At 38.8% G+C, this 72,089-nt stretch overlaps 3 protein-coding genes across 3 annotated transcripts in view; 1 reads left to right on the top strand and 2 right to left on the bottom strand.

The window, feature by feature from the left end:
• Positions 1 to 253, bottom strand: part of SLC25A43 (solute carrier family 25 member 43) — an 18,716-nt gene extending 18,463 nt beyond the window's left edge. Inside the window, exon 1 of the mRNA XM_072430663.1 lies at positions 1 to 253. This exon is cut by the window's left edge and continues 356 nt beyond it. The gene's annotated coding sequence lies outside the window, so the exon portion shown is untranslated.
• Positions 254 to 3,777: 3,524 nt separating this feature from the next.
• On the top strand, positions 3,778 to 14,756 carry PGRMC1 (progesterone receptor membrane component 1). The gene is made up of 4 exons (XM_072431496.1): positions 3,778 to 3,917; positions 4,176 to 4,510; positions 10,659 to 10,814; positions 11,786 to 14,756. Exons 2-4 carry the CDS (start codon positions 4,240 to 4,242, stop codon positions 11,878 to 11,880), a joined length of 522 nt encoding a protein of 173 aa, XP_072287597.1. The 5' UTR covers positions 3,778 to 3,917; positions 4,176 to 4,239; the 3' UTR covers positions 11,881 to 14,756.
• A 3,645-nt stretch (positions 14,757 to 18,401) lies between these two features.
• On the bottom strand, positions 18,402 to 51,972 carry LOC140344371 (A-kinase anchor protein 17B-like). The gene is made up of 5 exons (XM_072431495.1): positions 51,806 to 51,972; positions 39,911 to 40,680; positions 38,543 to 38,661; positions 36,933 to 37,158; positions 18,402 to 22,999 (listed from the first exon to the last, which is right to left on the bottom strand). Exons 2-5 carry the CDS (start codon positions 40,664 to 40,666, stop codon positions 21,404 to 21,406), a joined length of 2,697 nt encoding a protein of 898 aa, XP_072287596.1. The 5' UTR covers positions 40,667 to 40,680; positions 51,806 to 51,972; the 3' UTR covers positions 18,402 to 21,403.
• Positions 51,973 to 72,089: the final 20,117 nt, after the last annotated feature.

Here is a 72,089-nt window from a genome sequence, read left to right as displayed (position 1 = left end):
ACACTAACCCTCTACTGGGACATCCTTCATCAGCTCAGGTCTAATGCCACATTCTGATTGGTAATTAGAAGCTCCACTGTTTTCTTACACATGATTGGATATCACGCTGGAAGACCCCGCCCACCAGATTGCATAACTGGACAAATGGCGGAACGGCTGCAATCTGTGTTTCGATAAAATAATTGGTTCTTCGCCCGGTTATTTTAAATCGGAGCTGTAAACGTTGCCAGTTATTGGTTGTCAGCAGGTTTCGTAATAGAAGAGGCTAGAAGGGGAAGGAGTGACGTATGGTCATATGATCAGACGAGGGCGGGGCAGGGAGTACGTGCTACCCGGGTTACACTTAGCGTATAGACTTGTGTCACGATAGTTACCGATATGTATGGAGTGCTCTGCTTTGCCGGGACAGCTATACAACGCATAGATGTATAATGGTAAAGCCTTCCTAATAGGAAGGCTTTACCATTATACAATGTTTAATTAAACTGTAATATGTTTTATTGCTGTCTGTCACCCCTCTGGGTAGATTCAACATTTTATTACCCCTAATCATTGTCCCTGGTGTAAAAGAAGAAATCTAACATATTAAAGTTGTCATTGGTGCAAGAAGGGGCGGACACACGTCTTCCATTTATTTTACGTTATTCCATTTATTTTAGAGGACAGTCATTTGATTCGGAGAAAATTCCTTCTATTTCCTGTTTCTTCTCCAGAACAGGAAGTAAAGGGAAATCTGCCTTACAGGGCACAACATAATCCAATTTATTGCTTAATTTAGAAACAAATACTGCTGATACTTTAAAACAAATCTGCCACTAAAATGTTAAACTAACTTGTAAAAGTATAATAATAAGTCATGTGACTCCAATGTTTGCTCTCATTCAGAGCCCCCGGATTCTTCATCTATTTTCTACTTATGGATGGGTCTATACCTCACATGGAGTACAGAGCCATCCACGGGAGAGCCAGGGGTCTGCATGTATTTACCTGGGGGGGCTAGTAACACCCTAAATGCACCCATTCCCCAATGATGGGGTCTCAGCATGACTGCATAGGATGAGGTTGGGACCTTCCATGGATTATAATGATAATCTGCTCTCTGTTTTCCAGGTGTCATCCTCATCCCTTGAATGAATAGAGCTCTTGGCTTTGGATACTTCAGGGTCTATCAGATGGAATGGCAGCTGAAAACTCATCATAACGAGAAGGATCCATTCTTGGGGTAATGCTATGTACACACATGCAATAATTGTTGTTGGTAACGAACAATTAATGACCGATCCTTCAGAATTTGTTAACAAAAAAGGGAACAACAACAGACCAATGACACAGTTAAACAAGGAATGTCGATGGAAACGAACGACCTTCCCGGCGGTCCATTTGGGCAACGATCATTCGCTATCAGTTGTGTGTACGGTCGTGTAATGATCGTGCATTGTTCTGCGGTACACGTCACTTTCTGCATTGTTCAAATGACTGTATCTAGTGTGTGTACAATATTTGTGAATTATACCTAAACCATGGTATCATTACAGCATGTACAGAATTTTGCAGTAAAAAGTTGTTCAAAATAATTGTGAATATTCATTGATCTGTCATTAGTTGTTTGTTTTCCAAGAACAATTAATGCATGTGTGTACCTAGCCTTACTGAGGCTTAGGGCAGGGCTGTTGTTGGGGACTGTATAGAAAATTGGGTTACCTTTTAATGCGATACATCTGACAGAGAAGCAAAATATACAGATAAACTACTTACATGGCTACTCTACAATCCCATCCACCCCTGCAAAACAGCATAACTGAGGTTTGGGACCACCAGAGCAGCTACAGCCTGCCCTATAGTGACTTCCCTGACTTGGTATAAAACGACATTTCCATAATTGTTATTTTTACACAGCACTTATATCTTGTTCTATTGGATTTTTTGTCAACCTTTTTTCTCTAAAAATACCAAATAGGCAAGTAACACAAACGCCCTATAGGACTGTATAATGAATCTACAATATTCTGAGCTGGGTATTGCTGACTTTGCAAAAATGCCTCCATGAAATAGTTATAAAGAGATAAGGTGACATTAAAATACAATTTAAGAAAAAAAAAATGAAGTGCCCTAAACCTCCCCGCCACTCACATAATATTCATATGCACATCTATGATAAAAAGGACTCATTTCTAGTGTTTTTTTACTGAATGTTTAGGTTTAATTAATAATATTATTATTACACAGTATTTATATAGCGCCATCATATTACGCAGCGCTGTACAAAGTCCAGTCATGTCACTAACTGTCCCTCAAAAGGGCTCACAATCTAATGTCCCTACTATGGTGATATGCCACCATGCTGCCTGGTTTTTAGCAGTGTTTGCAAAAAATTTTGTGTCAATAAAACTGCAGTTGAAACTATTTTATTTTTAAGTGATTCTGCTTTTAGAAAACATTTATTGTTTAGGGTGTTTAAAGTAAACTTTTAAAAGGAAATAAAGTTGCCCTTACAAAAACAGGGATCAGGCAGGTATTTATTGTAGAAAGGAGCCAGTGATGTCCCTTTTGCAATAAAACATAATCAGCTGCCTGATCCGGTCTTCATCTGCCAATGAAACAGTGATCTGCACAGGTCAGCATAGAATGCCAGGGTACCCCACACATCCCGATTTCCCTTGCAGCTTCTGGGACTGAATGAACGGCCCAGCCAATCAAGATGGCAAAACACTTGACTCCAGGAAGAGGAAAATAAAAAAAGGTGCTGCAGCAGAACAACAAGAGGTGACTCCAAATAAAAATTTGTGATTACGGTAGGCAGGTAAGGGTATTTTATGGCAGAAGGGACATTGCCTGTCCTTCCTGCAGTAAAGGATTTGCTGTTGGAGTCAATAATGCTGGTGAACAGCCAAGACTTGTGCAGAGCTGAGACTGACACAGAATAGAGGCATTGGGTCTGATTTAATAAAACTCCCCAAGGCTGGAGAGGATACACTTTCATCAGTGAAGCTAGGTGATCCAGAAAACCTGGAATGGATCTGGTCCAGGATTCAAAACATTTGATAGCAAATGACTTTGAAGAAATCAGTTCCAGGTTTGCTGGATTAACCAGCTTCACTGATAAAAGTGTATCCTCTCCAGCCTTGGGGAGCTTTAATAAATCAGGCCCAGGGTGTGCAGCCTGGTCACATTTTTTTCATTTTGAGTTTAGTTCCACTTTAAGCTTAAAATGTGCAATTTACTATATGCAGAAACGTATCCTAAACCATTGCTGTGCCAAACACAAATACCCCTTTTTTCACAAAAATAAAAAACATAAAAAAAAAAATAAAATGTAAACAATAATACACAAACTATCAAATACATTAAAAACAAAACTTTCTAGTTGAATAAATCCTAAATGACAGCTATATGAATCTTGTGTGATAATATATATAGATTCCTAAGTACACTGCAAACTAAAACGCTCTAAATAAAGAAAAAAGTACACATATTTAGCCAAACAAAAAAAAAAAATAAATTCAGCAAAATTTCAGCAGAATTGCTTTTGGTGAAATCACTTGTCTCACCCTTACATGAAGTTGGCAGAAGCAGAGCACTGGCTGTATGCTGGCTTTACTCAATCAGCACTCATGCTACAAATGCTGCAACACTGAAGCAAAATGAGGCAATTATATATATATATATATATATATATATATATATATATATATATATATTCTCAAATTGCAAGATGCAGAGACATTTCTAATATGTCAAATGACATCTGACCTGGAACAAATAAAGAGTGAAAAAAAACTCCTCTTCCTGAACACAAAAAAATGCTTGTAGGAGCCAATCCTGTTGGTGAACAGCCAAGACTTGTGTAGAGCTGGGAGTGACACAGAGAGGAGGTAGCCTCAGTCAGGGTGTGCAGACACAGAACAAGGCAGCTCAGAGTAAGTAGCCTAAGGGAGTAATGGCTGATTTTCTGGGGAAATCCTTATGTTTTATTTGTAATCTTTATGTATATGTTTAGTATTCACTGTGTTTATAAACAATGCACATTGCTTTGTGTAGCAGTGATCCTCTGCATGTGCAGCTAGCATTTATACTCACATGGCATTCCTTACTGAGGACAGCTGTGGTTACATGCAATGCACTGTACAATTGTTTTTCTATAAATTATTCAGTGTGACGTTGGTTTTGTTCTGCAGGTAGGAAGGAATTAGTCTCCCTGGAATTGAATGCTTTGCTTCTGAAAACTTGCAAGTAATTAAAATGGCTGAAGAGGGCATTTTGGTGGAGATCTTTACCTCTCCTTTAAATATATGTCTGCTGTTGCTCTGTCTGTATCTGCTTTACAAAATCCTGAGGGGGGATAAAGCCAACCAACCAGAAGAGATAGAAGAGCAGTTACCCAAGATGAAGAAGAGGGACTTTACCTTGGCGCAGCTTAAAGATTTCGATGGTGCACAGAATCCCAGAATTCTGATGGCAATTAATGGCAAAGTGTTTGATGTCACAAGGGGAAAAAAGTTTTATGGACCAGGTGAGAGTTTGTCTCATTTTTGTATATCATTGTATTAAAAAATAGATTTATTTAAACAATAATTATTCTTTTGCTGGAACCTGCATATTTGTTTAATGCTAAAATATAATCTGCTAATATTTTACCTTTCCTTGCACCCTCCTCCCCCCATCAACATGCTAATGATATTTTTAAATACAACTTTTCCCTTTTTCATATCCTATTTTTGCCCAGTCATATTTTTTCTGTTTATTACTATGCTTCAATGTACAATGTATGAAGATCATGACTGTTAGATGGGGCTGCTAAGGTGTTATACATAGCTTCTTGAAAATAACACAACCCCTTGTCTCATAAGGGTTGTTCTAGGTAAGGTCCACATGTGATGCTGAGCCTCCCATGTTACAAGCTTTGAAATACAAGAAATGAAAGGGTTACCCAGGGACAAAGGTTAAGTTCACATGTGGGATTGCTGTTTCTGGAAAAATCTTTTGTGATCGTTTTCATTGGCAGTAGGATGAACGAGTACTGTACACACAGCATTGTTCTGTTCTATGGAGAGGGAAGGATGAGCTAGCAGCACCCAGCTGTGCTTTCCTGTATTAAAATGCACAGTGGTTGTTTCCAATTGGTCATTCATTGATCTGCAAGGACAGATCAATGAACGATGTTGGGAGACATGAACAAGCACAGCGGTTCATCTCGGGCAGCAATAATGTGACATGTTTATGCAGCCTAACGGTGGGGAAGGAAAGGCAAGGTGATGCTGGATGTCTGTTAGACCAGGCAAGCTCTCTCGGACTTGATGCAGCTTCTAATGTGCACTGTAAGAAGCTTGGCAATATCAGGGTTAAGCAATTTCACCACAGGAAAGGAGCCTGTACAACTCTGCAAGATTGAAGGTAATGCTGAAGTTCAACGTTAAAGGCTTTATCAGCTAGAGCCGTATTTTCTAATGGAAGCTCATTATGCAAATTTTCTTGCTCTGCCATCTGCCTGGTGATTTAGAGGGCTCATCTATAAATATAGTGATGCTCTACAGACTTATTTATATGTGAATAGACAGATCTAAAACTACCTACAGATATCCAATGATGAGCTTTCAGCTTCATGCAATCCAACAGAATGATAGTTCTATAAATGTGCTCGTTGGCATTTGGTGATTATGTATGTCCATGAGCTCCCTGTCACTAGCCTTTTTGTTTAGTATAAAGGTATACGAATCATCCAGAATCCACTTATTTGAACCAGAGATATCTGGCACACTCATAGCATGCCTACAGCTACCATACAAACATTTTCCCAATCCATCTGTAAATGTATTGCTTGGGCAAATATACTCTGATGTCTGTAGGCTAGTTCAGTGTGCCAAGACTTGTCAATAGCAGCAGGATAAAGGTCACAGTATTGCTTCCAATAGGCTAAAGAAAAAGTCATATTTCCATGCTACCATATAGAGAGACAGAATTATATTTATTTTTTTTTTTTTTGTAAAAACTATTTAAAACTGTGAAGTCGTATGTGTGTCATGAGGAGGGACAAAGGTTAATGTATTCTTCATTAACAATTTATCGGTCTTGAAATTTACACTTTTTGGCTTGCCAGCATTTAAAGGTAAAGTGACAGTAAAGGAAAATTATATTCTGGTAAATCAGTTAAGGTAGACATGTGGAAGCAGTCATATCATTTTATGTGCACATGGGGACTTCGCACTAGCTTTTGTTAACCACAGACACAGGTTAATAAGGCATTATGATACATACCATTGAGGGTGCAGTTTTTGCAAATTGAATATCTTTATGTGATAAAATACATTAAAATTCATGCACCAAAGGCCATTGGTAAGAATCGCCTTTTATACACATTGGCCTAACTGCTGCTTAATACATTTTTAAGATCATAACATTTATCATCAATTTGTAGGTCTCGGGGGATCCCTGCTAAAAACAAAATTTATTGGGGGGAAGAATGTCTTTACATTGGCAGCCAGGGGCCACCCTTAGGCTAAGTACACACGTGCAATAATTGTGAAAGAACCTTCCAACTACAAATGACTGCACAATGTATGGAGAGGGGAGAACGACGGAGCAGCACCCCGACGATCGATCGCTCGTCATCCATCGACCGTGGATCTGCCAGGATGGTTGTTTAGATGATGAGCGCTGCTCACACGCCAGATTCTCGTCTGATATCACCCGTGAGCCGATTATGGGACGAGAACTATTGCACGTGTGTATGTAGCCTAACAGTGGTGATCAGATTGCCAAGAACAATTCAGACAACTAAGAAGATCACTGGTGTCCTTCAGCTGGTTCTGACAAGTGGTGTAGCCCCAGAATTTATTAACACAGCTTAATAAACCACTACAAAGCTGTGACGAAACACTGGGGTTCCACAGAACACTGGTTGAAAATGACTTCTCCAAATACTAAGGTCTCCATCCCCACACCAGTCACCCCATTACCTATAGGTCCAATGGCTGTGGCCTTGCCACTGTCTGCATCCTGCTGGTAACAGTCCAGCACTTGAATCAGAAACCATTATAGGAGCTTGGTATGGATGTGAATGAGGGAAGAGGGAGTATACAATTTAGTTTATTTAGGTGGTAAGGGAGGTGGGCGGTTGAGAATGTAAAAAAAAACCCTAAGCTCTACTTACCTTCTCTTTTCCACACATAGACCCAGGTAAAACACTCTTACTCCTGGTAATTGCCAATATGTATAAGTCCAATCATATTTAGCACCCATGTTACACGTTAAGGTGCATTGATTGTATATTTACATAAGTTATTGTCATTTTACCTAATCCATTCTTTGTGGTGCAGCTGCAGCTTTTATAGGTGGACATTCTGATCCTTATTCCTAGTTTATAACTGAATTCCAGTTAGATATAAATGACACAAATGAACAAAATTCTGCTATCATTAATACATCATTCGATTTATAATTCCAAGTGAACCTGTACACTGATTTTTAAAAAAACACCTTTTTCTGCTTACCTTCTTCCACTGGAGCTAGTTTTACTAGATATATTGTATTGGAAAGGTACCTCACCTAGATCTTCCTGATACTAAAATTCGCTCTCCCAGTTCCAGACACCAACATAATAAATACTTATGGCCTTGCCGTTCTGCTATTCTTCCCATATGTTTGGGTCCTCAGTTCTGATGCTTACATTTCTAACAATTCTAATATTACAGCAAAATCTGGCTTTGTAATGGGCTCTTCAGTTCTATATTCTGTTTTAAAAGTAGCTGTACTTAAAATTCTTAAAATATTATAAATGTTTGAAACAGAGAACAATGTACTACATAAAAAACCTGCATGCGCCTAAAAACAGCGCACACAAATTAGGTAGGAAAACTGTGTATGCTGCTAAATTTATTTTGAGCATCCAGACATCAGTGACCCCTGGTCAGGAAAGGCATACATAGAGTTTGTGGAAAATGGTATTTTTACTTGGTGTACACCTGTATGGCTGATGCACTCACATTTATTGTGTTTGTTATGTGATTCTAATCCATACAGAATACCTTTAAACATTCTTTTTCCTAACATCAGTAATCTTAGCTCAGAAGTGCTTAACGCTAGTGTCAGATTTCATAGATTTGTTGGTATAACTGGTTCATCTAGTTTAAATTTTGTTGGAGAATCAACATGATGTTTGGCTCAGTATCACATGAGAAAAAGTTTATTGTTTACACAGGAAGCCATGTTTGTTATCCATATCTGAATAGGATGTTAATGTATGTAAGTAACCACAGTTCTTTATCGTGTATTTTTACTTCTGCCATATATATAAAAAATAGGTTTATCTCTAGGTTGCTAGGCCTATTTCCTAATTGTAGTTATTTTTTCAGGTTTCAAGGATACTGTGAAGCTGGAATGATTGCCTGTGAAAGTTACTAAAGTCTTAGGTGTTCAATAAATCCTAGGAACCATGTAAACATTGTATAGAGGTAGCCAGGCTACCCATGGATATACAATGATATGCATTGTAAATACTTTTTTGACAGTTAATTTGCCTGATCAAGGTTGGGTTCAGTTTATGTATATATTAACTTGACATTTACAAAATATTTTACATTGTTATATATTTGGTTGCAACATATATAGTTCAGATTTCACATGCATTTATTTGTTCAATCTGATCACCTATAAACTAAAGGAATCTAAAGTCAGCATGTGTGTCACAGGCACAGTTACCATGATAAGAACTGAAGTTTCACAATGTTTAGTTGAACATTGAAATGATTTGCGAAACTGTTAGTGACTTGCACAGTTTAGATCTTTGTACTTTGTATTTTGACTGAATATACTCGTGGATAGTTATGTGATATTTCTTATCTGAACAGAGTAGGTCTTTTGCATGTAGTAAATCCATTTTATTTTTTTACAGAATAGTAGTTTAATCTATGCACAAGTCTTAACAATTCTCAATGCCTAAGGACAGGAAAAAATACAGCCGTTCATTTTTAAAAGTTGATGAACCATATTAAGCTTTAAAGTGGAAATGGTCTGAAAGAAGAGCAGTATTTGTGGGTCTAATAACTATTCAGTGTTTCACTGTAATTTGCTAATGTGCCCGGCTAAGCCAGACCAGACTTTTGTGGCATTAAACCCAGTAGCACAAAACCTTCCATTAGGCTATGTAATTGGACCTAAAACAGGAAAACCAGGACTTTTTCCTGGTGTTAAGAAGTAATTTTCATCCCTATATCCTCATAAAGCAACTGTTCGCTTTATGTTTTACGGTCACTCGACCTATGATCATTATTAGGCACCATCAGTAAAGTGACCTGTCTGTACCACAACTAATATGAGTACAAGTAAAGGTACCATAACCATTCCCAAACCAAAACCTATATTCACTAGTAGCAAAGAGTGAAGGAAGTCCAGATGAAAAACTACTGGATCTAGGGGAAACAGCAGACAAGGTTTTCTAAACTGCCCCACTGCTGTTAGATAAGAGATTGTCAGATTAGCCATATGCATTATATAGAGATTGGTAATGGGCCAAATAATATGAAATTATGTGTGTGTGTGTTTTTTTTTTTTTTTTAATGGGCTGTATTTTTTTAGGGATTGTTTTATCTGAACTTTTTCAAAATCAAAATGGTGCTACATCTTTTTAATACAAATGACCCGTTTTAAAGTTCCAATGCATTGAGGATACTTCAGCATAAATATTCTTTTACTTGTCTTTGTCTATTAGTCACTGTACAGCATGGTATGTAGCAGAAGAAGTGCATCATCTAAACATAGAGCTATTTTTGGTTTAGTTGCCATAGGTTAAATAATGCTTGGGTCCAAATATTTATGTTTTTTACTACAATTCAATTTCAGACTTGCATACAAGATAATGTAAAGACTTTAGAGAAATAACTGTATCGTCCTATTTGAGGTACCAAGCAGTTGCATACTTCTGACCTAAATCTATAATACACAGTATACCTAGGAGCGCATTGTGTTTCTAGAATAGAACAGATATCCAATACCATTACCATTCTAAATATTATGCTGAATTTACAAAGTTACCATAGCACGAGAAAGACACTTGTTTAAAACACCCGTTATTTCCAGCTGATTAGGAAAAACTATAGGAATATACAGTACCATGGCAAGACTTTTCCTTGTGTTAAACTTTGTGAATTGAGACTGGTGTAAATATGTCCATATTTGATATTATACAGTATTGTAGGTAGTATTAGTAGGCTTAATAAATGTTTGTGTTTACTTTCTTCCTTTCATGCTTTTTATTTTCTCTCTCTTTATTTGGCTACCCACAGTTTTAAAATAATGGTTGCTCATTCACATTATTAATTATACCATACTACATCTGATTGACTGAAATTAGAGGATTTCCTACCAATTTCTGACTCTTTTTTTCCAACATAGTCCCTAGATCTAGTTTTGAGGATTACCCTTGTTAAAGACCCAAGGAACACATTCTCTACTGCCTATAATCAATAGCTTCTCACTAGTTATTCCAAAACAAGATTGAGATTTGTAAAATGTGAAATATATTGAATTTCATATAGCACCCTTTTCATAATTGCTTACTTTTTATTTGATTTTTTTCAGATTATCAAGTTTGTTTATCATGATGTACATTTCTTGAATAATCAGATGAAATGTTGTATTAATTCCAACTTTATGCTCTGTTCTAGAGGGACCTTACGGTGTGTTTGCTGGACGTGACGCTTCTCGTGGTCTGGCCACTTTTTGCCTTGATAAAGAAGCTTTATCAGATGCATATGATGACCTCTCTGACTTAACAGCTTCACAAAGGGAAACATTAAGTGACTGGGAACAACAGTTTACATGTAAGTTGCATTGTAACATAAAGTGTATGAATGACTGCGGGGGGACCAACCACTGTACTTTTATATGGAGAAGAGCAAAGCAGGGTCTTCCCTCTCAATAGAATAGAACAGCTCTGTGACTAAAGTGTTAGATGTTTGTTCTCCTTTCACTGGAAACAATTGTGAAAAACATTTCCAGTGACAATAGCCTGATATCTGTACAAAGCCATTCTTTTCAAATTGAGTAAAACATACTCAAAAATACAACATATTCTGAGAGTATTCTCAATTACTACTTTGCTGTATTATCTAACCTGCTACTTTTTGCCACATGCGCAATGAGATTGGCAAGTTTTTTCCTAATCTACATCACCCGACCTTGCGCAATGGCTTTTTGGACCCATCTGGTGTGTCGAATACCCGTTTTCCCCTCCCATAATTTCAGGTTCTTGCTGTTGGGTCATATGTCTTTTGTTGGGACATAAAAGCTGGGTGCAGAAACCACAACATGCATGCACATGTGACTGGATTTATGAATATTTGAATATATGGATGATTTCTACTCATATATAATTTAATTTACAGTATGACTGCACAGTGTGAGAACCATGTATAGGACTAGGGATGAGCACTGCATTGAGAGGTCAGAACAGTAAAAAGATTGGTCGCTGTCCACCCTGCATTTGATTGGTCACAGAGACTGACAGATACGTTGAACCCATACTTCTGGCTTCTGAGAATAGATTTTTGCAGCCCCATGTAATTAAATCGCATTGGCTAAGAAGAGGGATTACACAGTACAGGGTCCAAGTATTTTAAAATACCAAAGGACATTACATGGGAGAGAAAATGGAGGTTTGAGGGTACGTTAAAAGTGCAGATTAGTGTTCAGCTTTATTGCTTGTTGGTAGACACACAATACACAGAGAATCCCATTTTGTATTTTTTTCTACAAATTCAGCTATTTATGTCTTTCATGTACTTTATTTCAGTTAAGTATCACCATGTGGGGAAACTTTTGAGAGATGGAGAGGAACCAACAGAATACACAGATGAAGAGGATGTTGAACAGAAGAAGAAAAACTAAATGGATAAAAATATACATTTAAAATAAGCTCCTACATTCCAGATTTTACATTGTTGTAGCTTGCAGTATATACTACAGCATTGCGTGAAATGAAGCCTTTGTGGTCTTCTTCATTGTATCTTGTACACAAACTCTCAACACAGTGTATATAAAGAAGCTTTGTGTTTAAAGCTTACTTTGATATAAAATGACAATATAGAGCTGTGTTTCCTAAACTTTTCCTCAAATACCACTAACTGAAGCTTTGATCAAGTTCCCATTACAGGGTACATGGTCTGTTTTTGTTATATTTTTTCTTGCCTGTATTCCAGTAGGCATCCGCAATGACCAGACCTGTCAGTGATATTTTAAGAAAGGAATAAGAAACACTTGGTTTAGAGTTCTGCAATTAGAAGCATGATAATAAAACACTAATTAATATAATTATATAAACTGTAAAGCAAGTAATGCTATGAAACCAACAGCTTAAAAAAAAATCAATTTTTTAGTGTAGATATTGTATTATTACATTTTAGCAGCCTCTCGGGCTAAACACACATGAGCAGTTAACTTGCAAATCAGGCTCAGCAAGCATTTACAAAGGGATGAGCTGCTTTCTAGAAGCCCTCTTAGTGCCTTTTTGCTCAACCTGGGAGTGCCACACCCATACCTGAACAGAACTGCTGGAAGTGGCTTGAGCAATCATTTATTCCTCTTTTGTAAGCATTTGAAGAAACTGTAGGAGTTTTTTCAGCTCCACTCAGCAGTAGGTTATTAAATGTAAAAAAATTGTTAAATACTTTCTACCCTTGAGGCAAGCTTTTTCAAGACACGTTTCAAAACAAAATGACCACATGCATTTATTCTGTAGGTACAATGTGAGGTTACCTGATCTTGTATTTTCAATATCAGGCTCAGTGTTTAGATTTTTTCTAAACTAGTTGCTTATATTTATCCTTTAAAATTGTGATATAATTGAACTAAAATAATTTACATTGTGCAACTATCCCTATCTTCTGAATTTGACTTCCTCCTGATTTTTTTCAGAAATGGAGATTTACTTTATTGTTAAAGTTAGTTTCCTATTTGAATTTTATCAAAACACTATTTTCAAAAATAATTTTCTTGTATCCCTAATGCCTTATTTCTTAATTGGAAGCTTCATTGTTTTGTAATGTGCATTTACATATAGTGATTGTTGCAGTGAATCTGTTTTATTTTCTGCGTCCATTCACCCAGATATATCAAGGTCATCTAGTTTGTGGTGCATTGGTTTCACTCTATCGTTCTGTTCTGTTCGCAAGCCAGGGATCGAGAACAGTCCAAGGTTAGATCATTGTCAGATGTGGGGAGGTTTTCTAAAATGTAACGGCAATTATATTAAATTTGTAAATTCCACCACCCCTTTTCCTCCATAGCACTTATTGTAAATACAAATAATAAGTGCTGGAATGTTTTTCTAGAGATATATGAGCTGAACATACATTAATGCTTGGCTATGGTATAGGTGTAAAATAAAAGTCTATGAAACATTCCAGCATAGGGACAATTCTGCACTCAGCCAGCCATGTAAAAGCAGATGCTAACAGAGCTTTTACACTGGGCTGCTAGGAGCTGCAGACCTCACTCATCTGGTATGTGGTCAGCATTTTTATGTTTTTGTTAAAGGAGAGGCTATTGCCAATTTCCACCTAAAGTACTATCTGTGTGACTGTCCCGACTTTAAACATTTTGATGCACTAGGCTGTATGGCTTGTAGCAACTGCTGTTGGAATGAAGTAAGTACACTTGAGGTGTGCATGCTTATGCTGAATTATTCCTTCGTAAAGTATTTAAGCTATTGTATCACTATGACAGCCATACAAGATTCTAGAGGCCAGCAAAAGCCTTATTTCTTTCAATGTAGGTTTCCAGCAGTAGGGCACCAGTACATGGCTTAAAAAACAGTTAAAAAACTTGAGCATGTTCCTGTATCAGCCTCCTTCTCAATGGACCATAAATCAGCAGGACGATATGGTGATTTATGTTTAGTAAGCAGGCAGGTGACACTAAAGCTTCTGTGAATACAAGACTAGCTAAAGCTGCACATCCTTTGCATATATGTTTTTCAACTGTGTACCCATTTGACTTGTTTCCATTAAAAGAAAGCTTTGGATTTCCTTTAAGGTTTTAATATGCTCTTAGACATGGACAATACCATGTCTTCCTGTTTTTAGAATGGAGAATAGATAAGACAGTTGCTATCTGTTTATTGATGTATCATCTGTGCAGGCAGCCACTAGTTAGAGGGAGATGCTGGTTCCAAAACAGCTCAGAGCGTAGCATGTTCCTCTTTGGTGTTTCCATTTTTTCATTGTTATTTTAGCTGTTTGTAGACAGGATTTATTATTCTAAAAACATAAATCTTGTTTGTGTGTTTGTCCTGCCTGTTATGAGTTATGTGCCTGCCTGTTGTGAGTTAAAATCTAAAAAACAGCATTGAAATACTCATGTTCACAAAGCCTGCTACATCTGTCTGAAGATATTCTGTAAAACCTAGAGATTCATAAAAGAGGTGAACCGAATTAAATCTGTACAAATGTATATCACAAATTGGGTAAGAAGAGTTCATTATCAAGTATAAATCTTACCATGTATGAAGCTTTGCTCTTTTTCTGTTAAATAGCTTTTACTTAGGACCAATGTTTAAATAAAATTGTTAATCTGAATGTTTGTATTTAATGGGATTAGGATTCTGCATGTTATCTGCTGTTCAAGTTATTTCACAAAAGCAAGGTCAAATAGATATAAATTGCCTGGTACAATGTTCTGTACAGATATGCATTAACACAATATATCACTTGCACAAATCAAGACTGACTATACAATTGTTTTAATAAAAATGTTTCTTAGTTTTAGGCAGCATCTTCTTTCATGTTATAGACTATTAAATTATTTCTTATGTCAATCTGTAGATTGCAGCCTTTGTACTCTATGTAAAAATCTGCTTTACTTTTGGTTTACTTCATCTCTTCCCCATGGGCTAAATTTGTTCTTTAGTGGCTGCGTTCAGCCAATTAGAGAAGCAGAGAACAATGCATTTGTATTGTGTCAGATTGTATGAGTACGAACTTTATCTACAAAATTGCGACTTCTAAATCGAGCTTTCACAGCTGCTTGTTGAAATGTTTCTGGGCTCCTTTTTGAAATTCTTCATTAGCACCAATAATTTTCCTGACGCATGTTGTCACTGGGACAGAAAGGGAAAAGAAATACCAAAAATCAGAATGGTCATAACCGGTAAGGGAAGTTCTTCCAATGCAAACCAATGTTCCCAGAACCACGTGTTGAAAATTATTATTATTAAACAGGATTTATATAGCACCAATATATTACCCGGCGCTGTACATTAAATGAGGGTTGCAACTGACAGACGAATAGAGACAGTGACACAGGAGGAGAGGACCCTGCCCCGAAGAGCTTACAATCTAGGAGGAAAACAAATAGCTTTGCTTTGCTCAGACCTTCCACTGTCCTGCCTTAAAGATAGAAATTCTAGAAAAATCACTGTAATGTGAGACAGGCAGCAAAATATACTGATAAAAGGTTCAACCCTTGGCTACCCTTAACACAAAAAAGTTTTTATGGCTCTATGGATGTTGTCCGTTAGCAACTCCAAACATTGAAACTAGTATTTTTAAAACGTCATAGGAAACAGCATTTTCTCTTATGACATAAACACCTAATGAGATAGAAAGAATATGTGTCTCTTTTTTATATAAAGGTTAAAGGACATATGTATTTTAAAGAGTAACTGCAGGAAAACATAATGAAATAGTGTATCAAAATAAGGAGGACAGGCAGTAGTAGCTAATTCTGTTGCAGAACACATCAACTACCAGTAGTAGTAGGTTTACTGTGGTGGCAATGAGTTATGAGCTATGGTATAGAAGAGAATACATTTTTGTCTTAAATGTCTTCCTGCAGCTACACTGAAAACAGGAGAGTGTTTGCTGTGTGGCTCCTCCTTTTCTAAGTAAAGCATGGATAATTTGATAAATTGCTAATTAATAGGCGACTGGCCAGCACTTAGCTTAAGCTAGCCACCTCATTCATTCAAACAAGTCTGATAACAATAATGGTGTGTAAAGTAATTTACCCAAATATTTAAGTTTATTGCTAAAATAAACTTAAAATCCTCATTTCTTGTATCGGTTTTTGTCAAAAAAGGGAAGCTGGTCTTGAAATCGAGTAAGAAAAAATATATATTCCTGATCATAATGGAATATTTAAAAAGAACACTATCTATACGTTTTAAAGAGAAAGTGTAACAGCTGTTGTAACAGTTGTCCCTGGCCTAGTGCTCTTTGGGGGTCACTAACCTTCTGCAAACATACAAATAGTAAATTCAAAAGTCCTGGACTGTAGACTTGTTTTGGCTTGGTGACTTAAAACATATTGAGGATTTTGGATCAATATAGTTTTCAGCCAACTAAATTTTTGAAAGAAACCTTTAGCACTGATAGTCTGAATACTTTACCACTAGATTTGTAGTAATCAACGTTCAGGTAACTATCGCCACCTGATGGTTACCAGTGGTAACATACATGAAATTTTAATACATGCTAAAACCCAAAATATAAAAACTTTATTCCTGACAAAAATATGTTTACATCACTTAACCTTTTCTTTTATTTTTCTTTTCACATAAAGTGCATTTATCGTTTCTACCTAGTTCTCCCGAACTATGGGAACTATTTTCCCTTATTAATATTATTATTATTATTATTATTATTATTAAACAGAATTTATGGAGCGCCAACCTTTTACACATCGCTGTACATTAAATAGGGGTTGCAAATGATATACAGACAGTGACACAGTAGGAGGAGAGTACCCTGTTGTAAGATCTTACAATCTAAGATGTGGAGATCCATGAGCCTACCGCAATGTTGAAAATTTGTGACCACTTTTTACATGGATGGTGTCCCTTTCAATGCAGAAATGTAATCATTTAATTGCAAGATGTTTGTGGGTCTCCTTTTATCCCCCCCTCCTATTTCAAATCCCCCATGACATTTTTATTGGGTTTCAACTAGTCCAGACCATTTCTTTTCATTAGTACTCTGTGACTATTCCACGGTGGATTTGCCAGTGTGCATGTTTAACTTCAACTTTGGGACAAATGTTCTCACATTCTTAACCAATATACTTTGATTAAATTGAGAATTCATAGTTAACATAATGATTACAAGCTTACAAGGTCATAAATTAGCAAAGCAGTTCCAAAGCAAAGCATTTCCATCACTGTGCTTCACAGTTGGTACAAGGCTTTCCTCCTAAAGTGCTGCCTTTGGTTTGCACCCAATATGGCTAGTATTACTGAGGCCAAATCACTTTAATTCATCTGTCCACAGGACATTGATTCAGAAGGCCTGATCTAGATTCAGTTCACAGTAGTCTTGCTATAATGTTAATTTTGTACAGCAAAGGAATTTCCTCACCATACCTTCCATGCAGATTGATAGCTGAAGATCATCTCTGTGAAGAATTTTGGAAGATGAAGGCACCCTGTAATGAAACGCAGATAGATAAGTCATGTGGATTTTGCCTTAACTATTGGGCTGAATTTGCTGGGATAGCTAGTTGGCAGACATTTGAAAATCCAACCCTTGTAGCTTAACCTATTTCGAGGGGAAGAATGTATATTAAATGATTTGCCTTTTTGGTTTAAGGATTATCTTGTTACTTGATAAATCTGTATATTTTGTTCATTTAAATCAGAATGAATACATCATATCAATACATGAATCAATATTCAAGTAAATCACCTTTATCAGTCAGCACTGTTTAAATGATGGTTTATTGTTTCCATAATGTTTACTTTTTCACTTGACTATGTACACACCTGCTTTATTTATATATATATATATATATATATATATATATATATATATATATCAAATTGTGTATGCATGTGTAATATTCAGCAATTCGATGCTCTATTTATACCCAATATTTGTTACAGGATGTGTGGTTACAGTAACATAGCAATGAGTCATACAAAGCTGCAACTTATGAGCCACAAGTGATAAGCTATTTAGAGGAGACAAATAGCTTGTACTAATGTAATTTATTTGGTCTCCTAAGATTTGTATTTTTAAGAGAACACAATTGTTTTAATAAAGAGATTTAGCCTCCATCTATGAGAAAGTTGTGCAAAAGTGTGTTTCACAAAAATCAGTACTGTCCCACCTCCTCTCAGTCTAAGCATTAATAATATTCCATGTTTTGTTTTTGGTGTATTTTATTTTTGCACAGCTTTTTGCACAGTACTGCTTTAACCAAGAGGTGTGTTGTCCCTATTCATTCTCTATTGAGCTGCTGTGGGTAGATGCAACATGGGTGGCCTGAGGAAGCAGTAACCTAACCTCCAGTCTTAATATGGCCTTAGTGAAAATAAAAAAAAATATTGTGAAAGGTACTTAACTCTTTTGCTGCTGTAAGTGTATTATTATTGCTACAATTACCTTATGCACAAATAAATATGACGCAAATTCAGGTAAGTGAAAAGTCTTTTATTTACAGACTGTCTACAGCTGCAGGAAAAGTCACATGTATTTCTCAGAAAATTTTGCACCCCTTATCCACACGGTTGTCTTTAATGTTTTGAGTCTGATTCATTTATGTTGCACTGTTGTTGGCATTGACCCTTCAACTCCAGTTTTGTCTTTCCCATTACATTGTTGTTACTACCACAATTTGTACTAATCTCAATCCTTCTGCAACATTTTGAGCTTCAGAATCGGGGATGGTGTATATGACTTTTATTTTCTAACACTATCCAGTTTTAAGGCTAGATGATTTCCCAAATATGTTTGTTACAAGATCCTCAGCAAGTTTTTGATCTGCCCCAGTCGCCAGGGGTGAAGTGGGGCGGGCACGCCATGCCCTCACTTTTTACGGGAATTAGGCATTTACATAATATTGATGCGCATGCATGCTTGTCATGGACAGTAACGTGCCGCTCTTCTTTTTTTACGACTACACCCCTGCCGGTCGCCAATCTGCTACTGCATGAGAATAAGAAGAGTTTGTAGAAGATGTCGATTGAGTTAAAATGATTTACTCATCAAAACCAAACTTTAACCTTAATGTTAGACAGATATAACCGACATAAATTTACTCTGTAATCTTTCATACATTGTTAAATGTGTTTATTTTTTTTATTTAAGCAGCATGAGTACCTCAATTTCATCTGTTATAAGCCTCACGCAACCCCTGTATAGCAAAACTGAAGTGTAAAAGAAAGAAGCAGTACAAGAAGCCACACAAGTAATTTAAAGGAGAAAGCAGAATTAGAGAAATTATCTTATGACTGTCCTGCTTTTCCTATAATTTATAGATTCTATGCCCCATTTCATAAACATTTTTTGATAGTTGGACTACGCTAATGCTGCATGGCACATGGGATTCACAGGCTTCTAGCAAAAGAAAGCAGTGATAGTCCAAAATATATGAATAAGTGCAAAATGTATAACACATAACAGCAAATCTGAAGAAAAATCTGTGGAAGGATGCGGAGTATCTTTATATATACTGTGACACAAAAAATAAATATCATTATTTAACAATATCCTAATAACCTACTAACTGTTATGATTCATTGTTAAAATATTTATTACACGTAAGCACATAAAAAGGCACTTCATGAGAATAATAAAATGTTTCTGGGAATAGACAATCATAGATAAAGTGTATGTAAATCCAGACCTTTTTGAAGTAAGGCTTAGATCCCTTTAAACACACTTTACAAACACTCCACAAAGACATTTTCTTTGTGCAGGACTTGCGTGTTTTCTTCTAGTAGTGTTCACAGACTGATTATTTCACTTTTTTTGACAATATAGCAATTCCAATTGGTTAATGTACAAATTTAAGTACATTTTTAGTGTAAGTAGCATTTCCCTGAAACTGTTTCCATGAGCCAAATGTTTTTTTGATAGCTTTATTATATTTACAGTATTTTTTTCCTATTCCTGCAAACAGAACTGATGTAACTGGTACATCATAGTACTTTTTGCTTCTACACTTTTTTTGTTCTGCACAATTTACCACATTGATGATTATCAGGGTTTGTGATGACCCTGTTCAATATCTTGACTTTCTTGTCCTTAAGCCATTTTGCCACAACTTTGCAGGAATTCTTTGGTCACTGTCCATTGGGAAGACCTATTTGCGCTCTTGAGATATTTTTGCATCATATCTACATAATTCCCATTCCTCATGATGTCATCTAGTAGTTTGGTTTGGATTTATCAGACCAGAGGACAGTCCTCCTTGTCCCCATGTGCCATTGCAGATTGCAGTCTGGCAGCTCTAGAGGGATGAGTTCTTCCTTCATGAGCAGCCCTTCAGGTCATGTTCATACAGGACTCATTTTACTGTTGGTATAGATAAATGTTCACCTGTTTCCTCCAGCATCTTCACTGGTGTTGGTGTTCCAGTTCTGGTTGTCCCTATCTTCGACCCGAAAATGGCGGTTCGAATTCGGGCAGACCTGACCCGAAAAACACAGAATTCGACTTTGCGAATTCGAGTTTAAAAATATGTTTAAAAAAAAAAGGCGAACTCCAGATGAACTCTTAAGCACTCTAATAGTGCTTCCAATCAGCTGTGGCTGCAGATGAACTGCTGTTCCATATGTGTTCTTGGATAAAGAGTCTCTATCCAAGAACACATACTACAGTTATGCTAGGGCTGCAAGAGCAATCAGGGGAGCGGAGCTGTTAATGGTGTTCAAATTCGGTGTTCGATCACCCGAAAAATATTGGGCTATTCAATCGAATAGCTGCCGAATCCAACACTTAGCTATTCAACCAACATTAATCTTCACAAGGTCATCTTGCTGTTGTTCCGGGATGAATTTGCATCCTATATGCCAAGGTACATTCTTCTCTAAGACACAGAATATATGTCCTTCCTTACCAGTAAGAAGGCTGTGTAGTCACATGGTATTTATACATGTGTATTATTGTTTGTACAGATGAACATGGAATCTTCAGGTATTAAGAAATTGTTCCCAAGGTTAAACCAGATTTGTGGAGGTCCACAATTTTTTGAGGGGCCTTGGGTGATGTCTTGATGTTTCCATTATATTCTTAATATACATCCACACATTGACTCAAATTAGGCCAATGACAGAAACTCATTTTCTAAAACTTGACATCATTTTCTGAAATTTTCCAACAGGCTTAAAGGCACAGTTAACAAAGTGAAATTATCTGTCTATGATTATTGTTGGAAGAAATTACTTTTTCCCCTGCACAAAGTAGAGGTCTTAAAGAATATGCCAAATATATAGTTTGTTACCATAACAATGGAGAGGTTATAAAGTGAGCTGTAAAGATTTCACCCTAGGTATAGGTAAACCTCTGACTTCAACAGTTTCTCCACTTCTTCTTATTAAAAACTCAAATTAAAAAAACTTGACAGAGAGTGTAATCCTTCGCTACTCTAAACATCTTTGCTTTTGCATACACTTTAAATATTTTTTTTATGTGTTTTAACTTTTACTAGCTGGGAAGAAATGGTGATTCCAGTCCCAATAATTAGCAGATAAGCCCTTTGGACAAACTTCAAATTGCTCATTTTCCCCTGTTTGAAGACTAGAACTCATGCTGTAACTGCTTTGAGTTTCTTCACCAATCCATGATGACTCCTCTTGTTCGGGAGACTCAGAAACGTTTTCTACACAATAATAATCCCAATTCCTCTTTGGTTTTTCATCAAAATCTGCTGCCTTGTGCTTCTTTCCTTTTGGTTTCCCATTATGCTGATGACGGCACATGTTTCTCTTCTTCTGGTGAGGAGATTCCAAACTGTTTTCGCTATCAGAACTGGAGTAAATTTCCTTCTTACATTTCTTTTCTTCTAGACAGGTACTGTGATTCCTGATCCTTGGCCTTTTTCTTTTCCTTGTTCTCTGAACCTCAACTACTGTGTCTGAATCAGACTCGGTTGTTTCAGATTCACATTGATTGTGTAAGATCGGTTTCCTTCGATAGGCCTTTGGTATCTTATGTTTTGAATGTTTTTTGAGACGCTGGCAGTAGGAATGCAATAACTGACCTAGCAGGTCTTCATGGTGGCAGATCTGATTGCCAGAAACACTGCGCTGTCTTGATTTTTTTGTCTGCTTTAGTTTTCTTTGCTTCCTGACTGCTCTCTTTATATTTAATTGCTTAGATGAGGTTGCACTTAATTCATCACTAAAGTACTCTGAAGTACTACTTATTTCTTCCAATACCTTTTTTAGTTCACTGCCTGATTCCAAACTTTGGCTGTCCTCCTCAGCATCCCATATTTTCTGATACACCTTCTCAGATTTCTTTCCTAGCTGAAGTTTTTCTCTTTTAACCAAAATCTTGTGTTCACTTTCAGTCACATCTTTTTGAAGTTCATTGGTATCTTTTTTACAGAGAAGAGTTTCTTCCAAGTTCTCCAGGGAATTCTGAACATTCTCCGTCCTTCTACTATTGTCATCTTCTGCACCCTCATCTAACTCTGGGATAGAGTTCATCTCTGCAAAATGGCTATTGATGTTCTGTAGTCTTATCTGAAAGCTGTTTCCCTTCCAAAGAACCACTCTCTTACACATTGGTTCACTCCAACCTTCATTTGTTTCTAGAAACATTCTGGCATATTCTGGGTAATGATAGTAATTAAGCAGATAATTGATAAATTCATCTGTTTCATAAATTTTTCGTTTTTTGGAAGGTCTATTACTATGGACCTGCTGAAAATGTGATAGCTTAAAAGTACGATGTTCATAAAAGTTCTGTGGTGGGTCATAGGGTTCATGCGCACCAACTAATGTTGGGCACACCTCCTCGTAATTCCAGTTCTGGGAAATGCTATCAGGGAGTATATCTAGTCTTGGTCTGTGTGCCTCAGAATTATCCTTGTCTAATTTGATTTCAACTATCTTGTGTTCAGCTTCCATTTCTGTTTCATGTTGGCTGTGCTCATCTTCTGTTGTCACATGTGGGGAAACCACTTTGCTATTCTCTGAGTAAGTTGACACAGAAAAGTCACTGAAAACTGCTTCAATTTCACACTTTATTTGCTCCTCTTCAAGTCTGTTCACTTGAACCAGATCCTGTGGAGAGTCAAAGATATTGGCATATCAGTAATGGAATGTTTGATTCTATTCAAAGAACTTTTTCAAGTTTTGGATAAAATCTTTTAGGGTTTTTACACCTGTCTGTGGTGCCATGAAAATTTCACTACGTGTCAAATATGGTCACAGTGACAAGAAGTGAAATCTCCCCATCCCAGACACAAACAACAATAAATCACTTTTTGTTAGCAGAATGGAGAACAGTTAGACCATCTGTTATATTGATATTGCTACCTGTATCCTCATTTTGTAAATCCCCTTCATTTCTTGTGGTGGCGGAGGAAGGAAGTGAGGAAAATCTTTAAAATGAATCATACATACTCTACAGTCCGCTACATATAGTAAAATATATAAAAAAGTGTATATATATATATATATATATATATATATATATATATAAAGTTCTTAAAGTTTTATCAACTAGAATCCACTTGAACTTCAAAGCATACCTTAACTCAACATTTTTACTTTACATAGAAAGGTAGAAAACCCTTCTAAATAAAGTAAAAGTGTTGTTGTTTTTTTTAAGTGCAACACCTTTTTTATAAAAAAACAAAAGAGGGTGCAGCAAGAAGAGAAGGCAGCAGATGGCGGCGCCCAGCACAGAGGAATCCCAGGACGATGTGGGACCAGATTGCAAGAAGGACCAGTGACATCAAGGAATCTGGGGGATTAAAGGTAAGTTTCATTTTTTGTTTTTTTAAGTTTACTTCCTCTTTAATGCTCTAAGTTTTTAAAAAAGAATGATGTAATCATTACCTATACTCAAGGATTGATGATATAAGGCACAAAGGAGGAAAAGGTGGAATACACACCAAAGCCAGACACTGTCAATTAAAGAAATAGAATGTCACAACACTTTGACTAAATTTGAAGCCACCAGGGCCCCGAGGATCCATCAGGTTCTTCCTCTTCTTTTACCACCACTTTAATGGCATTTAATTCTTTGCAGATGGGATGCCATGCATATTCTGGATGCTCTCCCCCCCCCCCCCTTTTTTTCCTCCTTTCTCACTTTCTTGATCAGGTGCTGCATTTTCTTTCTCCTCTGATATGCAGATACCTCCAGGGCTTAGTTATCCAGTCTATATGTAGTGTCCTACAGCTGTGGCCCTTCACCCTGTCTGGTTCTGTCTTGCTGTATGCAATTTGTTTTCACCTTACCAATATCTATGTTACATGCATATTTCTTCATGTTCTTGTAAATAACATTATTTGGAAAAAATACCTAGCAGAAAAAGATCAACTCAATTGCTTTTTTTGCTCAAAGATGTAACCACCTGACACAGTTTAGTGCAGACCAACCTCAAAAACAATCTGCTATCCCATAGAAGTGATAAGTCTCTACGTAACTCAGCCCCACAGATTATCCACTGACATTATTGCCCAGTGCAGCTTCTGTTTCCAGTTCCAGGTACAGGGTAACATAGCCAACAAGGTTAAGTGTAATATCCCTATTTAATGTACAGCGCTGCGTAATATGTTGGTGCTATGTAAATCCTGTTTAATAATAATAATAATAATAAAAATAATGATAATATTTTCATGGGGGTTCGGTTTCCAGCCTCAGTCCAGTGTTACAGGCATGTGACACACCAAGAAGGGGGTTATATGCTCAAGAATCTTAAATAAGGGAAAGATCAGCATTACCAGTAGGTATTAAGCCTACTTTTGCACGTAATGTTTTAAAAACTCATTTTATTGCAGGCAGCAGAGTTGCTATATCTGAGTATACATAAAGGTGCATTATAGGTCACTTGCTATTTTTAGGGGTCCCATTAACATTTTGCAGGGATCCTATTATTTCTTGCTATGCATCTGCAGTAATTTACTTACACTTAACTCCACAATACCCATTTTTTGCTGAATTGGCTCCATTCAATAGATGTTCTGCTCCTAATCCAGATTTCTTTTTTGGACTATTTGTTTTAGGTATTTGTCTTGTTCATGTATTGTATGAATAGAAATGAGTTGTTATTTTGGTATTAGGATCCATTGTTTGAGCTGTCCATGATCTATAAAGGATACATACATTTTCAGCAACATCAGATAGGAGGACAGTCAGCCACAACTGAGCAAAATCAGTATGCTTGCAGGAAGCTCTCCTTGTGTCACAGCTCCCACCAGGGGGCACTATTCTGAGACAAGCTGGCAGCTCTACAGCCTAGTAAAGAACATCTCTGGGCAACTCTCTCAGCAGTGTCCTCTGGTGTCAGCTGGGACCAACTGCAGCATAAGAAGATCAGCATAAAAATACTGCTAGTAGGCTCTGCAAAGCCTAAAGCAGAACTAAACCAAAAATAAAAAAATACAATTACCTTTAATCCCACAGATCAGTCTATCCTTTGGGAGGTTTCTTTCATCCGGTCCCGAGTCATCCCTGTATCCGTATTTGGGCCAGCACAGAGGAAGGGATGGGTGCTGACATCTCTCTTCCTCCGGGCTCTCCCTGCGTGTCGCACTGCGCAGGCGGGAGATCGGCAATTTTTTTTTTCTATCAATGAAAGGGCTCCTTCTGCGCATGCCCAAAGTTAGGGCATGTGCAGAAGGAGCAGCCAAGAGCCTCCCGGGTTGTCTACCCTTTCATGTAAAGTAAACATTCTGAGTCCAGGTCCGCTTTAAAATTAGCAATGTTCTGCTACTACTGTCACCTGACCAACTAAAATCACTGCTCTGTTTTATTTATGGTATTAAAAGACTTATTGTTTTGCCGAGGCTTTAAAAAGTCACAATAATGCTATTATATTAATTCTATGGATGCAAAATTATTTTTTTACGGTATTTTACAGTACATTTTTTTTGGACTTATAACATACTACAAGCCCAAGCAATATTTATGTTTGAAAATTTAAAAAAAGGTATTTATTTAGATCACAGATTGATTGATTTGGAATTACAGTCCTTTGTGAAGTAATACATTTTCCTACTGTTTACCTACAGCACTTACCTACCTGCCTGAAGAAAAATGTGTAGGCTTTACATAAAGGTAAACCAGATTTACATAAATTAGAGAGTGCGCATGCGCCGCCGTTGATGCAGGACGCGCTGTGAACGGCTCGTCACCCCCTGGTTTTTCCAGTGGCTCCCAGGGCAGTGACACTCGGCAGCTACACTGTCTTTGAGCTCCTACCGGTCACGGAACGCACCCCCCTTCTTTTAAGCCATGGTGGGCAAATCGGGGAGGAAATTTGGCCCCCGCAGCCCACGATCTCACTCCCAGAGGCCTGGACCTAAGATGGCGGCTCTAGGGGACACACACGCGGCTGCGGCCTCAGTCTCCATGGATGGAGAGCAGGACTTGCAGGCAGGTAATGAGGGGGGATCATTGGAGAGAGGGTGGGAAAGGAGTTCTCCCCACTCCTCTCAGCATAGCATCCATGAGTCTCAGGACTCTTGCAGCAGCTACAGTTCACGGCCCCCCCCCCTCTTCTGCACTGCCTTTATCAGGGACACAGGGCCCGCGATCATCACAGGGAGAGGCCCCATCTTTTTCACGTGCCAGTGATCCCACTCTCACTCCTGTACCCAGCATGAGAGATCTACCTCGGGATTCTGTGGCACCCTCATCTCCTTCTGACCTCCCTTTGGCTGAACGCAGTCTCTACCTTAATCTGGCTCAATTACTACAATCTGAACTGTCCAAAGTTACGATGACCATTACCTCTGAAGTGCGCCAGGACTTGCAGTCCTTGGGTACCAGAATTGACATATTTGAGAAAAAAATGGATGAAACAGTGTCGCAGGTTTCCCAGAATTCCAGAGAGATTTCAGTCAGATTCAGTCAGACTCAACAATCAGATTGAAGACCTCCAACTTAAGCTGGATGACCTAGAAAATAGGTCCCGCAGAAACAACTTTAGAATTAGGGGCCTCCCTGAATCAGTGAAAGATGTAACAGAAGCTGTGCAGCGTTTCTTACAAAAGATCTTACCTGATGTTCGGGAGTCACAATTTGAAATTGATAGAGCACACAGGGCCCTGGTGACACCTAAGCCAGACGGTCCTCCCAGGGACATTATTGTTAAGCCACACTATTTCTCTACGAAAGAAGCATTGCTGAAAACAACCAGGGGAATGGAACACATTGAGATGGAAGGGTACCCCATTCAAATATTTTCTGATATCACTCCTTTTACCATCCAACGCCGGCGGGCGCTTAAACCCCTTCTACAAGTGTTGATAGACCATAAAATTAAATATCGGTGGGCTTTCCCCCTCAGATTAATTTTTCAGCTCCAGGGGAAGAGTTTTTCTTTTTCCTCTTTTGATGAGGGTGAGCGAATCCTTAAAGACTTGGAACTAATTCGGAAGGCGGACGCCCCTTATATGCAGGATAAAGCAGTCGCTGCCTCGCTGTACCCTTTATGGAACAAAGTGAAAGCTTCCGGGAAGCAATCTCAGAAGACATCCTGAAGTGATTTGTGGGACGTTACACTGAGATAGTGAGCTTGATTTGTTGCTGCATATCCGCTTTGGACACTTTGCAGCGTATTTCACTTAATGCTTTTGTATTATATGTAGGCATAAGTGTGGTTGTTTAGCACTGACAGACATTAGGATATAGTTTTAATAGCGATAACATAGTGCCTTCACTGTATTACCTTATATCTGATTAACACTGGTAAAGATATGTGTGACACATTGCAGCGTATTTCACTCAATGCTTAAGTATTATCTGCAGACACAAGTGTGGTTGATTAGTACTGGTAGACATTGGGATACAGTTTTAACAGCGATAACATGGTGCCTTCACTGTATTACCGTATATCTGATTAACACTTTTAATGATGTGTGTGACACTTTGCAGTGTATTTCACTCAATGCTTATGTTTTATATGCAGACATGAGTGTGGTTGTTGTGCACTGGTAGACATTAGGTTACAGTTTTAATAGCAATAACATGGTACCTTACTGTATTACCTTCTGTCTGACTAACACTGTTAAAGTTATGTGTGACACATTGCAACGTATTTCACTCAATGCTTAAGTATTATCTGCAGACTTAAGTGTGGTTGTTTTGCACTGGTAGACATTAGGATACAGTTTTAATAGCGATAACATGGTGCCTTCACTGTATTACCTTATATCTGATTAACACTATTAAAGATATGTGGTTTTTTTTGTTTTTTTTTTGTTCCTTCTTGGATTGTTGATTTAGTGGCTGCCGAGCCGGTAATTAGCATGTGACTCCCGGAGTTGGATTGTTAACTGTTCAGATAATTCTAGTTGTACGGGAACATGTGTCTCATCAGATTCACTTTGGGGGGTTGTGGGTACTGGGGGGGTTATACATGCCCTCACTTACAGGGATTCTGATTTGGGGCTTATTTAACGGTTTGGCCCCGGTTGGATTCTCCCTGACGAAATGGAGTTCTTTGGAATTCTGGCTCTCCCTCTCCCTGGTTCAAGTAAACACTTGTTGCAGTGTGGTTTGTTGAATGCTAATTGCCTATTTTTGTTCTGTAAATTGTCTGTTATATGTTCTCCCCTGATGTACTTGCCTACCCATTGTTTCTTGACTCCCCCCCTTACCTTCAGAGGAAGTGCTAACAAGTGGCCTTATCTAGTACCCCTTTATGAAGCCTGAGCCTACTAAAGGGCCTTCATTTCCTGCTGGGCTAACAATGCTTTCCCACAATGTTCAGGGCCTTAATTCCCCGATAAAACGATCTAAGGCATTCCATTATTATAACTCCCTGAAAGTGGATATTTTAGCGCTGCAGGAAACGCATTTCTCCAATGCATCCGGCCCGAGATACTTACATAAAAACTACCCCATTTTTTACAATGCTAACTCTGATAGAAAAAAATGTGGGGTTCTTTTATGCTTCCGGAAAAATTTGAATTTTGCTCCCCAGGAGATATTTAGGGACCCGGGAGGAAGGTTCCTGATTGTGACTGGTATTGTGGGCTCACAACTCATTACAGTGGTATCCTACTATGCACCTAATGACGGTCAACTGACGTTTTTTCAGGCAATGCTGAAGGAAATATGGGCCAGGGCAAAGGGACCCCTCATTTTGTTAGGTGACTCCAATCTAGCACTGGATCACATATTGGATAGATCCACTTTACGTAAATATAAGGATCCCCCTAAAAAAAGTCATAGATTCTCACTGCTGTTGAGAAAATATGGCCTTATAGATTGTTGGAGAGAAATGAACCCTTCGGCTAGGGATTATACTTACTTTTCTGCGGCGCATAACCAATACTCTCGTATTGATCATGGGTTTCTCCTGTCCCAAATGTTGCCTAATGTGCTTGGAGCCCGAATCCTATCAACTCCCTGGTCTGACCATGACCCTTTAGCTTTATATCTGACAGGCTTTAGGCGGCCTCAGGCTGGTTTCCGATGGAGATTCAATGACAGCTTTGTGTCAGATACACTGGTGAGATAGGAAATAGAAACATTGCTAGTGGGCTATTTCCAAACCAATGTTGCGAGTGACACTTCCCCGGCCATTAACTGGGAAGCTCATAAAGCTTATATAGGAGGGGAACTAATTAAGATAGGGGCATCCCGCAAGAGGGCACACAATAATTTAATCGAGGCTTGTTTCCAGGAGTACCAACGTCTGCAGGGACAGCACAAGGCCATCCCCCAGACTGACCTGAAATCCCAGCTAGAAGCTAAACGCACCGAACTGAACCTGCTCCTGACTACCAGGGCAGAAAAATCTATACGGTGGGCCTCTCATAAATTTTTTTTATGGGGTGACAAACCCGGTAGTTTACTGGTCAATAAATGGAACCCTAGGCCCAAGTTTCAAGCCCTTCCCAAAATCAAACTTAAAAATGGTAAACTTTCCCAGAACCCTGAAAAAATATTGGAGGCCTTTGAAGAGTTCTACAGTAAATTATATGGTCCCGAGAATTCAAATCAGGAGGCAGGTATAGCAAAGTTCCTAAACAGGGTTAATTTGCCCAAATTACACCCTAAACATAAAGCTACTATGGAACGCCCCTTTACGATTCAAGAATTGAAGGGGGCTCTCAAAGCTCTTAAAGCAAGTAGCTCGCCTGGGCCAGATGGCTTCTCGAATCTATACTACAAAACCTTCAGCCCGATACTTGCACCCCATCTGGTAAGCTATTTCAACTTTTTAAGGGAAGGGAACTCTTTAACGGGCGATGCTAATAGGGCTTTCATCAGCGTGATACTCAAACCAGGAAAAGATGCATCAGAGATTGGGAACTATAGGCCCATTTCCCTAATAAACTGTGACCTAAAGATTATGACAAAGATTATGTCAAAACACCTTGGTGCTTTCCTGGGGGCCTATATCCACCCAGATCAGGTGGGTTTCATACAGCATAGACAAGCACCCGACCAAACCAGAAGGGCTATTGACCTGATATCAGTGGTTGATTCTAACTGGGATGGAGGCCCCTCACGCCAGGCAATGATGCTCTCCATAGACCTCCAGAAAGCGTTTGATAGCTTAACCTGGGGTTATTTATATCAGGTTCTCTCTAGGATGAACTTTGGAGCACACTTTTTTAATGTGTTGCTGGCACTCTATGACTCCCCGGAAGCAAAAATATCATTGGGGGGTTTCTTTTCAAAGACGCTCTCAATTAGAAGAGGGACTAGGCAGGGGTGCCCCCTCTCACCTCTTCTCTTTGCTTTGGCAATCGAACCCCTGGCAATAGCCATACGCAGGGACCCAAATATTAAGGGAATTAGGATTGGTCAAACTGAACATAAATGTGCTCTCTTTGCAGACGATATCCTGATGTTCATTACCTCTCCAACAACTACGCTGCCCAATCTCATGAAGCTGCTGGATGAATTCGGGTTATGCTCCGGTCTACGGGTGAATAAGGCTAAATCCCAAGCCATAAGTATAAATATACCCAGAGAGAGGTTTGACTTCAGCTGGTGCAAGGAGTCTATTCAATACTTAGGTATTCAATTAACCCCCACATACAATACCCTCTACAAATGCAACTATGTACCACTACTTAAAAAACTCTATGCTGACCTAAGGCGATGGGCTCTTTCCCCGCCGTCATGGTTTGGACGTATAGCCGCAGTCAAAATGAACTTGCTTCCGAGATTGCTTTACCTTTTCCGTACTTTACCTGTCCAGGTCCCGATGAAAGAAATATTAATTATCCAATCTAGAATAATGAGATTTATCTGGGCAGGGAAGAAACCTAGGATTCGCAGGGACACCTTATATGCCCCAAAACGTATGGGTGGATTGGGAGTCCCACACATGAAATACTATTATGTGGCAGCCCAGTTAGCAAGCTGTCGTTGAGCACTCTGCATGGAACCAGACCTCAGTGGGTCGAGATTGAAGGCCAGGATGGCTTTCATGGTTCTATTGAAGCCCTTATGTGGAGTACGAAGGGCCTGAGGGGTTTAGTAAAATGCCCGACACTTTCTCACTCTATTCAGTTGTGGGATAAATATAAAACACATTCGACATTGACCTCGGCCCATAAACCTCTTATTCCACTTTGGAATAATCCAGACTTTCAGCCGGGTTATTACCCGGCTGAGTTTAAATGGTGGATTTCCAAGGGCTTTCGACAAATGAAAGATCTGATAGACATACGTGGTATTCTTTCATGGGACCACCTGACTAGCAAGTTTCAAATTCCTTTACCAGAACACTTTCACTACAGACAATTGACCTCCTTTATTCACACGATAATAGGACGGGCCCCGAAACCAATGAGGCCCTCCCCATTTGAAAGCACCTGCTCCTCCATAGAACTAACAAAAGGACAAATTTCGGTTATCTATCTGACTCTGGTTACACCAAACACTAAATTGCAATATATGCTAGACTGGGAAGGGGAGTTAGGCGAAGCATGGGAACTAGAAGACTGGAGAGAAGTGATGTACTCTCTCTCCAAGATATCGCTGAACTCCTCTGTGGTTGAAGCAAATTATAAGGTGGCATTAAGGTGGTACCTCACCCCAGTCAGAATGGCAAAAATGTTCCCATCCACTTCGCCCCAATGTTTCCGAGGTTGTGATGCGAGAGGCTCTATGCTACACATATGGTGGTCATGCCCAGTTGCTAGGGCATACTGGGACGAGGTGTTCAAGATGATAACTAAAATGTTCAAGCAAGAGATATGTTGTACAGTGGAAGCAGCCTTGTTTAATACGATTGACATGAACTTACCCAAACACACGCTGAAACTGGTCAGGCTGACCTTGCTGGCGAGTAGGATATCACTGGCTAAGGCGTGGAGATCCCCAACGATACCACTGGACCCCATAGTCACCAAGTTAAATTGGATCATGGTAAATGACAGACTCACTCACACATTGCAGAACTCATTGTCTAAATTTGAAGACGTGTGGGAACCGTGGATTTCTTCCACCAAACCATAATCTTTACAGACTAAAATTATAAAACAGAACTGAGTGATTTTTTCAATATGGCAGTTGGCACTTCCTCTTTCCTCTACCCATCCCTATTTCCCTTTGTATTCCTGTCTTTATGTTTGTCTGTTCCTTAGTTCGGTTGCTTTGGGTGAGCCTCTCAGCATACAATCTCCTTGGGTCAGTTATTAGTATCTTGTAACTATCACGCGTTTACAATGAATCTTTCATAACTCTGTTTTGTTAACTTCTCAACATGCAATGTATTGCAAATTGGAGTAACTTGATTCTAAGTTTATGAGTGAATACAGAAAAAGGAGACTACTGTTGTTAAATATTTCTACCTGAAGTGTCCTTAAATTTTTGTTTTTGTATCTTAAGACATGTTTTGCACTTTTGTACTTTAATTGTGATAAACAATAAAAATATTGAAATACAGATTTACATAAATTAGAGGGGCTAACAAAGCTTACCTCTCTCTAAAATGCTAATGGACTTATACTAACCCACTATTATTTATTCATTGACATGGAATAAGTATGCAAGTAATCCTGTATGCCAAATTACATTGAAATCTTCATAGTTCTCTTAATAGATGACATGATAACATAATTATTTACGATGACAGGAGGAAACCACAAAGCATGATATTTGACAAACATCCCCAACTGAAACGGTCACAGACATCTGTGTTCACTACTTAGAGGGCCTGTTAACACACAATTCTAAAAAAAACCCTTTGTAGTGCTAGAGAACCTGAATCTTTAAAGTTTAAACAATACCTTTTATTGTCTTAAAGTGTATGCCTAAACAAAACATTTGTTTTTGGTTTTGTATAGAGCAGGGAAGGGTTAAAACCACTTTCAGGCTATATTCTGCTTTCCACACCCCCCTGGGAGGTCTCCATTCACTTCCAGACTTAAAGTGCAGGAAATTAAAGAAAAACTCTCCAAAATAGGCAAAATTTTATTCCAGAGATTTAATCATGATGTTTTAATGATGATTTAATGTTTTATTCCAGATTGTTAACTTTCATGTCCCTATGAAAGTTTTTTCTTCAGCTGTTACTCTGATGAGAACTCACACTTTCTGTCATAGTGATTATGGTCACCATGACAAGTAAAGGGAGTGAATTTCCACTTTAGGGACCCAGGCAGCAATTAAAACCTGAAAGAGTATCCAACAATTCCTTGTTTTTTTTTCAAAACGTAAAGAAATACCTCTACATACCTCAGCTATGAGGAGAGATTGACTGAACTGAATCTATTCCCTCTTGAGAAGAGACATTTAAGGGAGGATATGATCACCCTGTGTAAATAAATCACTTAAATGGAGGAGGTGTTTTTCTGGTGTAGACAGATGTGAGAGTTGCCTTGCTTAGTGGGCCAGTTTGCCAACCCCTGGGAAAATTTACCCACCTGGGCGGTTAGCCTGCGCCTGGTTCGGGGTAAGAAAACTTGCTACTATCGCTTACCCCGAACCAGGCGCAGGGTAGCTAAAAATATAAACACGCGTTACGGTGCAATCCGATTGTCATACAACATTGTATGACAATCGGATTACAACTGAAAATAAATACTTACCTTTGTCCTCGCAGCTCCCCTGGAGACGTCTGTCCTCTATTGTCTTCATCCAGCGTGTGCAGTGACGATCTCTGGGGTTTCCCGGTGACGTCGCTGCAAGCGTTGGTGCGGGCGGGAGTCGGGGCGGGAAATTTAAATAACTTTGTATTGAACTCAAAACAAAAAAGCTGTATTGAGTCCAATACAAAGAAATCTTTATATAATATATATATAATTGTATTATATATAAATTATATAGGCTACTGTACAGTTACATTACATTATACACCTTTTTTTTTTTTAAGTTTTATAAAAAAAAAATTTTTTAAAGTCTAATATTAAATTTATCAAATTTTGGACATATTTCAATGAGTTATGAAGAATTATAGCCTATAATCTAAAATAAATTTCCATGCAAAAAATGTTTTTTTTATTTTCTTTTTGCATGGAAGTACGGAAATAATTAGAACACCCAGCGTTCGTGTACGCGTCCCTCTGTGATTGCTGATGATGTCAGTGAATACGTCTATTGACGGGGGTCGTAGTGGGAAATTCAAATATTTTGTATTGGATTCATTACAAAGTCCTGTATCCAATCCAATACAAAATAATACAAAATATATTTATGTGGTTTTGTCTATAGGTATGTGACGTTCAAACTTTATTATATTTAGGATATCTACTAGACCCTTGTTCGGACATATTTCTGTAAGTTACAGGTCTACAATTTAAAAAAAAAATTCATGAAAAACAGTGTACCGCTTTTGGTACAGAAATCCAGACATCAGTGTAACGCCCAGGTGATTAATAGAAGAACAAAATAGAGAAGGTTTTTTTTGACAAATAATCAATTGTATTTATAGTTTATTATCACAACAACAAACAGTAGTTATAATCCAACAAACAGGGAAGGTGTACCTTGATTGGTATATACAGGCCCTACCTAGGCACTAGGCAATAGTTTTTGTCAGGAATATAGTGTTAGTAAATCTTGTCCCATTGATATGTCAATACTGGACACCATTGTAACCTATGCAATATGTCTATATAGGAATATTTACTGTCAAGCAATCACCATGCAACTGCGTTAAAATGTAAAGTCACCCCTGAGGAAGCCTAAGCCGGGCGAAACGCATCGGGTATTGACATACGTATACGACAAGATTTACTAGCACTATATACCTTATAGAAACTATTGTCTAGTGCCCAAGCAGGGCCTGTATATAACAATCGGGGTACACCTTCCTTGTTTGTTGGACTTGTGATTATAACTACTGTTTGTTGTTGTGATAATGAACTTTGAATACAATTGATTTGCCAAAAAAACCCTTCTCTATTTTGTTCTTCCACCCTGTATAAATATATAAATGGTCCATATAAAGAACTCTTTTCCCAATTATTTACTTTGGGATCAAGAGGGCACTCTGCGTCTGGAGGAAAAGAAGTTTAAGCTCCTTTCCCTAGTGGTTGAACTTAATGGATTTATGTCTTTTTTCATCCAGACTTACTATGTAACTATGTACATTGGTTAAAAAAGATGCATCATGACTTTGATACCTTCATCGGGTATTAATCAGTTCTAAAGTTTGATTCCTAAAAACCTGCACATTTATCTGAAAATTTACAAAGAGACATATAGAATTTACCTATTACAAAATAAAAATATTTTTTATTGTGAGCCAGTAAAGATATGTCATGCTGAGGAATCTTAAATAAGGGAAAGATCAGCATTACCAGTAGGTATTAAGCCTACTTTTGCACCTAATGTTTTAAAACCTCATTTTATTGCAGGTAGCAGAGTTGCTATATCTGAGTATACATAAAGGTGCATTATAGGTCACTTGCGATTTTTAGGGGTCCCATTAACATTTTGCAGGGATCCTATTATTTCTTGCTATGCATCTGCAGTAATTTACTTACACTTAACTCCACAATACCCATTTTTTGCTGGATTGGCTCCATTCAATAGATGTTCTGCTCCTAATCCAGATTTCTTTTTTGGACTATTTGTTTAAGGTATTTGTCTTGTTCATGTATTGTATGAATAGAAATGAGTTGTTATTTTGGTATTAGGATCCATTGTTTGAGCTGTCCATGATCTATAAAGGATACATACATTTTTCAGCAACATCAGATAGGACAGTCAGCCACAACTGAGCAAAATCAGTATGCTTGCAGGAAGCTCTCCTTGTGTCACAGCTCCCACCAGGGGGCACTATTCTGAGACAAGCTGGCAGCTCTACAGCCTAGTAAAGAACATCTCTGGGCAACTCTCTCAGCAGTGTCCTCTGGTGTCAGCTGGGACCAACTGCAGCATAAGAAGATCAGCATAAAAATACTGCTACCGGTAGTAGGCTCTGCAAAGCCTAAAGCAGAACTAAACCAAAAATAAAAAAATACAATTACCTTTAATCCCACAGATCAGTCTATATTTTGGGAAGTTTCTTTCATCCGGTCCCGAGTTGTCCCTGTATCTGTATTCGGGCCAGCACAGAGGAAGGGATGGGTGCTGACATCTCTTTTCCTCCGGGCTCTTCCTGCGTCTCCCAATCTCGCACTACGCAGGCGGGAGATCGGCAATTTTTTTTTCTATTGATGAAAGGCCTCTTTCTGCGCATGCCCAAATTTAGGGAAAATTTAATAGAAGAACAAATCAGAGAAGGTTTTTTTGACAAATAATCAATTGAGGGCACTCTGCGTCTGGAGGAAAAGAAGTTTAAGCTCCTTTCCTTAGTGGTCGAACTTGATGGATTTATGTCTTTTTTTCATCCTGACTTTCTATGTAACTATGTACATTGGTTAATAAAGATGCATCATGACTTTGATACCTTCATCGGGTATTAATTAGTTCTAAAGTTTGATTCCTAAAAACCTGCACATTTATATGATAATTTACAGAGAGACATAGAATTTACCTATTACAAAATAAAAATAGTTTTTATTGTGAGCCAGTAAAATTATGTGTCACCTGAACTCCTCGCTTTCTGTAGAAGACACTTACATTCACTTTATCCAGAAGAACACTAAAAAGCTTGATTGACTCGAGACGTCTCTGAGCGAGTATTAGTTTTCTATCTTCCCATTCTTGTGTGTCTTCGATTTCATCTTCAGGACAAGCTTCTTTCTGTTGGGCGGCTTTCTGCTCTCGTTTCTGTCTCTGGAGCTTCCTTTTCAACCTGGCTTTTCTTCTCCTGGCTCGTGCTTTTTTCTCCTCCATTTTTCTTTTTCTGAGGAATTAAGGAAATGGGTTTAATTTAGTGTCATTTTAAAACATAAATTTTAGTATCAAAGGTGACAAAAAGGACTATATTTGTGCCAAGGATATTAGAAAATATATGGATAAAGTAAATATCAAAGTAAAAGTGAGTGGTAAATGGGAGGGTCTGCCTTTAATAAATGATCAGATCAGTCTCAGAGGGTCTATAAAAAAGCTATGAATCTACAATTATTATTATTATTATTAATTATTATTATATTATTATTAATAATAATAATAATAATAATAATAATAATAATAATAAACAGGATTTATATAGCGCCAACATATTACGCAGTGCTGTACATTAAATAGAATTTACTGAAACATTCCCTGGTCAAGAGTCAATTGTTGCCATTAAAATTCAGAGACCTGAAACATTCTTTACCATGAATGTTTCAGTGAATGTTAGATTCACTGCTTTAAAAATAGATCCCAGTGTCTACATGCACTAGTGTCACTAGTGAAAAAACATCTATTTGAGGGAATTTCTGTGAGGGAATTTTTCTTGTTTTTTGGTTTCATGCAGATTTCCAGAAAAAGCTATAAGTAAATTTTATTAGAAGGAGTGTAAGTTTTTGGACATGGAGAACCATCTTAATGGTTGTCAGAATCAGGTTATTTATTTGCAGCTTTAGGGAAGCATTGCTGGATGAAGAATTCACTTTACAAACTAATAACTATGTACTGTACGCATTATCATTTTATGATAAAAGCAACGTTTTCCTGTAAAACAACATGCATGGACAGATTATTGGGTTAAAAAATAAGGGAACGATTGTTTCTAGTTCCAGCAATTAAAATATGTAAAAAAAAATGTATTATTGTTAACCTAAAGATATGTTACCTGGCTTGTTGGGAATTAAAAAATGAGTTAAGACAAAACTCTTTAGAAGAAAAAAATCAGAACTGGGCACTTGACCAAAAGCCTAGATGCTTACCTAAATAATCCATGTTAAATTGTATGAATATGGTTCAAGCTGATTGTTGATCCCTTTACCTGAGATCACTTAAGCACGTTTTTAAAAAGCCTGTTTAATGGCACCCAAAATAATTTCTACGCCAGGAAAGATAACTATTTCAGCACATTTTATTTAGTATTTATCAGAGCAAGATAGTTAACATCTAAATATGGGTCCACTTTAACATGACATGATTACCTGTATTGATATATTGGGTACCCATTTTTTTTGCATGGTCTTCAAATACAAGTAAGTCCTATCATTATTTTTACACCAGGGTTTATAAACAACTGGAGATGTTTAGTACTCCATATGTAGAATGCATAAACCCTAATGTTTCTTATACAAGCTATAACTTTATGAATCAGCATTTTTATTTCAGATCATGTGTACCTCTCGTCTTCCTCTTTTTCCTGCTTCCTTTGCAGTTCCAGCTCTTGCAGCCTTAGACGCTCAGCAGCCCTTTTGTTTACTGCTTGCTCACTAAAGTGATTGGTGGTGTCCAAACATACCTGATTTAGCGGTAAAAGAAGGAACTGAGATGGTCATATTTTAGGCCAAACAAAGCTATGAAACAAATTCTGATTAAATACTATAAGAATATTATACGAATATTATACGAAGACTATCTCTTCCCTCCTTACCATTCTTACTATGTGTTACCAAAACTAAGCTAGGAACCATCATTGCCTAAGTTCCAAAAATAAAGTTTGGGGGCAGTGTGTACGGGAGCAGCTTCACACACAGCAATATAGGAGACCTACCTAGTACTGGTCTAAGAAGACACTGGAGGGATCAATTGCGAAAGGTTAGAAGGGAAGTGACTGATTGCATTTAAAGTAGTCAAAAGTCCAAAAACTTCACAAATACATACTGACATATAACATACAGAAATATGCAAACAACATTACAAAATAGCATTATTTGATGGAGGATCAGTATCATGATTTTTAATAAATTATATGGAAAAAAAGAATTTAGGTTACAGGTGGAAAAATGTAAAAAGCACAAAACACCAAAGGCAGACATCCTGTTGCATTAGCAATTATGTATCAGTGTCCCTAGCATAAAGTGTATGCTCAGGCTGTTTTTGAGCATGGAAAGATTATAACCCATGCCAAGTTTCTAATAGATTCAGTAATTCATTACCTTCAGTTCTTGAGCAATAGGCAATAGTGAGAGTGAATTGTAAGCATTTGAGAATGTGAGTATAAATGTTACAAATTTAATTTAAAGAGTTCTGATCTTTCCCCACTCTTACTACAAGATAGATAAAATGTTTTTGGCTTGACATACACTTTAATAACACAAATTTATGATTAAAATTAAACTCCCATTCTCATTAATATTCATTTGTGTTTTGAGCAGCTGATCAATCAGTTAAATGGATATGAACGTTTCAAATATATGTGTTAATTTGTGGCTAGTATTGAGTTTATGGTTTTAATTTTTGTGAGGTACATAAACAAGTTGAGAGGCTCTTTATCACTGACCTTTCACACCCTCAGAACCTACTATGATTCTTCCTTTATATCATACAATGACGTTGTGCTAAGACGCAGCTTTGATAAAATATGGCTTGCACCCACTGAAATGTCAATCCAATTGTTTTTACTGAATTCATACAACTTAATTTATTTTTTTCCTGCATACTGTCCCCCTGTGGATGCACCTAGACAGTGTGTCAAAATGTAAATAGATCAATAAACTACCTATTTGGTTTATATATATATATTATTATATCAGCTATATATATTTCACCTTAAAATCACAAGCCAAAGACTTCCCATCCTCTGCAGCATACATGAGTTTCATGCCTTGTAGTGAACATACAGCATTTATTGCACTTGATTTGTCCTCATATTGAATAAAAGCCTCAAAGGCCTGTAGACTGCCAGGAGTCACTGGGCTCCCCACATTTCCTTCTCTGTATGGATCAAGCATAGGAATATCAATAAAAACTATTTTTCCATATTTCTCAAAAGCACTTTTTAGCATCTTTTCACTTGGTTTGTCAATATTTGCATTCCATTCTGAAAACCATTTACATGGCAGTCCTTCCAGATGTATGCAAGATGGCTTAGTAGAATGGTCCATGGTGTCCTCTATGTCCCCTTTCTGTTCTGGCATTATTACTTTGGCCTTTTCAATGGTTGGAGATTCTAGAGGTGCTTTGTGTACCTCAAGTCTTGCAGGGTCACTTAGGTTGTTTATTTGCAGTGTTTTCCCATTAATTTTTTCTAAGAAAATTTGACAGAGTTGTGTAGTATCTGTTTCACCTTCCAATCGAATCAGCTCCTTTGTGCTTTTGACAATTCTGAGGGAAGAGAAATAATCTGGTGCTACCAAATTTTTCATCTGCTCCAAAATATCCCAGTTTGATACCGGTCGGCACTGGTCGGTCTCATCTGGAAGAATGATGGTGATGATTAATTTTGCTCTTGGTTTAAGATAGAGATGATAGGTTGCACATAACTCAACAGCTTCAGAGTCATCGTAGACCGGGGTAACTGTCATGGTGTTGAATGGCCCTGCAACAGATAAGCTAAATATTAATATGTAATATTGTATTTTCAGATGGCATCAAAGCTAACTAAATAAGCTTGGGAATGAGTGGAGGACAGTTTAAAGGAAACTTGTCAAGAAATAGGAAGCTGGATTGTTTTTTTGAGGGGGGAATGGTTGGTCATGGTGCATTTTTTATTCATCTTAAGTCCAAATGGTCGGCAATAAAGTTATATTGATATTTTAATATAGAAAGACCATAATTGACCACAAAAGACCACAAGACCACAATTGTTAGCAAGAAAGACTAGACATTTAATGGGTGGTCCTAAATTAAAGCATGGAGCATCTGCAGTGCATCCAGCCCTAATAGAAAAGGTAATATGTTCTGTCATCTGCAGCCAGTATGCTTGCAGTGACTCAAACGCACCATAGGATGTTTAGCAGACACAAGTTTTCCAAGATGACAGCATCTACATCAAAGTAGATTTCCCTGTTTAAAGAATGAAATGTCTTACAATAGTAACAGTAAATAGTAGGTTGCCATTGTTGAACGCTTTAAATCTGCCTGGCTATATTGCGGATGCACTGGCTTTTTTACAGCTTGTTTCAGACACGCTACTCAAAAGTATTGAAGCCAGAAACAGCCAAACAATTAGAATTTTTAGTAGTCAGCTTATAAGCAGCTCCACTATTTTTCTTGTGAAATGTATAATTTAATTAGGAGCAAACTTTGAGATGAGGACATTCAAATTATTTGAAATTTGTACATATTCTTCGATAAAGAAGTATGGTCAATCTCCCATGAGAAAATATTGAAAGCTGTAATTCCAAAAATAGATACAAATGTTTGCATGTAGTATTTAAAGATATTATCCAACATAGGGAATAATAATCTCTATTTGTTCTCATCACATCTGAATATTAAACACACACTTTTGTGTACCCGCATACAGTTGGTTCAAAATTCCTGGTCAAATGGCAAATAAAATACTATACATTTTACTATACAATATAGTATACAATTAAATTCATGGCATTATGCAACCAAAACATCTGCATACCACATTACAAGCACAAACTGTCTATATAAATTTTGATCTTATGCCTAATACCCCCATGCAAAGACTGGTCCATGTACAAGTATACCTCATTAATCATTGTTTGCAGAGATAGATTTTCTAACTTGCTGGAAAAATTCTGAAAAGCCCACCTATTGTGGCCAGATTATTGCTTAGATTTAATTTCTCAGATCAAAAAAATCTACCAATGCTAAGTAATGTAAGGGGCTATAATGTATAAAAGAAGAAAAAGAATGAGGTTCACGGCTCAGGGATTGTATGAAATAATATATACGTGTGTTTGTTACATAGTATCAAAGAAAAACATTTACATAACGCAATCAGGTATTTTACCTTGGTCCTGTTGACACTTCACAGGACCTAGGTATTCTATACCAGACACAGTACTTCTATGTCATCAAACAAATAAATGTGTGAAGAACCGAAAAAATCTGACGCGTTTCGCCACCATTAGGCTTCCTCAGGGATTTCTTTTGTACGTACTTTATGGTCAATGGGAAATCATAAAAGAAACAAACATGCTGTGGCTGTGCTCTCAGTGCTCATCTCCCTGTAATACTCCTTTGTGACTCTATTCATTTCAGCTTACAAGATCTGTTTCTAAAATTGCAATGGAAACCCTGTGCCTCTTCAATACATCCTTACAGTGTTGATGGATGAATGAAACACCAATCCTCGTTGAGTACCAAAGCTTTTCCGAATCATTTATGTACATCAATGTTAGCCCTGCGGGCCATGACGGCGCCGCTGCCCCTAATCACAGGCACGGGTGGCGGGCCCTCTCTTTCCTCTCCTGCTGCCAGTCTGACTTCGTAGGCAGCAGGTAGCGTAACCCTGCTACCTGAGTTCCATGCTGGAGTTTCCTTCCTGCTGGAGACTTGCTCTGGTGTTTGTGCTGGCGTGGGTGTGTCCCTCTTCACCTATGAGGCAATTTATACACGCCCTCTGTTTCACTAGCCTATGGCTGGATTTCTGCAGGTATTTAAAGGCGCTTCCTACTACAGGAAGATGCCTGAGCAATCCCATGGTTTTAGCTAGTCTAACTCCTAGTGCAAGGGTGCTTCTTCTGTCTGCTTTGCTGTGTACCAGATCTTGTTTACTGAACTCATGGACATTGCCTGATTGCCGCCTGACCCGGACCTCGGATCTTGTTTATGGACTTTGATTGCCCTCCAGGCCACGTAAGCCCCCTCAGTGCTTGCACCGAGTGCCCTGACCTCTCTGGTCAGCTGCCACTGACCCGGGGACTGCTTTGGAGTGGCACCTGGCAGCTACCCTGCGGCCCAAATCTATCCTCACCATCTGAGGCTCTAGTGAAGACCAGGTAGCGGCTTAGTTACACCCCTCCGGAGCATACCCAGTCAGTGGCACAGTGAGTCCACACCCGCGTGCATTGCAATCAATATAGAAATATACCGAAATCCTCTTTAGGGCTTAAGGAGCACTAACTTGAACAAGGTTTTCAACCTTCACTTTGCCACATTTATCATCACGCATTTTTGTGTCCTTTATGATCTCTGAGAGCACAGCCACAGCATGTTTGTTTCTTTTATGATTTCCCATTGACCATAAAGTACGTACAAAAGATATCCCTGAGGAAGCCTAATGAAGGCGAAACACGTCAGATTTTTTCACAAACTCTATATGGTCGGGACTTTTGGGGTTCTTCACACATTTATTTGTTTGAAGACATAGAAGTACAGTGTCTAGTATCTATTACCTAGGTCCTATGAAGTGTTAACAGGACCAAGGTAAAATACCTGATTGCGTTATGTAAATGTTTTTTGATGCTATGTAACAAATACACGTATATATTATTTCATACAATCTATGAGCCGTGAACCTCATACTTTTTCTTCTTTTATACATTATATATGATTGCTTAATGAGGTGGCTCAATATTGAAAGTTATTAGTGAAGAGATGGGAACACCCTTAATGAACTTCCAATGTAAGGGGCTACTTTATTTTAAATAAATATATTTTATAGTTTAGGTAGGCCTTCTCCCTACATTTTTTCTAACTTTATATGTTAGTTAGTTACTAAGTCAACTCAACAATTCATTCATTCAGTGTTTATTATTCAACAAACACAGTGAAAATATTAGAAATTACCTTTTAGGTAATCTAGGAGACTACAAAAAAACGTCAGTGAATATGTTGCTAAGCTATGGTAAAAATTACATTACTTACATTACATTATTTTTAAGAAGTGATAAATGAGTTTTATGACTCACTGACCTCTGTAGCTGTAGGAACTGTGAAACAATTCATCTTATACAGCAGAAGATCAAATTGTTCTCAACTGCCCAATTCTCTCTGCATCCCCTTCAAGGCAGCGACTCAGTAATTTAGCTTGTAATCCCAGTCTCCCAGTATGTGCTCCTAGCAAAAAATAAATCTGCAGATGTTCTCTGTATCCAGAATAGTATTAGGTCACCTCCTGTTCTGTCTCCTTTTTCCATTTTACCAGCTTCTTCTACCTACCCTGCCTGCTTCTTCTTTTCCAGATGGATTGCTGTGCTCCTTCAGTACTCATGGGATTCTCCAAACTTCTTTGAATAGAGGTGGTATTTTCTATCCTAGGTGCAGAAAACTTTCCTTCCTGGCTCTCTCCATGATGGGCCATCTCATTCCTATCTGTTCTTTCAGAACTAGTCCTATTTAATGCACAGCACTGCATAATATGTTGGCACTATAAAGATACTGTTAATTAATAATAATAATAATAATAGTATTTACAGTTTTTAAATGTAAATTGTTTTAACCAATTTACACTACCCCTGGTTAGTTAATCTAAGCATATCCTTGTACTTCCTGTTTGCCTAAAACAGGAAAAGAACACCCTGCTACACACGAAAAAAAACATTACCAGTATGCATCTTGTTTAAAAACCAACAGTAAATACAGAAACAAAAAATTAACAAAACTCATATATATCATGATCTCACTGAAGAACATAGGATTCTAAATCCAGTTCCCCATGTCTGAATGGAAATCTGCCAACATAGAACTGTCATGCTTTAGGGACCCCATATAAACATTACCTCTGCTCCTCCAACTTATCTAATCTATCTATATATTGTTTGGGATATAAGGGTGCTTTAGGCTGTGCTCAATCTGTACATACATATTAAAATATCTGTGCAAATGTCAACACCTTGTAAGATTTTTTGCACCTTCTGCCAGACAAGAGTATAAGTCTGGTGATCAAGTTACATATAAATATTCTGCATTTGCATGTTCTGCACCTTCGTCTGGATATAATGGGGAGATTGGGTACCAAGCCTTTTTTAAATCATCATCAAAGTCAAAAGCTTCCATGTAAAATGTGCTGCATGACACCACTACAAGCATTGGTCTCTCTCTTGACCCAGTTACTCCACCTCTGGATCCAAGACGCCCTATAGACCAGGCACATGTCACGAATGACAGGGAGGGGAGGGTAACAGGAAGGTGTATAAATTACTAGGCCTCAAATACCTAGGGAAAAGGGAATGGTCACCCCTTGCAAAACCCTAATCCAGCCCTGACTCCTAACCATATGAGCATCCCCTGAAGGTAGGGATACTCATACCCAGGAACCTAGGCCCTGCTAGCCCTGCACAGCCCTAGCAGTAGGGTCTGGATTGAGACTGCTGGTTCCTTCCCCTATGAAGGACCCAGTGTCTCCCTGAGGCCTAATAAACAACAAATACCTAAACAAAACACCAATACACCAAAAGAACAGCAACTTATCTTATAAGCAGAAATCAACAGGAACTCAGAATGGCAGGACACTCCAGCTATTCACATCCCAGTAGTGAATATTAACCGCACAGCATGAAGTGTGAGGCCAGACTAAATGGAAGAGCAGTAATGAGCCCCAGCTGCACCTGATACAAGGGGAGTGGTCATTACAAACAACAACACAGCAACAAGTAAAAACAAAGAGGCTGTCAGATAATCACACATGCAGCTAGTCTGACAGATCCTCAAACTTCTGTCACGGAAGGGACCGTGACAGCACATGCACTGGGTTTCAAACACAGGGCATCCAACCCAGCACCGAATTCTCTTTAATAACACTAGCTGACAAAACACAAGCACTTTATTCCAATGTTACCTTGAGAGAATTCTTAGTAGCTGTTAGGCATTGCAACTCCACATTGGAGATGCTGGATGCCTCTGAGGTATTAGCAGCTGCTGCCTCCAGGGAATAAATGCGTATCGCCCTCACAGTGAACTGTTCCAACCATTTTCCAGCAACATACGCCTTTCTCTTCTTCAAGGTCCTAAGTTCTTACATATTATATGAAACGCAATTCATCCTTGATAGTTTAAAATATGCAAGTATTTAGATGTTCACAGCATGGTGAAGATTTAATAAAAAGTAAATCTGTTTGGTGTCAATGAAGGTCAAACTAACAGATTTTTCTTACTCTGTGAAGTGGTAAATCCCATATGGGATTTTGAAATACCAAGAGTAGCATGAACCTGTAATTTTGTTCAGTAGAAGCTAAGTACAGGGTCACCTGACCTAATCATATATATAATGGCAAAACCCCCTTATAAATATGTTTTAAGCCAACAAGAGAATACAAATTTTGGATGAAAACGGACTTGAGTCACTGTCATCTTAAGGTAATGGCTACCATAATTAATGTAATCATGTCAATAAATCAACATTTTTTATTTGTCTTTATGTTTCCTATGTTACAACACTAACAAAGCCTTTATCTAATCCCTCTCCTTCCTTACCAGCCCTGCATCTACCTGTCCCCAATGAAATAGGATCCCTTGTGCATATGCATTGTGCAGGCAGTTACTTGCTCACTGCTGTAAAGTGTTATGTAAACAACCTATAAAGAGAAATGTTTCCAATCTAAGTTACATTTTATTATCACCATGCAAAAAAAAAAAAAAAATGAAAAATAGGATATTTAATCCCATCCCTGAACGTTAACATTGATCTTTACTGATGCAGGGTATAAGCAACAGGTTGACCTTTCTGCTACTCCCCAAACTGGACCTTACGTTTGTTTCTCCACTTCTCTGTTTGGCTATCCAGAGCAAATACCTGATACTTCTGGGTATGGGGATGCATGTGATCCACTCCCCTTCCACTACTGTACTTTACTACATAATGGTAGTCCCAGGGTTACATACGGGATAGGGACTGTAGGTTTGTTCTTAAGTTGAATTTGTATGTAAGTTGGAACAGGTACATTATGTTAATAAATGCAATTAGGACAGATCTTTGTCTCAACATATTATTAGGCAGTGTGGTGTCAGTTACTGTATCATATCCTTACTATGGATTTTTCACAAACAACTAAAAAAAAAACAAAGTAAAAAAAAAAACTTTATGGAGCCTAGACATTCATTTACTTCTGGAGCAAGCTGTGCTTTGATATGCAAAAAGAAACAACTGCAGAGTTTATCTTGGTCATTAAAGAGTTACAAGATGTTGCAAAGGACATCAGTCTCAGCTGTGTTTAGCAAAAGATTTCTTCTGCAAGTCATGGGAACAGCCTCTTGCACACCAATAGGCAGGGAAGCCCCATTTGTATTTAGGAATTGTCTGTCCGTATGGTGGATGTCCTAAACTCGGGGACTACCTGTATAACAAAGGAATACAGCCCAATTTTTTAGGAAAAAAAGAGATCTACGTTCACTTTAATGCTTCCCTCCCCAGCAGTCATACTGTACTTACCTACAGTATAAAAAAGGCTTTGATAAATAAAAACACTACTACAGTGCCTGGGTAAAAAATGTAAATACTGATTATATGGGGATACGTGCTACTGGTATGCACTGCATCATTTTTCATTTTTCACTGATATGAAGCTTGTAATAAGGGATTGTGATTCTGTGCTATGCAACTTCCGAGTTTACGCAATAGAGAAAACAGTGCTTAGAACATGGTAAGCCTCTGACCTGCATTTTCTCACTTTACTTTTTTTTACACTTTGGGTCATACAGAAAACACAATAATAAATTCCATAAGCATTTAATACAAGGCCAGTGGCATCACATATTGACAGTCATATTGTAAATCAGAGTAATTTGCATCCCTTGTGTAATATGCCTGCATTGTTTTCATGCCTAACTGTAACAGGCCTTTAAAGTACTGGTTACATTATTTACTATAAAATACTGTACATATACAAATATTTAAATTTTGTTCTGCATGTATGAAATTATGCACAATAAAATTCTGGTATGGAGAGTCAGAAGTGTAACATGAACATGAAGTGTAACATGAAGAAGCGAAACATGAACCTCTAAATAAAAAAAGAAGAAAACAGGCATGCTCTTAACTGCTGCAACTGGGTTGCTTTACTAAAGCTGTTCACTTAGGCTACGTACACACTCGCAATGGTTCTCGTCTGATAATTGGCTCAGGGCCAATATCAGACGAGAATCTGGTGTGTGTCCTTGCGGATCCACGGACGATGGACGACTAAACAATCCTAATGGAAGTGACGGAGGAGAGCGCGCAGCGGGGTGCTGCTCCATCATTCTCCCCCTCCCCTCTCCATAGAGCAGAACGGTGCTGTATGTACAGCCCTCGTTCATGCATCAAGGAGTAGTTTGTCGTTGGAAAAGATCATGAAAGTTCCTTTCCAACGACAATTTTTGCAAGTGTTTATGCAGCCTTAGCAAAGTGAGTTATTATTCTGCAAAGTATAAGTCACTTAGCTTCATAAATGAGCTCTGCTGTTCATTCAATCATGTGCAAGTATTCTTTCCAAAATGATTTCTTACCACAGTTGCTAAACTAATTTAATTATTCCTTGCAAAGTGAACAGCTTAAACTTCTTTAGCAAATCAACCCCACTGTATTACTCTTGCTCATGTGCAGCCCAGTGAACTAGTACAAATTAAAACATGATAAAATAACTTATATATGCTGACACAGCCAATCCGGGCAGGTGGAAAGCCTAAACCTGCAAAAAGACCAGACAAAGATGCTGGCATTGGCGAGGTAAATCATGGAAGTCATAACAATAGAGGTTAGAAAAGTTAGAAGGAAAGTACATTTGTTGCTTTGACTTGTAGAAATCTGCTCAAGCTAATATATACATACAGAATAAGGTGGGTTTCATATAAGTGACTCATTTATTTAAGCACTCATTTTATTTAAAGAAGGTCGAATAGGGCAGAATGTAAGGCATTGTCACTGGAACAGAAAGTCAGGGTATTCTCTAAAGGGGGACTCTCTTTCATTTAGGAAGATTTCTTTAAACGATTGTTTTTATTTTCCCCACAGGATTCAAAAGAAAAATGATTTTGCTTTTTTTTTTATTGTTTAATAATTCTTTGCTAAATCCTCCATCAAAATACAAATGTATGTTGTTGGTTGATCTCCTTATTGTTATGCTTATGTACCCAAAAACAAAAGATGACAGTTACCTGATCTGTTGTTATAATATTATATTTAAAGGAGGTCCCCAGCCCAGCTGGTAAATGTTTGTTTAATTTAAAATTCATTCTGGCAGGTTAGTGTATTTGCTGTATTGCTCCCATATGAGATAAGAAATACCAGCAGATTTTACCAGCACATTTTTTACCATCCTTTGACATGTAGATTATTGTTAATAGAGCCACCAGATGATAAGTGTTTTGGAGTTTGGTTGGATTGTTCATGTACATCAACCTGTCTTTTGCTTCATACACATGTCAAATGATTCTCACCTGGCACATCTGACATGTACAGCATTCGTTCAATGTTGTTTATCAGTTTGCCGTGGAGGATTGAAGAATGACTGATCAAGAACATTCCCAGTGCACTCCTATAGAGGAGAACACAGTGGGGTGCCACTGGCGTGTCCTCCACTATCTCCATTGCACCATCTCCATTAAACAGAATGGTGCTCAGTGTACATTACTCGTTCGTTCATCTGTTTTCGGAAACTATCACAAAAATTGTTTCTAGCCACAATCACCTGACATGTGTATGTATGTTTCGAGTGGTTTCAGTCTGATGATTAAGAAGCAAACTGACAACTAGTCTGATCAACCATTTGTTTAATAATCACACTCTAAAATGATCAAGAACAAACACTGTCCAGCATTTAAATGCTTAGCATATTCTATATTAATTCTTCTTCTGTCACCATGTATAGCCATCATAACGAAATTCACTATTTTTTACAGCAAGAAAACTGTAATATTCAACATAACTCGCTGAACCAAACAGATACTAATAAACCACAACATTCTAATGCAAACAGCAATAAGTAAACACATCACTGTGCTGACAGCTCAAGGGCCCTTCTGTCTGAAATAAACCATGAGAGTAAATGTTATTCTTTTTTTTATTTCATCAAAATGCAACATTTGTGTTCAGGCCTGTAAACCACGGCATGAAATATAAAAATCCAAAGCTGCATTAGTCATCTCTAGAAGTCATGGTGCAATACTAACACTGTAGAATACAATCCGTGAACTGTGATAATGTATGTGAATGCTAATAAATAGCAGGGTAAATTAGTCTTAATCACAGGGAATCACTAAAATGCATTTACAGTACATCACTAATAGTATAGGAATCAGGACTCAAGATCATTTCACTTATCACTGTATTCCTTTAAATACCTAAGTGATACATCACATTTCACAAACTGATATTCTCATATTTATTTGTAATTGTTAGCAATAGGATATATTTGCATTGGAAATCACACAAAGCTTTCCAGTACAGTACATGGCTGTAAGAAAGTTGACATTCTCACAATTAAAAAAAAACGTGACAAATGAATTTATTACATTGTAAACAAGTTTGTGATAGGGATTAAATGATATCTCAAAGCGCAGCAGTTAATGACAGAGACAGTGCAGGTGAGGATAAATATGGATAATTATACTGCATTGTCTCTAAGGAGCTCACCACAACATCTGGCACCTATTCTTTTTTACAAACCACCTATTTTTTTGTCATTTCATAGAATAAAAACCTTCATAGAAATAAAACCTAAATTCAAAATGTATGCATTATTAATGAAGAATCATTATCTAAAGCGGCTGATTTGCAAATGTTTATATCTAAAACATTTTTTTTATAAACCAGTGATGTACAGGGCCCAGTACTGCTTCCAATTATACTGAATTGTTATTAATCTAATGCACTAAATTTAAAAAAATTTAGTTTAGATAAAATTTGATTGGAAAGCATTGGTTACTATACTTTCATCCTCATCCCTACTATCCCTAACAGGCCTAATGTTCCAAAGAATTAGCTTGATATTTTGGTGCAATATTTGTAATAAAGATACATATGACCCCTCTACAGGTAATAATAGAATCAGATATCTGTTGTTCCTCATATTTGGCTACCTATGGCCACTCATGTAATGTGTAAAAAAATCAGAATAGAAAAAGTACAGAAGTCCACAGCAACCAATCAGATTTTAGTTTTCAGTAGTGACATTTGCCTACTGATCATTTCTAAATGTCTGCTATACCTTACTGCTTATTTCACATCACAGTTGATCTGTACCCTGCTTTATAGAATAAACCCATCAGTGCTGAACTCTGCCAGTTCATATGGAAAATGCTACACTGCAAAAATCTTACTTTAACACCTGCTCCTCAATTTATTTGTCACAATGCAAAATTATGCTCTCAGTATCATATGAAACAAGAAGAGAAACGCATACACAAGAAAAACAAGAGCACATATGACTATAAAGGAGCAATTATATGAAGAAGTGCACACATTGATTACTGATGAATCAAGCATTTTAATTTGAATCTTTTGCACCAGGAAGATTCACCTGCAGTCAATGTTTGTTATTACTTTACAACTATATTAATATAAGGTAATATTTAGCAAAGTAGTCATTATAAAACTGAGCATACAATTTTGTTTGATTTATTAAGCAAATGCAAAAATGTAAATCTAAACAAGCGAACCACAGACTGAAGCCAGCACACAAGAGTCACCTAATCCCCAGGTAAAGCTTTTACCTTTCTCCATAATTAGAAATATATTAAATAAAATAGGAGATTATATTACCTAACACAATACAGAAGGTTTAATGCTTATTGCATAAAACAGTAAAAAGTAAAACACTGTTTCTTACCAGATTTCTGCCCTGGATTGGGGAGCCTGAACTGCGTGCTTGTAGTCTGTGAGAACTAACAGCCAGGTAGTGTATTTGTCAACTGCTTCCTGCTTTTACAGAATGTGATACTAAGATTAGTTTATGAAAACACAAGGGGGTTACTGGAGCCCTCTCACTGGCTAATTTTCTGCATCTCATGGCTTATTAGCAAACTCTCTAACCTACAGTCCTGCCCTGTTTATTGGCTTTAACAACAAGTTTAATGTAGAAATGACTTTTAACCTTTCAGTTCCTTATTTAGAGTTCTACTTTATTTCTATAACATACAAGGGAACATAATAAAAATATTATTATACGCAACACCCAGGTAACAAGGAAATCTCTTAAAGTTTTTGTATGTAACTCTATAATGATTTTCTTGACTTTACCTTTTATATACCAAATTCCTTTGGCTAGATTTTGACCATCAACCCCTTTAGGGGTGAAGTTTAAATAGTTATATGTCTGTGTTTGTTTTTGCTGATGGCATTCTGTTATTTTTGTTGTTTTTGTTTTTGCTTATTTTGATTTAATAAACTTGTGTTTGGCTGTGTATCATCGCCAGCTTGACGGCCTTATCATTTGCTGATTGTTGAACTTCTTCTGGAGAGAAACCCTTGTAATTATGGACATTTTCTGGCCACAGGTTTTTCCAGCATACTTTTTTTTCAGAAAAATTATTGTGGGAATCCATGGCCTCAACGAGGTGCTGCATAGTTTTACGATTATCAAGCACCCTAAAGGCACGGATGATGCCTTGATCCAGGAGTTGAATGAAGGGTGTTGTGTTTGCTGGCAGGAACTCAATTTGTAGTCCCTCATAGGATAAATCTAGTGGGTGGCCGCTAGCTTTGTCCATCGTAAGGAACACTTTGAAAGGCAGCCCTTTTTTGCGGAAGTACATTTTAACTTTAGGGATGAAACATTGGTGGTACCAGTTGGAAACAAGGGCTTTCGTGATCCAGGTCTTAGAATTGTGCATCCAGTGGACTGGCAGCAGGTTTTTCTTTTTCTTTTCAGGGCCCTGGGGTTACCAGATTTATAAATTAATGCTGGCTTCTTCAAGAACCCAGCAACATTGCCAGACATTATCAAGGTGACTCAATCCTTCTAAAGTTTGAATGGAGGGGCTCAGACTTCCTCCTTCATTAGTCGTGGATGTCATTTTCTTCCAGAACAATCCCGTCTCATCCATGTAGAAGACTTGTACTAGCTGATACCCTTTCTCCTCTATGATTGCCTTGAATACCTCAGGGTACTTCTTGGCTGCTTCTACATCTGGTGATGTTGCTTCTCCATGCAGCAGTACACCTTTGAGCTGGAATCTCTTTTGCAATCTTTAAATCCAGCCCTTGCTACCTTTAAATGCAATGAGCTCTTCTTGTGCTGTTGATGATCCTGGTTAGAGGTTGTCCTGGTTGTTTATTTGGACACATGCTTCTCTGGCAAATTGCTCATTAAATTCCCTGGCCTTCTCCATAATGACATTGGTGTCCAATGGAATGTTCTTCTTCCAGCAATCAGTAATCTAAAGAGCCAGTGTCGATTCCATCCTCACAATACGTTTGTTGCGTGCAGTCACCGTCTTTTTGCATTTTGAATGTAACTGATTGCTATGGTACTCCTGATGTTGGCTTCATCCTTCTTGATGTAGAGTATAGTAGATTCCTTCAGGCAGTAATGGCGGGCAACAGCTTTAATGCTGAATTATGGCACAGATCTTGAGGAAATACACACCGGTCACTAAGACTCAAGTAGGAATACCTGTGTAATACATATATGTAACCCCTGGCTTCCCTTTGCATTCTATCCCAAAGACATAACAGGACAAGAGGGTAAATCTCCTTAATATGAGGGGAATTGCCTTCTTAGGCAGTTGTTACTGGAACAGGCATCTATTTTTAAGTTTCTTTTTTTATTTCTGTTTCAATTTCAAAATTTGGGAATTCCCATAATTTTCTGCACTGAGACTGAAAGGTCGTTAGACAAATAGGGCAAATGCTACTAGAAGTGAACAAACAACAATCAAAGCCTGATGATGGTTTTAATATTTGCATATGCAAATTTAAACTGGATGTAATATAATATTATATTCAATAATTTATCTAACACCACCCAAAAAAATTTTGGCTTTACATACATTTTAGCTTTTTTTAAGTTAAAAAAGGTTATGAAAGTTCTATGGAATTTGTGGACCACAAAATTGTCTTTGTTGCTTTACAGATTCTGAGCAAACATTTACTCCTTTTAGCTTAAAGAGAATCAGTCATGGCTAAGTTTCTGTAGAAACCTGAATCATTTTAAATGTTAAGAAACATGATAGCGGTTTTCTCTGGTTTCCTCCCTCAATCCAAAACATGTGGTTAGTTTAATTGGCTTCCCCCAAAATTGATCTTTCACTGTAATAATGACTTATGACTATGGTAGGGACATATTTGAATGTGAGCCCTTTTGAGGGACAGCTAGTGGCATGACTATGGGCTTTGTAAAGTGCTGTGTAATATGTTGGCACTATATAAATACTAGGTAACAATAATATAATCATAATGATGGTACCCATGAAAAATGTATGATTTTAGGGTAATATACTCTTCTGGAGATAAGGCTATGCTATTACAAACATTTAGGTCATTTTGTAGAATGTAAATGTATGACTTTTTTTGGTATTGGAACAGGTAAAGATTATGTTAAAGGTAGATGATTTTTTTGACATGTTCTAAGCTTGTTTTCACGTTGACTTGAGTGTAATCCCTGAGATGTGGGTCTCTTGACACCCACTGTTGTCTCCAGGCTCATTGTCATGGCACTAATATCTGAGCAGGTGAGCTGAGCATTTGGCTATAACTGGTGTTAAAAGAGATTGTGTAACAAAATGCTGTTCTTTCTTTTCTTACCTAAAGGACATCTGTTGAAAAACACAACATCTAAGAACATAATACAACAGCCATGCTGCTGTAAGATACAGTGATATGACTATGGACTCAGTAGAGAGCTGTATTATATGTTGGTTCTATATAAAATATAATATATTAATAAAAATGCTACAGGGGGCCAAGTGCATTGAAAAAAAATAATTCTAAAGAATACATAACTGCAATACCTGGTGTTATACATTTAATTTATATTCATGTATAATCTAAGTCGAATTATTCAACATTTACTTAAAGAGGTCAAATCTGCTAGTCTAAGCAGTTTACCTACATATTACAATCTGATTTTGTATTTTTTTGTATTTACCAACAGTTATGTAGTGCGGAGAGCTAATTTATGTACAAAAGAAAGTAAATTCTAGATTATTATGTATCAATACATAATAAAAAAAAAAAACAAAACATTTTTTTTTCAACCTTTAGATGTCACACCGATAGCCTTACATTTGGTTCTAGAATACAGTAGACCCCCGTTCCAAAGCCACCCGCAATAACCGAAATTCCACGACATACGGGCAGCACCCCCAAATTCTTTTTGTTTAATATTATATGTGTTACATTACTTATAAATACAGTACTGTGCTGTAATAAAGTCAGTACTTACCCCTTGGGATACGTGACTTGAGTGAAGACGATGGTGATGAGCATTTACAGTTCTTCAGAAGACACCTCTTCATCAGGTGCTTCAGATTTTTTGCATGTCTTCTTGTGGGGTTGAATCTGAGGTCTTCTTTGCAGGTTGAAAAAACATTGTGATGGGTAATTTTTGGCGTTGCTTCTTCATAGTGGTGAGGATGGTTTTGCATGATTGCATTGCAACATCAATAGCATTCTTGAACTGCAACGAGCAAACCATAGAGGGATCCCATGCTTCAGCCTTTCCCTGCAGTTTTTTTGCAGCTTTTGGCATCATTGCAAGTCTTTCTAGCGAAAGGCCTTCGTCGTGGTCCTCCTGCAATAGATCACCTTTTTCCTCTACTTCCTCGCTTGCAGATTTTGTAAGCTCAGCCAAATCCTCATCTGTCAGTGGGTCAGAGTGGCCATCGATGAGCTCATTTGTGTCGTCTTGTGTCATGTCATTGAATCCTTGTCCTCCTAAAATCATCGCCAGCTTGACGGCTTTATCATTTGCTGATTGTTGAACTTCTTCTGAAGAGAAGCCCTTGTAATTATGGACGTATTCTGGCCACAAGTTTTTCCAGCATGTGTTTAAAGTTTCGGGTTTCATGTCCTGTAGAACCTTTTGTATAACTTGAGGACATGTTTTGATGGTGAATTTATGCTAAAACTCCTTATCAGAAAAATTACTGTGAGAATCCATAGCCTCATCGAGGTGCTGCGTAGTGTTACGATTATAAAGGCGCTGATGATGCCTTGATCCAAGAGTTGAATGAGGGGTGTTGTGATTGCTGGCAGGAACTCAATATGTACTCCCTCATAAGATAAATCTAGTGGCTGGCCGCTAGCGTTGTCCATCGTAAGGAACACTTTGAAAGGCAGCCCTTTCAAAGGCAGCGGAGGTACATTTTGGCTTTAGGGATAAAGGGCTTTCATACTCCAGGCCTTAGAATTGTGCTTTCAGTGAACTGGCAGCAAGTTTTTTTTTTCTTTTCAGGGCCCTGAGGTTAGCAGATTTATAAATTATTGCTGGCTTCATCAGGAACCCAACAGCATTGCCAGACATTATCCATTATCCTGACAAATTACATTAATTCCAGACCTGTGCCAGGCTGGAGATATTTTTGCCAGGTTAGGAAAGCCCTACCAACATTTAGAGGAACTCAAGGATTCCAAAGAACCTTGGTTGAGAAAGGCTGCTCTATACAGATAATGTCAAACTAAACATCGTGGTAGAGGGAGAATGATTTTTTCTTTGTCAACCATTGGCTCGTATTGATGTTCGCTGCACCTTTTTTCATGTTTTCCCTTGGAGCCATGTCACTTTTTCCCAGTGATCTTGCTTTGCTTTACTATCCCACAGATGAAACATGGGTACTTTGTGTATCCACTTTGCTGTCCAAGTAGGAAGTTCACCATTTTTAAATCAACACATATGGACCATTGGTGTTCATGATAGCAAAGCTTTTGTAAGACCATTTTTATATTCTTCTTTAAGTTTTGTTGAGTGACCAATTGGAATTGATGCATAGCAGTTGCCATTATGCAATAAAACAGATTTCAAACTTCGTGTGGAACTGTCTATGAAACACTTCATTCATATTCACTTTCACTGCTAACTCCTGGATTACACTCCAAACCCTGTATATCCTCCATGTCGGATACAGGAATATCAGGGAGTGTACTGAACACTGGTATGGGAGCATCAGCACCATGCGTCACAGGTCACATTGCTGATTCCAAATCAGGGGGCTCCCACTTGCTTTTCTTGTAACGATTGAAACCCTTTACATTCACAGCACAAAAATAACAATCATTATGATGATTTTTGTATTCTCACTATAACATAGGTACACCAAATATCAAACTTTTCAGTTTTCCATTTTCCCACTGACGTAGACACGCTACACAAGTTTTGCATACTATATGGGAAGCCCGATACTTATCTTGGTCCCCCAGTTTAATACCAAAATATGCAAGATTTGCTTGTTTCAAAAATTTTGTAATGTTTCTCTGTTTTTGCTGAGAATATTCACCACAAATGTAGCAAAATACATTAGGGTCATTTAAACCACTTTTTCTTGAAGAACTCATATTTCTGTGAAAAATTCAAATGTATGAATAAAAAGAAGGCAAATGAAAGTTTCATGAAAATAATGTTACATTTAATATATAAAATGCAAAACATCGGTGTAAATAAAGATTGATAATAATATATGTGTTAACATTTGTTGTAGGTAAAATCATCTATTCCGATTCCTGTATCACAAGAACTAAAGCCAATTCAATAAAACTGATTTTCTGGATTCTGATGTAGGTGATATCAGTAATGTCCAAGGTTACTCAATAGCCCTGATTTATCAAGCAAGTGTGTGTAAGCTCGCTGCTCGTATATACCTGCTGATATATGAGTCGTATTTCCGCGAGTCGGAGTCTAGTGCTAGTAAACTCGCTTTCACTTGCTAGCCGGATTCCTTCCTTGATAAATGAGCAATAGGGGTCGAGAAAACGCCAATTAAAGCGATTAGTTTGCAGCTGCGCAATTCAGGAGGATCTGAAACTGGATCTAAAGATTGATAATAATATGTGTTAACATTTGTTGTAGGTAAAATCATCTTTTCCGATTCCTGTATCACAAGAACTAAAGCCAATTCAATAAAACTGATTTTCTGGATTCAGCAGACCTGAAATATACTAAATATATTGTAAAAAAAATTGATTACAAATTTTTTTTTTGCTGAGCTGTGTAATATTATTATTATTGTAATAATGAAATGAAAGTGTTCTGAATAACTCACTAAACTTTTACATTCATGATGTAGGTGATATCAGTAATGTCCAAGGTTACTCAATAGCCCTGATTTATCAAGCAAGTGTGTGTAAGCTCGCTGCTCGTATATACGTGCTGATATATGAGTCGTATTTCCGCGAGTCGGAGTCTAGTGCTAGTAAACTCGCTTTCACTTGCCAGCCGGATTCCTGCCTTGATAAATGAGCAATAGGGGTCGAGAAAACGCCAATTAAAGCGATTAGTTTGCAGCTGCGCGATTCAGGAGGATCTGTTATGCTCTGTCAGTGGTGAGGTCATAGCAATTAATTAGCAAATAATGCTTCATTTTCTTTAGGGTAAGTGCTACATTTTTATGTTGCACTGTTTTGATACTTTTTTGTTTGCTTGCAGCACTGCAAACTAATTTAGATCAAGCTGTAGATATATACTTATTATTATCACTTCAGAGAATTTTTTTTTCTTTGTTTTTTTTTTTTTTTATATTTTAATAGTCTGACATTTGCATGTTGATTTGCTGCCACACAACTTCTCTGTTCATTTGTAGTTGTGTTATAGGTTTGTTGTCATTGTGCTGTGCTGCCTGATCTTAGCCCTTTTGCATACAAACACACTTCCCCTTGCTGTCCAAACAGGTTGTCAATTTTAAGACACCTGATGGTAATGGAAGAAGGTCCAGGACGCCAAGCACAACATCAAACCGCATTAGATGCTAAGCTCACAAGCAGGGTCAAGCACCCTTAGAAATAAACAGATGTTCTGTTGTTGCTCAACTTAATTTTGCTCAATAAATACTGGATTGTATGCAATACATAGGTGTTTACACAAAACAAATAGTACTAGTATATCAAACTTTCAGGGACAAATACACTTTGTGCCAAACATGTTTTTTGCTTCTCCATCCCTTCAGAATGTTTCTGCAGGTTTGAATGGCATTTTAGATCTTGGCCCACTATATATTGACTTACTCACCTCAGCTTGGTAGTGGAAGCACATAAAGGTGGATTCCTTCTCTAACCAGAAGCAATATTATTCATGAATGTTGCTTGGAGCCAAGCCCATAAAATCAGAATTTTTAGGAACAAATAGGCAATCATTTCAATTTGAAGCTTGTTAGGCAATATGCCCCAAAAAATCCTCTTTGCCTATTTCTTTCTATAATTTCGCTTTTATATGTATATGTACACATATAAACGTATACATTCATATATAAATATGCATGTATGTACATACATTAGTGCACATGAAGCAAAATAAACAATATACACATAAAAAGAAAAACTTACCAGAATGAGGATCCTTCTCTGGAAAATTGGAAGGTACATTTTTCAACTGCTCCTGTGTGTCCAGCTCCTGTGTTAACCCTTTGTTGTGCAGTTTGTTGGTTCCCAGCCAACTTTCCTGTGCTGTTCCTGTCTGCCTGTGGATATCCCTGCATCACCTGTGCCTTCTGCTGTTTCCAGTGTCTCCTGTGTTCCCTGTGTCCGCAGTGGCCTCTGTGTTATTGCTGTCTGTCTCCTGGATCCCTGGCTTTTGACCCCTGGCATGTGACCTTTCTTGAATGCTGCCTCTCTCAACCTTGGCTTTCCTTCAGCTTAGTGATTTGGTACCATGCTTTGCCCACCTTGGTGTGCCCAAGAACCGCAACCTGGCAGTAACCAGCAGCGCAACATCCTCACCATCAGAGGCTCTGGAGAAAACCTGGTTACTGCTTAGACTCTGCACCTTGGCCCTTCTCTAGGCTCACACCACCTCCGTGCAAGCCATAGCGCCCTCCAGTGGTCCTGTCCGAGCGTGACAGTTTGCACAAACCATGACTACACCCTCCCAGACTTCAGCGGGCCCCAACCAGTTACTCTTCCAGAGGCTTGACGCCCAGGAAGCTACTCAAATCCAGGTGCTTTGCCAGCTTCGAGCACTTTCTGATCGCCTGGATCAACTGCTTGTTTCTTCAAGTAAACCGGCTGCACCACCACCCCAGGCCCAGGCACCTGCCCTCACAGTGGCCTCTGCATTAAACTTGCCACCTCCACAGCAATTCTCTGGGGATCCCAAGACCTGCCGTGGCTTCATCAATCAGTATGGCATCCATTTTGAGTTCAAGCCACATAACTTTCCCACTGATCGGGCCAAAGTGGCATATTTCATCTCCTTGCTGTCTGGAGAAGCATGGGCATCCCCACTCTGGAAGAGGAAGGATCCTGTTACGAGCAATATTGAAGCCTTCCTGTGCGTCTTCATAAAGGTGTTTGATGAAGCCGCGCACACCTCCTATGCAGCCAGCGCGCTCCTGCCTCTCAGCCAAGGGTTGCTAACTGTTGGTCAGTATGCATTAGGGTTTCGAACTTTGGCTGCTGAACTCACTTGGAACAATGGGGCGCTCCACGCTACCCTCTGGCAAGGCCTTTCTGACCATGTGAAGGATGAGTTGGCTGGAAATTCCCTCATCTCTGGATGATCTGATCTCTTTGGCAATCCAGACAGACATCGGCTTCCAAGAGCGTTTCCAGGAGAAATCTCGCCCACGCAAAGTCTTTGTCCCACGACTCGCACCATCCTTTCAGCGGCCTCTGCAAACTCTAGCCTCCCCTGTTCCCCCTGTCTCTGAAGAACAGATGCAGCTAGGCCGATTAAGCCTATCCCAGGAGGGGAGGTCCCAGCGTCTCTCATCTGGTCTCTGCCTTTACTGCAGACAGAAGAGACATTTATCAAGTCTTGTCCACAGAGGCCGGGAAACTTCAGCACCTTGCATCTAATCGCCTTAATTGGCGGATGCGCGACCCCTATTGCCCATTTTGTTATGAAGGCAAGCATCCGGCTTGGCAGTGAGATGCGAATGAACGAGCGCATAACTCCAGCCCGCGGTAAACCGGCTCGATATAACGGCGCGAAAGTACCAGCGAGCGCGGATTTCATTGATAAATTAGGCCCAAAGTCTCCATCGTCACTGAAATATGGTAGAAGTGTCACCTCTCTTGTCACATAAACCGTTATTTTAACTTCCGGTCTCAGACAGTTCTTTTCTTTTAGCCTGGATAATAAAAGTTCAGATACTTGTTTTGACAGACTTAGGTCACGTAATAAATCATTAAGCTCTTCTTGGGAGAACTGCTGCTTGATGAAACACTTCCTTCATATTCACTTTCACTGCTAACTCCTATATTACACTCCATGCCCTGTATATCCTCCACGTTGGATACAGGAATATCAGGGAGTGTACTGAACACTGGTATGGGAACATCAGCACCATGCGGCACAGGTCGTCTTGCTGATTCCAAATCAGGGTACTCCCACTTGTTTTTCTTGTAACGATTGAAACCTTTGACATTCACAGCACAAAAATAACAATCATTATGATTATTTTTGTACTCTCACCATACCATAGGTACACCAAATTTCAAACTTTTCAGTTTTCCATTTTTCCACTGACGTAGACACTCTACACAAGTTTTGCATACCATATGGAGAGCCCAATACTTATATTGGTCCTCCAGTTTAATACCAAAATATGCAAGATACGGTTGTTTCACAAATTCTGTAATGTTTCTGTTTTTGCTAGGAATATTCACCACAAATGTAGCAAAATACATTAGGGTCGTTTAAACCACTTTTTCTTGAAGAACTCATATTTCTGTGAAAAAAGAAATGTATGAATAAAAAGGCAAATGAAAGTTTCATGAAAATAATGTTACATTTATTATCTAAAATGCAAAACATCGGTGTAAATAAAGATTGATAATATTATGTGTTTACATTTGTTGGTGGTAAAATCATCTATTCTGATTCCTGTATCACAAGAACTAAAGCCAATTCAATAAAACTAATTTTCTGGATTCAGCAGACCTGAAATATACTAAATATATTGAAAAAAAAAATGATTAAAATTTTTTTTTGCAGAGCTGTGTAATAATAATATAATATTCTTATTGTAATAATGAAATGGGAGTGTTCTTAATAACTCACTAAACATTTACATTTATGGTGTAGGTGATATCAGTAATGTCCAAGGTTACGCAATGGCCCTGATTTATCAAGCAAGTGCGTGTAAGCTCGCTGCGCGTATATACGCGCCGATATACAAGTCGTATTTCCATGAGTCGAGTGCTAGTACACTCGCCTTCACTTGCCAGCCGGATTCCTGCCTTGATAAATGAGCAATAGGGGTCGAGAAAACGCCAATTAGGCCGATTAGTTTGGAGCTGCGCGATTCAGGAGGATCTGTTATGCTCTGTCAATGGTGAGGTCATAGCAATTAATTAGCAATCAATGCTTCATTTTCTTTTGGGTAAGTGCTACATTTTTATGTTGCACTGTTTTGATACTTTTTTGTTTGCTTGCAACACTGCAAACTAATTTAGATAAAGCTGTATATATATACTTATTATCACTTTATTACATGACATCACACAATAGTATGAATGTAAAAAAAATGTCAACACGCATTTGTGATCTGACTCAAATTTCATTTGAATCAGAGAAATTTTATTTCTTTGTTTTTTGTTTGTTTTTAATTTGAATAGTCTGACATTTGCATTCATGTTGATTTGCTGCCACACAACTTCTCTGTTCATTTGTAGTTGTGTTATAGGTTTGTTCTCATTGTGCTGTGCTGCCTGATCTTAGCTCTATTGCATACAAACACACTTCCCCTTGCTGTCCAAACAGGTTCTCAATTCTAACACACCTGATGGTGATGGAAGGAGGTCCAGGTTGCCAAGCACAACTTTAAACCACATTAATTGCTAAGCTCACAAGCAGGGTCAATTACCCTTGGAAATGAACAGATGTTCTGTTGTTGCTCAACTTAATTTTGCTCAATAAATACTGGATTGTATGCGTTATGTAGGTGTTTACATAAAACAAATAGTACTAGTATCTAAAACTTTCAGGCACAAATACACTTTGTGCCAAACATGTTTTCTTGCTTTTCCATCCCTTCAGGGTATTTATGCAGGTTCAAATGGCATTTTAGACCTTGGCCCACTATATATTGACTTACTCACCTCAGCTTGGTAGTGGAAGCACATAAAGGTGGATTTCTCCTTTAAACCAGAAGCAATATCATCCATGAATGTTGCTTGTAGCCAAGCCCATGACATCAGATATCATGGGAAGAAATAGACAATCTTTTCAATTTGAATCATGTTCGGCAATATGCCCCAAAAAATCCTCTTTGCCTATTTCTTTCTATAATTTCTCTTTTATATGTATATGTACACATATAAACGTATACATTCATATATAAATATGCATGTATGTACATACATTAGTGCACATGAAGCAAAATAAACAATATACACATAAAAAGAAAAACTTACCGGAATGAGGATCCTTCTCTGGAAAATTGGCAGGTACATTTTTCAACTGATAGAACACAGTTTACGCACACATAGCGGTTACGCCTTGGTGCACAACAATGTGCATCACACTCCTGAAGTTCAGCGCACAACTATGCGCATCAAACAACTGAGTTTTAATAAGCCAATTGTGGTGTTTTTGGCCTTTCAAACATTTCATAGAAGGGAACTGCTTAAAAACAAGTATAATTGACTTTTTAAATTGTAGGTCCTGGGAGATTGTAAAGGGGATCACATAAAAACAAACCCCCAAAAAACAAACAACTACAAAATGTTTCAAAAAACTTTATTCAAAATAAACCCGTTTGCTAAAAGGTCATAATAAAATATAGATACCACACAGACACCACTAAATTTACATGACAAAACATAAAAAATAAAAAAACACATGTAAACCCACACTTCCATATAAAGCAAAATTAGTTTAAAAATGGCCCAACAAATATTGTATTTCAAAAACACTTACCAAACCAATATGCTATTTTGACCTAACAAGGATGGAAAACTGGATTAGAAAATATTTATGCAGGGCAAACATTTAAAGGTGGTAATAAAGACATATTATTGAAACAATATGGCCACAAACACAATAAAGCTGCGTACACACGGCAAATTTTTCTCGGGTCACTCTTCTCTCCCCTCAGCCAGCCTCCCTTTCATAGCAATCTAGCTTTGCCATAACAACTCCACACTTGGCCTTGAGGCCTTCTTAGACTCTGGAGCAGCAGGAAATATTATCTCAGCTACCCTGGTCAGGGATTGCACTTGGCCTACAGAGCTATTATCTCAGCCTTTACAAATCTCTGCAGTAGATGGTACTCCCTTGTTATGTGGACTGATTTGCTTCCAGACCAGACCTTTACAAATATCAGTTGGTGTGACATTTGTAAATTTTCTTGTTCTTCTTCGAGCCAGCTCTGCAGTCATCCTGGGACTCTCATGGCTTCAACAGCATTCCCCCGTGCTTGATTGGACTATCTCTGACGTATTGGCTTGGGGTCCCTCGTGTCACTCCTCATGCCTGGCCAAGCTCACGTCTATCAGGCCTCTTGCTTTCTCCACTCCTGAAGTTGCTCCGTCCATTCTTGAGCTCTTTGACCGTCTCCGTGGTGCACAGATCTTCACTAAACTAGACCTCCAAGGTGCCTATAATCTAATTTGTATCAAGGAAGGGGATGAATGGAAAACAGCTTTTAAGACCAGAGATGGCCACTTCGAGTACCTTGTGATGCCCTTCGGTCTCTGCAATGCCCCAGCTGTTTTCTAGCACTTTGTGAATGAGGTGTTTTGTGATCTTTTGTATATCTGTGTTGTGGATGACAGCCTTGTTTTTTCCCCAGACTTGCTCACTCCCAGACAGCATGTCCGTTTAGTCCTACAACGGCTCCATGACAACGGACTGTAAGGCGGAAAAGTGCTTATTCGAACTCCCCCAGGTGCCCTTTCTGGGCTACATTGTTTCCAAAGAGGGTCTCTCCATGGATCCTGACAAGGTTGCAGCAATTTCCAACTGGCCACTAGCATCGTGCAGTCTTTTCTCGTTGGAAAGGATCGTGAAAGATCCTTTCCAACGAGAAAAATTGCAGGTGTGTACGCAGCTTAACATAGCATTAACATTGATTTCTTAATTGCAAAATGGACATTGAAACATTCAAATTTTAAAAACAAAATCAGGTATTGTGCTAAATAGTAAGCAAAGTATCAAATGTAGCAACAAAGATTAGTAGAACACAGCAAACAATGTATATATATTTGTGGCAGTTCTGATGCTGGGCATGCCTTTGTTTCCAAGCTTTATCAACTTCGTTCATGCTGCTGGCCAATCAGAAAATAGCCTCTTAACCAGCCCTGGCTTTTTAGTTAGCTCACAGACTCCATTTTGTGTTTGTGCAACAAGTCGTACTAGTGCCAAGCTCCCTAGTTCTGTGAACTAGTTCCTGTACGCCTGCTGCTTAATCCAGTGTTTCCTGTGTCCAGCTCTTGTGTTAACCCTTTGTTGTGCAGTTTGTTGGTTCCCAGCCAACTTTCCTGTGCTGTTCCAGTGTTCCTGTCTGCCTGTGGATATCCCTGCATCACATGTGCCTCTTGCTGTTTCCAGTGTCTCCTGTGTACCCTGTGGCCTCTGTGTCATTGCTGTCTGTCTCCTGGATCCCTGGCTTTTGACCCCTGGCATGTGACCTCTCTTGCTGCCTCTCTCAACCTTGGCTTTCCTTGACTATCCTTCAGCTTAGTGATTTGGTACCATGCTTTGCCCACCTTGGTGTGCCCAAGGGCCGCAACCTGGCAGTAACCAGCAGCGCAACATCCTCACCATCAGAGGCTCTGGAGAAAACCTGGTTACTGCTTAGACTTTGCACCTTGGCCCTTCTCTGGGCTCACACCACTCCCGTGCAAGCCATAATGCCCCCTAGTGGTCCTAGTGATGCCCAGGAAGCTACCCAAATCCGGGTGCTTTTCCAGCTTCATGCACTTTCCGATCGCCTGGATCAACTGCTTGTTTCTCCAAGTAAACCGGCTGCACCACCAGCCTAGGCCCAGCCACCTGCCCTCACAGTGGCCTCTGCATTGAACTTGCCACCTCCACAGCAATTCTCTGGGGATCCCAAGGCCTGCCGTGGCTTCATCAATCAGTGTGGCATCCATTTTGAGATCAAGCCACATAACTTCCCCACTGATCGGGCCAAAGTGGCATATTTCATCTCCTTGCTGTTTGGAGAAGCATGGGCATCCCCACTCTGGGAGAGGAAGGATCCTGTTACGAGCAATATTGAAGCCTTCCTGTGCCTCTTCATAAAGATGTTTGATGAAGCCGCGCGCGCACCTCCTCTGCTGCCATCTTGCTCCTGCCTCTCAGCCAAGGGTTGCTAACTGTTGGTCAGTATGCATTACGGTTTCGAACTTTGGCTGCTGAACTCACTTGGAACAATAGGGTGCTCCACGCTACCCTCTGGCAAGGCCTTTATGACCATGTGAAGGATGAGGTCGCTGGTCAGGAAATTCCCTCATCTCTGGATGATCTGATCTCTTTGGCAATCCAGACAGACATCGGCTTCCAAGAGCGTTTCCAGGAGAAATCTCGCCCATGCAAAGTCTTTGTCCCACGACTCGCACCATCCTTTCAGCGGTCTCTGCAAACTCTAGCCTTCCCTTTTCCCCCTGTCTCTGAAGAACAGATGCAGCTAGGCGGATCAAGCCTATCCCAGGAGGGTAGGTCCCAGCGTCTCTCATCTGGTCTCTGCCTTTACTGCAGACAGAAGAGACATTTAATCAAGTCTTGTCCACAGAGGCCGGGAAACTTCAGCACCTTGCATGCTCTAGGGGGGGCATGCTAGGTCACTCTTCTCTCCCCTCAGCCAGCCTCCCTTCATAGCAATCTAGCTTCGCCATAACAACTCCACACTTGGCCTTGAGGCCTTCTTAGACTCTGAAGCAGCAGGAAATTTTATCTCAGCTACCCTGGTCAGGGATTGCACTTGGCCTACAGAGCTATTATCTCAGCCTTTACGAATCTCTGCAGTAGATGGTACTCCCTTGTTATGTGGACTGACTTGCTTCCAGACCAGACCTATACAAATGTCAGTTGGTGTGACATTTGTAAATTTTCTTGTTCTTCCTCGAGCCAGCTCTGCAGTCATCCTAGGACTCTCATGGCTTCAACAGCATTCCCCTGTGCTTGATTGGACTACTTCTGACGTATTGGCTTGGGGTCCCTCGTGTCACTCCTCATGCCTGGAAAAGCTCACGTCTATCAGGCCTCTTGCTTTCTCCACTCCTGAACTTGCTCCGTCCATTCCTGAGCTCTTTGACCGTCTCTGTGGTGCACAGATCTTCACTAAACTAGACCTCCAAGGTACATATAATCTAATTTGTATCAAGGAAGGGGATGAATGGAAAACAGCATTTAAGACCAGACATGGCCACTTCGAGTACCTTGTGATGCCCTTCGGTCTCTGCAATGCCCTGACTGTTCTCTAGCACTTTGTGAATGAGGTGTTTTGTGATCTTTTATATATCTGTGTTGTGGTCTACCTAGATGACAGCCTCGCCACTACCCTGCCGCCTTAATGCTACTTAAAGCTTTTTAGATTTTACCAACTATTACTGGCAATTTATTAGGATTTATTCCACGCTGGTTGCTCCCATCACCGCTCTGACACGGAAGGGTGCAAATCCTAAGGACTGGGCCTCTGAGGCTATTCTGGCTTTCCAGGCCCTCAAACATGCTTTTCTTTCTGGTCCAGCATTTGTTAGGCCAGATGTAACCAACCCTTTCACCATCAAAGTTGATGCCTCCTCTATTGGAGTGGGAGCAATTCTCTTCCTGGCCCCCTCTGGTGCCAGACAACCATGCGCATTATTTTCCAAGAAGTTCTCCCCAGCGAAGAAAAATTATTACATTGGAGACATAGTACTGCAAGCTTTTAAGCTGGCTCTGGAGGAATGGCCATACCTCTTGGAGGGTTCTCCTCACAAAATCATAATTTTTACTGATCAAAAGAACCTCCAGTGTCTGCAGTCTGCTCGTCGTCTCAACACCCGGCAAGCACGTTGGTCTTTGTTCTTTTCTTGCTTTAAGTTTGTGATTTCCTTTAAACCAGGTTCTGCTAACTCCCGAGCAGATGCTTTATCTCACTCCTTTGATCCACAGGATTCAGAGACTGCGGTGGAACCAGAGTTTATCGTTCCTCCAGCCTGCATTCTGGCCTTGACATCTATCCAGGAATCCGCTATCCCTGGTGCCTTCACAACTTAGTACTAAAGTTTTACGTTGGGCACATGCCTCCATGCTTTCTGGCCACCCAGGCATGCACAGCACCTTTACCTTTCTCTCCCGACAGTACTGGTGGCCCAATCTTCACAAGGATGTGACAGACTATGTCAAAGCCTGTGGTGTCTATGCTTAAACAAAGTCAGCTACCTGTGCCCTTGCAGGCCCACTTCCTCCACTACCTATTCCTACTGAACCCTGGTGTCATATATTTATGGATTTTATTACGGATCACCCTCCTTCAGATGGCTGTATTGGTATTTGCGTAGTCGTGGACTGTTTTTCAAAACTGGCCCACTTTGTACCTCTCCCAGCTCTATCATCTGCTGCAGCATTGGTGCCAATATTAATTCGGGAAATTTTCCAACTTCACCCACTAATATTGTGTCTAAACGTGGGGTGCAGTTTACTTCCCGCTTCTGGAACGGCTTCTGCAGATCCCTGGATATCTGTGCAGAATTCTCTTCAGCCTATCATCCGCAGACTAATGGGCGAATGGAGAGAGTCAGTCCTTGGACCAATATGTTCGACCCTGGTATCTGCTCACTGTGATGACTGGGTGACTCTGCTACCTTGGGCAGAGTTTGCTCACAATAAGTTATGCCTTCCTCCGCATCTCAAGCTGTCCAATGCTTTTCATGTGTCCCTACTTAAGCCGTTGGTCCTTAGCCGCTTTTCTCGTTCCTCTCCACTGGCTACTCCTGCAACCGATTCTTCCCAGGAATATAAAGTCCATCAAATTTTGGACTCCAAAATTTCTTGTAAGAAGCTCATGTATCTCATTGAGTGGAAAAGTTTTGGTCCTGAGGAGAGATCGTTTTATCTCCATTTTCCCCTTAAACACGGACCCTGGCAGGTGGGGAGGCCCAGTAAAAAGGGGGGGTAATGTCACACTTACCTGTTCCTCTCTAAAGCACAGGCATCTTTCCCCTGCACATGCAGGCAGTTCTGATGCTGGGCGTGGCTCTGTTACCAAGCTTTATCAACTCCCTCCATGCCGCTGGCCAATCAGGAAATAGCCTCTTAACCAGCCCTGGCTATTTAGCTAGCTCACAGACTCCATTTTGTGTTCGTGCAACAAGTCGTACTAGTGCCGAGCTCCCTAGTTCTGTGAACTAGTTTCTGTACACCTGCTGCTTAATCTAGTGTTTCCTGTGTCCAGCTTCTGTGTTAACCCTTTGTTATCCAGTTTGTTGGTTCCCAACTTCCCTGTGATGTTCCTGTGTTCCTGTCTGCATGTGGATATCCCTGCATCAGCTGTACCTCCTGCTGTTCCAGTGTCTCCAGTGTTCCCTGTGGCCGCAGTGGCCTCTGTGTCATTGCTGTCTCTCTCCTGGATCCCTGGCTTTTGACCCCTGGCATGTGTCCTCTCTTGGTTGCTGCCTCTCTCAACCTTGGCTTTCCTTGACTATCCTTCAGCTTAGTGATCTGGTACCATGCTTTGCCCACCTTGGTGCGCCCAAGGACCGCCACCTGGCAGTAACCAGCAGCGCAACAGCCTCACCATCAGAGGCTCTGGAGAAAACCTGGTTACTGCTTAGACTCTGCCCCTTGGCCCTTCTCAGGGCTCGCACCACCTCTGTGCAAACCATAGCACCCCCTAGTGGTCTTGTCTCTACGAGCGTTACAATTATTATTATTATTAAACAGGATTTATATAGCGCCAACATATTACGCAGCGCTGTACATTAAATAGAGATTGCAAATGACAGACTAATACAGAGAGTGATATAGGAGGAGAGGACCCTGCCCCGAAGAGCTTACAATCTAGTAGGTAGGGGAATTTCACACACAATAGGATGGGAGATATGCAGTGGTGGGAAGTAGTGGTGGGAAGTAGTGGTGGTGTCAAAAAACAGAAGAAGACGGGTAAGCAAGTTTAAAAAAATGGGTTTTGAGCCCTCTTTTAAATGAGCAGAAAGTAGGAGCAAGCCGAATAGGACGAGGAAGACCATTCCAGAGAGTCGGGGCAGCTCTAGAGAAGTCAGAATATGCCAGTGTATTATCGCCGGCTGAAATTTGGTTAATAAATAGGTTTTGGCGTCCGAATTCAGATTGCGAGCGAGCTTCCGATTTGGCTTGATTAATCAGGCTCCCCGTCTCCCTGCACTGCATATTGCTGTTTTATGGTTATGAAGACACAACACATCAAAATCAGTGCAAACAATTGTTTACGGATCAGACATCTTTGCCTTAACATTTGCTTTATTTTACCTAGGAGGCTGATTGTTGCAGAAATACATAGCTCCCCCTCTAGTGGGTAACATCTTAGGAAATATGAACATAAGTATTTTATGCTAAAAATATGCAGGAACAATCATATATCAAGTAAAAAAAAATAAAGCCACATCAAAATTTTCTTTAGGGTAAATACTATCACCCTGTGGTTCTTTTTTAAATCACAAAAACAGATACAAAATAAGCCAATTGTAAGTAGATATTTATTTTATAACACATTTTTACATTTATTACAGTTGCCTTTCAGGCAAATTTCAAAGAGGGTGGATAAAAACAAATTATAGAGAAACAATAGCAGAACAAAACAATAGGATTTGGATATGACCTATTTAAATTGTTGATGCCAAAGGTGTGTCTGACAATTTCAAGTAATAAAATGAGTGCAATAAACGGAAAACAAACAACAGTAATTGCATTAATGAGTCAGGCTCATACACTATAATTTGGGGATATAGCATTTAAACACCAACGCAGCAAATTTCCAATAAGTGTGATACATAAAAGGTTAATGAAGTTTGTATGTATTTTTTGACAACTCAATCAGTTTTTTCAATCTGTATTGAAGTATCTATTGTGCCCATTGAGAAATGTACCTATCTACCTACAATAACCCTTTAAGAAATGTTTGCACCATTTGACACTTAGCTGAAAAGACATGGCATGATCATACCTTGGAGCCCCTTTTCCTCCTGGCAGCTCCAGATATTTCCTTTTCACCCTCCATGCAGTTCCTCCATTTTCATTCTTTGCTTTCAACACATGACACATATCCCATCCCCATTTTTTCCTTGCTGTTAATCATCATGATTGTCACCATGTTGCAGAAACCTATTCTAAACCCCTGTTCCCTGCTGTCTGCCTGCTATTGTGGTGTGTGGTTAATACATAAAGGGGGCTCCCAGACATACCTGCATTCTTCTATGTACTATTAGCAGTAAACTTCATTTTATTCCCTGCCTAAAAGTCAGAATCATTTAGCAGGCACCCTATGAAGGTAAACTTTTTTTCTCAAAGGAAATCAGTAATTAGTAAGCCTGCAGCCAGCAAGTGGTTAAATCTGAAGCTCAGGAGTGATTGAAATCTGATGTGTAGTTGAGCTCTTTCTTCCCTAGCTGCATGGAGTCATCATGGGCGGTGACTGGGGCTGGAGGGCTTTATTGGGCTGGTGAGGAAACTCTCTAGATGGAGTTAAAGCACTTCAGCTGAGAGAGGCCGAAACAGCAGACAAAGTAAATGGTAAGCAGCAATCCTTCTATCTGAGGGGGGTTTACATGATCATCAGGGATCTGTCACACCTAGATCATTAGGATTTGGAGGAAATACAGGGAACATGTGCTGGATTACATCCCCTATGAAATCAGAGCCACAGCAAGGGTGGTGCCATCACAGCAGCATGTGTGTTACAGTCTGCCAGTGTATGTTTAAACATGCTGCATTTAGAAAGTTCTGCAACTTTTTTGTTTTTCATCTGTAGATCCAACATGCAAGCTGATTTGAATGTAATGAATGACATTTCTCATAAATAAAACCCACTTATGGTGGAATCTCCTCCATTTAGAGAACT

This window comes from Pyxicephalus adspersus, chromosome Z (assembly GCF_032062135.1).
Source record: "Pyxicephalus adspersus chromosome Z, UCB_Pads_2.0, whole genome shotgun sequence".
Classification (NCBI taxonomy): domain Eukaryota; kingdom Metazoa; phylum Chordata; class Amphibia; order Anura; family Pyxicephalidae; genus Pyxicephalus; species Pyxicephalus adspersus.
The sequence above is the reverse complement of the archived record's forward strand: the minus strand, read 5'-3'. Positions and strand labels throughout refer to the sequence as shown.

Bases quoted from the DNA above. Each gene is read 5' to 3' on its own strand.
- PGRMC1 (XM_072431496.1), top strand. From the start codon at position 4,240: ATGGCTGAAGAGGGCATTTTGGTGGAGATCTTTACCTCTCCTTTAAAT. The intron at 4,511-10,658 runs GTGAGAGTTTGT...GCTCTGTTCTAG, and splicing joins AAAAAAGTTTTATGGACCAG to AGGGACCTTACGGTGTGTTT. The intron at 10,815-11,785 runs GTAAGTTGCATT...ACTTTATTTCAG, and splicing joins CTGGGAACAACAGTTTACAT to TTAAGTATCACCATGTGGGG.
- LOC140344371 (XM_072431495.1), bottom strand. From the start codon at position 40,666: ATGACAGTTACCCCGGTCTACGATGACTCTGAAGCTGTTGAGTTATGT. The intron at 37,159-38,542 runs GTACACATGATC...TTAATTCCTCAG, and splicing joins GAAAAAGAGGAAGACGAGAG to AAAAAGAAAAATGGAGGAGA. The intron at 23,000-36,932 runs GTAAGTGTCTTC...GACTCTCCACAG, and splicing joins TTCTTCTGGATAAAGTGAAT to GATCTGGTTCAAGTGAACAG.